The sequence below is a fragment of the Mauremys reevesii genome, linkage group 4 (genome assembly GCF_016161935.1).
Source record: "Mauremys reevesii isolate NIE-2019 linkage group 4, ASM1616193v1, whole genome shotgun sequence".
Classification (NCBI taxonomy): Eukaryota; Metazoa; Chordata; order Testudines; family Geoemydidae; genus Mauremys; species Mauremys reevesii.
The window spans coordinates 93994913-94067001 of NC_052626.1; the positions used below are offsets into that span (position 1 = coordinate 93994913).

General features: G+C 42.4%; 1 long non-coding RNA gene across 1 annotated transcript; it reads right to left on the minus strand.

Annotated features, from left to right (window-relative positions):
* Positions 1 to 309: 309 nt before the first annotated feature.
* LOC120405418 lies at positions 310 to 32490 on the minus strand. The gene is made up of 4 exons (XR_005598561.1): positions 32373 to 32490; positions 7624 to 7717; positions 1601 to 1804; positions 310 to 429 (listed from the first exon to the last, which is right to left on the minus strand). It is a non-coding gene; the product is annotated as an uncharacterized LOC120405418 (long non-coding RNA).
* Between the last annotated feature and the right edge of the window lie 39599 nt (positions 32491 to 72089).

Below are 72089 nucleotides of genomic sequence, written 5' to 3' on the forward strand. Positions count from 1 at the left end.
AACAAACTTTACTCCTGACAGAATTCTGTGGGGGGGGGGCAAGTGGGGCAATTTGCCCCAGGCCCTGCAGGGATCCCCCACGAGAATATAGTATTCTATAGTATTGCAACTTTTTTATGGAAGGGGCCCCTGAAATTGCTTTGCCCCAGACCCCCTGAATCCTCTGGGTGGCCCTGGAATTCTGTGCCCCTGTGAGGGTGCAGCATTCAAATGGCCTGCATATTTTTGAGCCCCCCATACAGAAAAATACAAAAAATCTGCAGGGGTGGGGGAACACACCTCTTCCCCAGCAGCCCAGGTAGCACATCTGTTCCAGCGTGCCTGGAGCAGTCTCAGAGATGCAAATCACTGCAGTGGGAGAGGGGCTGGGCGTGCGTGCCTGCCTGCAGGAGAGACATTGATCACAGTCGTGGGGCTGGGTGTGCATGCCTGCAAACAAGAGAGAGAGACTCATGGAGGAGGAGGTCTTTTTATTATGCACGAGGAAGACTTTGTCCCCCACACAGAAAAGTAGCAACCTGCCTGCTAGTTAATTGATCTCATTCTCTGAGGCAGAAATGTAGCAGCCTGCCTGAGTGGCACAATGGGGTTAGATTGCAGCTCAGGATTTATTTTACTTACTCCTTAATTTAAAAAACCAAAAAAAAAACAAAACCAAAAAAAACCCCCCACAAGACTTTGAGGGCAAGTAAAACATTTGCCAAGCAGTCAATAAAATGTCAGGACAATCAGAAGCAATCATTTCCCAAAGTACCCAGCCAGCTCCAGAACAAAGATTAGCAAAACTGTAAAACTTCCATGTGTGAAAGTCTGAGCAATTTAAAATGACATTTTCATTTTTTATTTTTGCTGTTTGGTGTTCTGTAATGTAATTTAAATGAAAATCTAGGATTATAACTGGAATGCAGGGTATTAGTTACCAAGTGTTTGTAACTTAACTTTCATGTGTTTAGGAAATACTGAATAGTTATTGTGACTTTTTTCTGTATTGTAGTTTAAATAAATTACCAAAACAACTGAAACTGGTGAGATTATATTGCATTATTTTGACCAAAAAAATATGCAATTTTTTGGTGCAGAATCCCCCCAGGAATAAAACATATATGCCAAAATTAGTAACGAGACACATTTTAGGCCCAAATCCACCCTGCATTGAAATCAAAGGATCTCCTATTTTCACCTTTTTTAAAAAAATGGAAGTTACAGTATTTTACAGAAGTAATTAAATTTTGAAAGCTAGATGCTTCAGTAGATATTTGGGACATAGTCTAAGGATGGGTCACGGGAAGTTAATTTTTTAGATACTAAATCTGTGTAGAAAATTTCAGCTCTGGGAGGTGATTACTGCAATATTAAATTCATTGAGAGTACGAATATAAATCTTCAAAACAAACCACAACCAGACCATTTTGGGGCTGTAGTCATTCTCCACAACATACCTACATTATTCCTATTAATAAACAGAAACAAAGCGGAAATATACTCAGGCTAGGTCTACACTGGGGGGGGGGGAGAGGGAAGTCGACCTAAGATATTCAACTTCAGCTACACAAATACGTGAATAGCATAGCTGAAGTCAGCATATCTTAGATTGATTTACCTGGCCATGAGGACGGCGGCAAGTCGACTGCTGCTGCTCCCCCGTCGACTCTGCTTACGCCTTTCGTGGTGGTGGAGTTCCGGAGTCGACGGCAAAGGGATCGGTGATCTATTTTATCACATCTATACTAGACCCGATAAATCAATCCCCAATAGATCGATCACTATCTGCCGATCCGGTGGGTAGTGTAGACGTACCCTCAGTCTATAAGCAAAGATCTTGATCTTACTACTCACATATTTAATTTGATACAATAAATCCTCACCATATCTGTGCTGCTTATTGACTTCTCTTCAGAGGCAATGAACATAATAGAGGGTGCAATTCTGGGCCTAATAAAGTCAGTGGCAAGACTCCCATTAACATCAATAGAACAAGAATTTCACTGTGAAAGTTTAGGACCAAATTCTGGCCCAACTAACAGAGTGGCATAAGTGGTAACAAGGCATCCCTATGATCCCTTTGCCAGCATCATAGGAGGAAAGTAAACTCTGCAAAGCTGCAACATCCCCTCCTTTTTGCAGCTGGGAAGGAAAGCGTGAACTGGGGTGAGAACTGCCCAATGTAGCTGTGCTGGGTGTAACCAAGTTTACATCCTTCCCAGTGCGGGAGGGTAATTGATAGAGAGATTAATCTCTCTGAGTCACAATCTCCCTTCCAAGCCGCTCATAGGGCAGAGTAACAATGTACTGCACCTTGCTCTGAGCTAGTTCAGGTGAGCCTTTTATCACTTTCAGCAGTTTTGTTAGTAACTTTTGCAGCATCAGTGACTGACAGATGCTTTCAAAGAACATCTGTCAGACTGATGTTCCTTGCATAGAACTTTGTTACTGACAATAATAATATAGAGCTAAATCTATTCCCATTAAAACCATTAAGACTTTTGACATTGACTTTAAGACACTGGACTCAAACTTCAGAAAAAGCCATCTTGTATGTACAGTATTTTTATTTAGCTTGATTGAGAAATTAATACTTAATTCAGTTTTTCTGTTCATAGATTGTCAGAAAAGAAATACATCTGAGGACAAATGTGATCTATTATTTTACATTTTCTCTAAAGCTGTGTCTTCAGAATTTGAAATTTTAACTGGTGATATATTGCCAACCAAACCCAAGTCAGTCAGTCAATAGTGGTGTTTCTGCTCCTTGACTGGAAGAGCAGAATTTTAATAATCAGGGTATCTGGTGCACAAATTTGTTCTGCATTTTTCTATTAGCAATTTCATCTGCAAAAACTAGTTTAAGTTACATTCTCAAAGTGCAGTTGAGTGTATGAAGGTGAAAAATCATACAGATGGTAGCTAATTCTTTGGGGGACTCAATTAGTTAATTTCTGAGATTCAGATTCAAGACACCACTTCTGCACTCAGGAAAGCACTTACGCATGTTCTAACGTTAATCTGAAGTCAATAGGATTTAAACATGTGCTTAAGTGATTTTCTGAACAAGGACAGATTTGATGTGTGCTTAAGTACTTTCCTGAACTGGGGCCTAATTCTAGATTTATTAATATTCATGTGTTACATACAACAGGCCAAAATCCCATAGCCCTTAGTTTACATTGTCCTCTGTCAAAGCCACTGAAGTCACTGTGAGACTTGCTTGAGTAAGGACCAGGTAAGCACAGGAGGATTGGTCTAATGATATTTTAATGTCTATTTGAGTTAAAAATAAAATGTCAACTGTCAGCCTTTTTGGAGAGATGTTTAACAAGAACTCTATTAAAAATGACCTAGTGCAGAGGGTCCCAGCCTGATATGTAGGTCAGCAGCAGGCTGCAGAAGAGTTGCAAGCGATTGTCAGGAATTGGGTCATCCCATAATGCTGGGTTTCTTCCTAACATCCACCGGCTATGGCATTATGAGACAACTGAAAAAAACTATTCCTGACATACTTTCTTATATAAAACTTTTTCAGATAAGCAGTTCCTGTAGTTACCACAGGATGTCATGTAATTGTAAAACAGGAGGGGAGGTGGGTCCATGAGACACTCTCTTTATTAAGAAGCAGCAAAGAATCCTGTGGCACCTTATAGACTAACAGATGTTTTGCAGCATGAGCTTTCGTGGGTGAATACCCACTTCTTCGGATGCAAGCATCATGCTGCAAAACATCTGTTAGTCTATAGAACCAGACTCCTCTGATACCTGTCTCTTTATTAAGATGAGGCTCACACATCATTCATTCATTCATGCAACAGATCTCCATAGTCTTCTATCCTGGGCCATTCGCTCTAGCTGGTTCCAGGTATAGCCCATTTTGCTATCAACCTGAAGGGTTCCACTGCAGTGCCTGTCTGGTGATGTTGGTTGGCTGCCAGCCCCACCTTCTCCTTCTAATTTCTTCCTCTGCTGGGAGTTGATGGGTCCTCTCCAAGAGGTGGATGTTACTGATGGTGTCTGGCCAGCGGATCTGGAGAATCCTTCTGAGGCAGCTATTAATGAAGGTCTGGATCTTCCTGGTGGTTGTTTTGGTTGTCCTCCAGGTTTCAGCTCCATACAGTAAGACTGATTTCACGTTGGAGTTGAACAGTCGAATCTTTATTGCCAAAGACAGCTCTCTGGAGCTCCAGATGTTCTTGAGCTGTAAGAAGGCTACTCTTGCCTTACCAATCCTTACTTTGATGTCTGCGTCTGTGCCACCCTGCTGGTCGATGATGCTACCTAGGTAGGTGAAGGACTGCACTTCTTCCAGGGAGCTTCCATTCAGTGTGACTGGGTCGTTGCTGATGGAATTGATCCTAAGGATCTTGGTCTTGTCCTTGTGGATGTTGAGGCCAACCTGTGATGACGTGGCTGCCACTACGTTGGTCTTCTCTTGCATCTGCTGAAGTCCAGGTCATCAAGCTGGGTCCACAATGACCATTGGATTCCATTCCTACGCTTTAAGTGGATGTCTTCATAATCCAATCGATGGAAGAAAGAGAAGTGGTGACAACAAGCATCCTTGTCTGACTCGTTCGCACCTGGAAGCTGTTTGTGAGCTGCCCTCCATGGATCACTCTACAGTGTATGCCGTCATGAATTCTTGATCAGGTTGACCACCTTTGCTGGGATGCCATAGTGAAACCTGCCTGTTCATCTCGTAGCTGTGGATCGACGGCATCCTTCATTCTCTCTAAGAGGACTCGTTGAGACCCTTCCTGGCACGACAGGAGTGTGATTCCTCTATATCTGTTGTTGTTGCTGAGGTCTCCTTCTTCTTGGGGATTTTGATGAGATATCCCTCTTTCCAGTCAGAATCACTTCTTCTTCCCATATTTTCTCAAAGAACTGAGGCATCCAGGTCTGCTTTCAGGGCCTCTGCTTCCTGTTCTTCATCATGGTGATGGCTTTTCTGATCTCGTCTCTGGGTTGGTTTTATCAATTGATTGGGAGGTCCTCGTTGGCTGGGTCAATGTCTGGTGGATTTGGTGGTGCTGGTCTGTTCAGGAGTTCCTCAAAGTGCTCCGCCATCTGTTCATCTGTAGTTCTATTCCTGTTATAGACTTTCCCTGCTTGTCTTTCTGGCTTGCTGAACTTTCCAGACAGTCGCGCTGTTTCATGTTACCGCTGTATGCTGCCTGCTCTGCTTCTGCTGCCAGTCCATCCACATAATCTCTCTTGTCCTTCCTAATATTCCTCTTCACTGCTCTGTGGGCTTCAGCATACTCTTTTGAGCTTTGGCCTTTGCTGCTCTAGGCCTGCTGTTGTGGCCTGCTGCCTTCTTCTTCTTTCTGTCTTCTATCTTTGTCAAGGACTCTGCTGTGATCCACTCTTTCTGCTGGTGTTTCTTAATTCCAAGCACTTCCTGGCATGCTGACCTAAGTGTGTCTCTCACTTTCTGCCATCTGTTGAGTACACTGTCTTCCTCAGACCGATCCTGTAGTACTGAAAACTTATTCTTCAAATCTTCCTTGGTCTTATGGTCCTTCAGAAGGTTGCAGTTCTTCTTCAGCTTCAGCTTCAATCCTTCTAACTCTAACGTCCTGCAAGGATCTTCTGAACTTCTTGCTAATGCAGACATGGTCGATCTGGTTTTCTGTCATGCCTGCTGCCTCCTATGACCAGATTGTTAAGTGCACACAGATCCACAAATCTCTCTCCATTCTCACTCATCTCTCCAGAGCATGGGTCCCCATGACTTGTTCGTATCCTGTGTTATCAGGTCCAATTTTGGCATTAAAGTCTCCCATAAGGATGGTAATGTCTTTGTCTGGGAGAGTCTCTAATATTTTCTGGAGTCTGTTGTAAAAGTAGTCTTTGTCCTCCTCTTCACTGTCATTGGTTGGCTGAACAACATTCATCTTAATCCTCTTCATTTTAGTTCTGAAGGATGCTGTGATGATCCTGGGACCATGTGCCTCCCAACCAATCAGTGCTCTCTGTGCCTGCTTGGACAACATCTCATGTCCTGAATACAGCAACAGCTCTCCTGTCAACAGTCGTCTCTGTCCAGCTTGCGTCCATCTTGTCTCGCTAATGCCTAGTAGGGTCAGGTTGTTGCTCCTCATCTCTGCTGCAACCTGGTCCTCACGTTCCATGTGCCGATGGTAATCCTCCTGGCTGCAAGAAGGGTGATCACCACCCAGTGTCATGCATCTTCGAGTTGAAGACCCTTCTTTTCCAGGCTAAAAGTCTGTGTTAACTCTATTGTTGGCGTTTCTGTAGCAAGCTGATTTTTACAGGGTGGCCTCCTCCTTTACCCTGACTTGGGACAGGCAGATGGCCCCAAAGGACCTCTCTGGTGGAGTTGAGGCTCACACACTATGGAAAAAACATTTGAGAACTCGTCTAATAGCTATCAGCGGACTGCGAATCAGAACTCCTGGGTTCTCTTTCAGGCTCTTCCACGGATTCATTTTATGAGTTTAGGCAATTCCCTTAGTCTTTCCATACCTCAAGTGAAGATAATAGTTCTCTAGCTCACCACAGGGCTATAGAGAAGTTAATTCATTTAAGCCTTAAATTACTCTGAGACCCTTAGATAACAGACTCTATATAAATGCGAAGTATAATTGTACTTACATATGAGCATATGTATTCAAATTAAACCACTGCATGAGTCAGACTGAAAATGTACAGAACTGTATCCACTGTAAATTACTCACAAGAGAAATATTTCTAAAATATGAAGAAAAATGTCTTGCTACAAGTTAAATAGCTTAAGGATACAAACAATCTAGCTGTTTCTGTGGTCTGGTTATTGATATTATGGCACACTGGCTTAGTCATTGAAGTAAAACATTGAGGAAAACACCACTGCATATGAGTAACTTTTTTAATAAAATACTAGAAGAAACAACCTGCTCAAACATGTAACCAATTACTTTAATCAGATCAAGTTCATTGAACCAGAAACTCCAGAAAACTTGCATATTGTGCCCAGCAATAGCATTAATAAGTCCTAGTCATAAAATGTTAATTGCATGCATTAAAAGTCACTAACACTGGCTATAAAATTTTAAATATTGTTTGCTCAGTTTTCCCCTAATTCCACCATGCATTGCTATGTGAAGCTAAGATAATTCAGGGACCTGAGGATATGAAGTTCTTTGATTTTTTTCTGTGCCTTTAGAGATGCTTTAAGCAATAAATTACAATTATGTAAATATTAGCCCTCACTTGGGGATAAATACCTTTGAGACATGATCTGATTAGAGCATACAAAATTATTAGATTTGCCCATGAGCACAATGTATTTCTATTCCTTGAGAACTTTTCTCATGGAAGGGCTCAATCCAACTCCCAATTAAAGAATTTGTACACTGACTTCAATGGAAGTAGGATTCATTTCAGCCCTTTAAATACTACCCTTATTTACAATACTCCTCACTTACATATAGCATTTTATGTGATGCTCTCAAAACATTTGCAAACAAGAAAAACATCTTCAGAACACTCCTGTAAGGCAACTAAGTTTTACTATACCCATGTAACAGCTGGGCAACATGACAATGTGTGTCCATAATAAAATGTTGTGGGTAATATATTGGGATCATTTGATGATAGAGAGAAATTATTTATGTGAAACGGACCCACCTCACTCTTGACATTAACTCTTGCTGAATGATGGCTTGGTCTGATGCTTGTGAGCCTTGAGATTACAGGATCTGAGTGACATAAACAGATGCAGCTGCACAGAGAGAAGAATGTGAAGCAAAACATATTACAAAAAGTAACATTGATTATGCTGCAGCTCTGTTCTTTATTTTTTGAATGTGTAGCTTGGTTATAATCTCTATATTAGTGCCTCAGTGTTATATAAAATACAAGGTAACAGACTGCAAACACTTTCTTCTGGAATTCTCCTTTGTTCACATATTTGTTTGTATTGTTATTTAAGGCTCAGGCATAGCCTGAGTGTAGTCCAAGTATCACTTGGAGCAAGTGCCCTCCCACTCTTCCTTCCATGCTGTTATATGCAATTAGGGTGACCAGATGTCCTGATTTTATAGGGACAGTCCTGATTTTGGGGGCTTATTCTTATATAGGCACCTATTACCCCGTCCCGATTTTTTACACTTGCTATCTGGTCACACCGATATACATAATGCAGGTAACAAGCAGGGGGACTAAGGGAGGAGAGGACAAGTTAGACCAGGGGCGGCCAACCTGTGGCTCTTCAGAAGTTAATATGCGGCTCCTTGTATAGGCACCGATTCCGGGGCTGGAGCTACAGGCACCAACTTTCCAATATGCCGGGGGGTGCTCGCTGCTCAACCCCTGACTCTGCCACAGGCCCTGCCCCCACTCCACCCCTTCCCACCCCCTCCCCTAAGCATGCCATGCCCTCACTCCTCTCCCATCCCTCCTTCCACCACCACCCCCAGCCTCCTACACACCACGAAACAGCTGATCGGGAGGTGCGGAGAGGGAGGCACTGATCGGTGGAGCTGCCGGTGGGCAGGAAGCACTGGGAGTTGGGGTGGGGGGGAGCTGATGGAGGGCTGCTGACGTATTACTGTGGCTCTTTGGCAATGTACATTGATAAATTCTGGCTCCTTCTCAGGTTCAGGCTGGCCACCCCTGAGTTAGACTCTCAGCCTTACAAGTAAAAAAGGAATAGTAGCAATTAAAGATTTAAGCATAAGCAGGATTACACAGTGCCTTGAAGGTAAGGATGGGAAGAGGGGGGTGGGGAGTCATTCACTGGCCACAGGCACTGCCCTTGTGGCCATGTGTGGCAGATTCATCAGCTCAAGCAGCCCTTTTCAACAGCCACTCAGACCCTGACATGGTTTGCCCCTTGTCATGACTCATTTATAGTTCCCACCCCTCCCAGGGTAATAAAGAGTCCAAAAAGTACCTAAAGTCTCCAGCCCTTCCCAGGGATCAAGAGTCCTTGCCTGCTTCCATCGGGGCTTTTACACCCCTTTTCTTGGTGGGCCAGTAGGAGAATCCAGGTGCACCCTCTATGCTGGGTTCCAGCCTAGGCCCACCATTTTCCCCGCTACCACAATAGGAACTCAGCAGCTACAGTCTGCTTTGTCAGACATGCTGCTGCTTCTCTGTGCCACTTCCTACTGCCATCTGCTTCCAGGTTCCTTTAATAGAGCAACCCATTCCAGAGCTTTGTCCCTGGTGGTTCCAGCTCCTTTGACCCACTTTCTACCAGTTTGTAGCTGATACAGAGTCCCCTGTCAGAACAGCCCATCTGCCTGCTCTGCAGGCTCTTAACCCAGCTGTACATGGTTGCCCAATTAGCCATAGCTGAGGAGGTATCTACTCTGTATCTTAACCCCTTAGTGACTGAGGCAGGATAGAGTTTATACACCCATCACAGACCACAAACCTGAATTTGATGCAGAAGGCACTACACAGCTAATAAAGGATTTTGAAAAGGAGAGCAACTTAGCCTGGGTAATTGGAGAGAGAAATTGTTTTAGCAGCTGTATTCTGGATATGAGGTAAGAATCAGGAGGACAGACAGTTGTATGGCATGGTAGTCATGGCACAAAGAATACCAAGCAATAGACAAGGGTTGCAAAGGAAGGGAGAACACTGAAGCTGATACGGTGGTGGCACCATGTGTTTGTGCATACAGAAATGAGATAATGGAAGGGTAAAATAGTCATCATATAAAAATTAGGGCTTTGACATAAGCCTGATGCCAAGGATAGCATTCTCTTGGAATCAATATACTTCCATGTTCCAATATTTCTTAAGCATCTGAAGCAATATCTATGAATTAGAATAAGGAGTTGTTTGGAATGTGTAAGGGTATGTGTGCCTTCTCCATATATAATATCATGAAAAGGGGGTGTTATCGCCACATAATCATACATTGCACAACCTGATCCTGAGTTTATTTCTTCTTAGTCTGTTAAACAGTGTGAGCTCATTTTAAAAATCTGCAAAGCAAACTGCTGGATTTTACAGTGTCCCATGGGGTTATGCTAGCTTGGACCATCTTCTGAGAGGGAATCTGCAACTGTAGTTTTTGAAGCTCTGTGTTGTTTTCAGATGCTTTCTGTGCATAGATAGTGCTCTAAAATTCCTTTTATTATAAACCACTGAAATGAGTTTACTCTTCAGGGGCACAAGCACTAAATGGCAACTGCACGGAATGGCTGCAGGAACTTGCATCACAGAGCCCAGGAGTCTGCCACATTTTTAAAGTGATGCCTGCATATTTGAGAGCAACTTAGCAGATAACAATGAAAACATGTGGCAGTTTATATACCCCTTTTTACTGGAAAAGTAATGCACTCAAAGCAGAAATGTGTGTACAGTCCTGGAGTCTTAAATTCCTATCATTCCTTATTTTCTGCTCTGCAGCATGAATTCCACTGAGTTACTTTAAAAAAAATAAATTTCCACAAGTCAGGTGGAATTTTAAAGCTCTAAAAGTATATATAGAAATGTTGGGTCTGATCCAAAAACCAATGAAGTCAATGTGAGTTTTTTCAGGGATTTCAAAGCATCTGGATCCTCAACAAGTGGCCTGCTGAATATATATACCTTGATTTTACCACCATCCAAATGTGTTCCCTCTTTTAATGCTCACATTTTATTACACCACTACGGCTATATAATTCTGTGACAAGACAACTTTACTTCATAATGTTTCAGCATTCAAATGCCATATTGAATATAAGAACATAAGAACGGCCATACTGGATCTGACCAAAGGTCCATCTAGCTCAGTATCCTGTCTTCTGACAGTGGCCAATGCCAGATGCCCCCATTTTGATTGGTACTCAATGAAACATTACATTAACTTACTCTGACACAATAATTCCCATGATACTCCTCTACCCTGATATAACACCGTCCTCGGGAGCCAAAAAATCTTACCGCGTTATAGGTGAAACCACGTTATATCGAACTTGCTTTGATCTGCCAGAGTGTGCACTACTCCCCCGGAGCACTACTTTATCGCATTATATCCGAATTCATGTTATATTGGGTCACATTATATCAGTATAGAGGTGTATATTTCAAAGCAGTACCATATGTACATACAAGAAAATATAGACAGCAAGGTAAAGTATGTAACATAAAAATGTAACTTCCTGTGTTATCTAACTAGGAAAGCACCGATGACAAGCATGGGACCTTCACAGGCCATCGATGACCTTCTCTGAGAGCACTCTATTTCACTTGGCGATTTCTCTCTTATGCAGTCCTACAAACTTCCATAAATACCCTGCTTACAAAAGCCTTCATAAAGAATAGGTAAAGGTATCCATGCTTAGCTGAAAATTTCCTTTCTCTAAGAAATAAGGTCCTCAGATCCATCACAATGCATCAGCCTGCTTGAGCTTGGAGATAGAACCAGACTTGTCATGTCACTGGAAGCATGAGAATGCAGTGCCTCCCAAAATTCCTTCCAGTTGAGATAACATCTATCACCAGCATAATTCAAATCTGCTTTCTTAAATTACAGATTGTGTTAAATATACTTTGAGAAAAAGCACAATTTTTCCTACTGCAGAACATGACAGATTATACCTAATTACAACAAACCCAAATCCTTGGATGTCAATTTACGTCTCTATTCTGGATGATCCATTTGTTTCCAGAGTGGGCCTGATCTGTGGACCTCAATCTCAAAGAAAGGAATTTTTCAGATAAAATACAGGTAAATTTTCTTAGATCTGTTACAATGAGATTTTCACAGTAATGTGCCTCCAGTGTAGGAAGCAGGATCATCTTTTAAGGACAGACATCCAAAATGAAGCAGATGATGTATACATATCTCTTCCATCTTCGCTTGGGCACGAAGGGAATGTCTACACAGCAACTAGACACTCGCGGCTGGCTTGCAAGGTGGGAGGCTCCTAGAGCCCAGACTCCAGCCCAAGCCCAGAAGTCTACTCAGCAATTAAACAGCCCCACGAGCCTGAGTCAGCTGGCACGGGCCAGCCAGGGGGTTTTCTTTGCTGTGTAGACATACTCTAAGGGGTGGTAAAGTCTTCTGCCAAAAGAAAGGAAATAGTATTATCTAAACCTGGATGACCAATATGCAAAGAATTTGGTGAACTAATGACTTTCTAGCAGATCTCAATACAGGAGATATGACTGCTTTTCCCTGACGTTGTCAGTGTGCCTAAGGGTTGGACTTTGATCATTAACCAAACGAGGAACATTTCTTGAATTTACTTAGGGAATGGATGCTATGGCAGTTGTGAGGACAACCTGTCCGTCTTAAAAGTAAGAACATAAGAATTCTGTGACAAAACAATTTTACTTCATAATGTTTCAGCATTCAAATGCCATATTGAATATAAGAACATAAGAACGGCCATACTGGGTCAGACCAAAGGTCCATCTAGCCCAGTATCCTGTCTTTGGACAGTGGCCAATGCCAGGTGCCCCAGAGGAAATGAACAGAACAGGTAATCACCAAGTGATCCATCCCCTGTCGCTCATTCCCAGCTTCTGGCAAACAGAGGCTAGGGACACCATTCTTGTCATTGATAAGCCATTGATGGTCCTATCCTCCATGAATTTATCTAGTTCTTTTTTTAACCATGTTATGGTCTTGACTGTGCATTGTGTGAAGAAATACTTCATTTGTTTTAAACCTGCTGCCTATTAATTTCATTGGTGACCCCTAGTTCTTGTGTTATGAGAAGTAGCAAACAACACTTCCTTATCTACTTTCTCCACACCAGTCATAATTCATAGACCTCAATCATATCTCCCCTTAGCTGTCTCTTTTCCAAGCTGAAAAGTCCCAGTCATATTAATCTCTCCTCATAAGGGATCCATGCCAGACCCCTAATAATTTTTGTTGCCCTTTTCTGAACCTTTTCCAATTCCAATATATCTTTTTTGAGATGGGGTGACCACATCTGCACACAGTATTCAAGATGTGGGTGTACCATAGATTTATATAGAGGCAACATGATATTTTTGTCCTATTATCTATCCCTTTCTTAATTGTTCCCAGCATTCTGTTCGCTTTTTGACAGCCGCTGCACATTGAGTGGATGTTTTCAGAGAACTATCCACAGTGATTCCAAGATCTCTTTCTTGAGTGCTAACAGCTAATTTAGACCCCATCATTTTATATGTATAATTGAGATTATGCTTTCCAATGTGCATTACTTTGCATTTATCAACATTAAATTTCATCTGCCATTTTGTTGCCCAGTCACCCAGTTTTGAGAGATCCTTTTGTAGCTCTTCGCAGTCTGCCTGGGTCTTAACTATCTTTAGTAATTTTGTATCATCTGCAAATTTTGCCACCTCACTGTTTACCCCTTTTTCCAGATCATTTATGAATATGCTGAATACAACTGGTCCCAGAACAGACCCATGGGAGACAGCACTGTTTACCTCTCTCCATTCTGAGAACTGACAATTTATACCTACCCTTTGTTTCCTATCTTTTAACCAGTTACCAATCCATAAGAGCACCTTCCCTCTTATCCTATGGCAGCTTACTTTGCATAAGAGCCTTTGGTGAGGAACTTTGTCAAAGTCTTTCTGAAAATCTAAGCACACTATATCCATTGGATCCCCTTGGTCCACGTGCTTGTTGATCCCCTCAAATAATTCTAATAGATTGGTGAGGCATGATTTCCCTTTACTAAAACCATGTTGACTCTTCCTCAACAAATTATGCTCATCTATATGTCTGGCAATATTGTTCTTTATTATAGTTTCAACCAGTTTGCCTGGTACTGACGTCAGGCTTACAGGCCTGTAACTGCCTGGATCACCTCTGGAGCCCTTTTTAAAAATTGGCCTCACATTAGCTATCCTCCAGTCATCTGGTACAGAAGCTGATTTAAATGATAGGTTACAGACTACAGTTAGTAGCTCTGCAATTTCACATTTGAGTTTCTTCAGAACTCTTGGGTGAATACCATCTGGTCCTGGTGACTTATTACTGTTTAATTTATCAATTTGTTCCAAAACCTCCTCTAATGACACCTCAATCTGGGACAGTTTCTCAGATCTGTCACCTAAAAAGAATGGCTCAAGTTTGGGAATCTCCCTCACATCCTCAGCCATGAAGACCAATGCAAAGAATTCATTTAGTTTCTCCACAATGGCCTTATCATCCTTGAGTGGTCCTTTAGTACCTCGATCGTCCAGTGGCCCCACTGGTTGTTTAGCAGATTTCCTGCTTCTGATGTACTTTAAAAAATTGCCATTACTTTTTGAGTCTTTGTTCCTCAAATTCTTTTTTGGCTTTCCTGATTGTATTTTTACACCTCATTTGCCAGTGTTTATGCTCCTTTCTGTTTTCCTCACTAGGAGTTAACTTCACTTTTTAAAGGATGCCTTTTTGCCTCTCACCGCTTCTTTTACTTTGTTGTTAAGCTACGGTGGCTCTTTTTTGGTTCTCTTACTATGTTTTTTTAATTTGGGGTATAAATTTAAGTTGAGCCTCTATTATGGGGTCTTTAAAAAGTTTCCATGCAACTTGCAGAGATTTCACTTTTGGCACTGTACCCTTTAATGTCTGTTTAACTAACCTCCTCATTTTTGTGTAGTTCCCTTTTCTGAAATTAAATGCTACAGTGTTGTGCCACTGTGGTGTTTTTCCTGCCACAGGAATATTAGATTTAATTATTTTATGGTCACTATTACCAAATGGTCCAGCTACAGTCACCTCTTGGACCAGATCCTGCACTCCACTTAGGACAAAATCAAGAATTGCCTTTCCTCTTGTGGGTTCTAGGGCTAGCTGCTCCAAGAAGCTGTCATTTAAGGTGTCAAGAAACTTTATCTCTGCATCTCATCCTGAGGTGACAAGTACCCAGTCAATATGGGGATAATTGAATTTCCCCATTATTAATTATTATTATTATTATTATTATTGAGTTTTTTATTTTAATAGCCTCTCTAATCTCCCTGAGCATTTCACAGTCACTATCACCATCCTGGTCGGTAATACATCCCTACCGTTATATTATTATTAGAGCATGGAATTACTATCCATAGAGATTCTATGGTACAGTTTGATTCATTTAGGATTTTTACTTCATTTGATTCTATGCTTTCTTTCCCATATAATGTCACTCCCCCACCAGCACGGCCTGTTCTGTCCTTCTGATATATTTTGTACCCTGGTATTACTGTATCCCATTGATTATTCTCATTTCACCAAGTTTCTGTGATGCCTATTATATCTATATCCTAATTTAATACGAGGCACTCTAGTTCACCCATTTTATTATTTAGACTTCTAGGGCCTGGTCTACACTAGGACTTTAATTCGAATTTAGCAGCATTAATTCGAATTAACCGTGCACCCGTCCACACCAGGAAGCCATTTAATTCGACATAGAGGGCTCTTTAGTTCGAATTCTGTACTCCTCCCTGACGAGGGGAGTAGCGCTAAATTCGACATGGCTATGTCGAATTAGGCTAGGTGTGGATGCAAATCGAACTTAGTAGCTCCGGGAGCTATCCCACACTGCACCACTCTGTTGACGCTCTGGACAGCAGTCCAAGCTTGGATGTTCTGACCAGCCACACAGGAAAAGCCCCGGGAAAATTTGAATTCCTTTTCCTGTCTGGACAGTTTGAATCTCATTTCGTGGTTGGACATCGGGGCGAGCTCAGCAGCACCGGCAGCAATGCAGAGCTCTCCAGCAGAGGAGTTCATGTAATCTCTGAATAGAAAGAGGGACCCAGCATAGACTGACCAGGAAGTCTTGGATCTGATCAGTGTGTGGGTCGAGGAGTCTGTGCTTTCAGAGCTGCGCTCCAAAAAACGGAATGCAAAGACCTACGAGAAGGTCTCCAAAGCCATGAGAGACAGAGGATACAGGCGGGATGCAACGCAGCGCCGCGTGAAAATCAAGGACCCCAGACAAGGCTACCAAAAAATCAAAGCGGCAAACGGACGCTACGGAGCCTGCCACCACTGCCCCACCAGTGACCGTGGACTCTGACGATGGGACAGTGTCGACGGCCAGTTCCTCGGCGATGTTCGCAGACGGGGAAGATGAGGAAGGGTTTGTGGAGGACGAGGCAGGCGACAGCGCTTACAACGCTGGTTTCCCCATCAGCCAGGATCTCTTCATCACCCTCACAGAGATCCCCTACCAACCCTCCCCGGCCGTTAACCCGGGCCCTGAATCAGGGGAAGGAGCAGTCGGTAAGTGCTTTAAACATGTAAACTTTTATTCTTAATATAACAGGAATCTGAAGTATGTGAAAAGGAGGTCTCTCTATATATGGGGATAGAACAGAAATCATCCTGGGAGATCTCCACGAAGCTCTCCAGGAGGGAATCGAAAAGCCTCCCCAGGAGGTTCCTGGGGAGAGCTGCCTTATTGGGTGCTCCGTGGTAGCACACTTTTCCGCGCCAGGCTTTCATGAGGTACTCAGGGAGCATTGCCTCCCCGAGCACGGCTGCATAGACCCCTGGTTTGTGCTGGCTTTCACGCAGCATGTGTAGCGCTGCTGGACCGCCTCTGTCAGCGGCATCTAGTACACATACGGTGACAGGCACAAAAGGCAAAACAGGCTCCATGGTTGCCACGCTGTGGCGTCTGCCAGGGCAATCCAGGGAAAACGGGCTCAAAATGATTGTCTGCCGTTGCTTTCCCGGAGGAAGGGATGACTGACGACATTTACCCAGAACCACCCGCGAAAATGGTTTTTGCCCCATCAGGCACTGGGATCTCAACCCAGAATTCACAGGGACAGACTAGACTGTGTTCGTTGTTCGAAAAAATGTATCTTTGCAAGGAATTCACTCCCTTTTTCCCATCACACAGCTTCGACTGTCTCCAGACCTGCCACAGCATCCCCCTCACAGAGGCTGGCAAAGATTAGGCGGCGAAAGAAAAAGACACGGGATGAGATGTTCGCTGAACTTATGGGGTGCTCCCGAGACGAGGCGGACCAGCAGAGCCAGTGGAGGGAGACCCTCTCTCTGTACCAGCGCTCACACAGCGAATGGGAGGAGAGGTGCCGTGAGGAAGACAAGCAGGCGACTCAAACGCTGCTTGGACTAATGAGGGAGCAAACGGACACACTCCGGCGCCTTGTGCATGTTCTGTAGGACCGCAGCCAGGAGGACAGAGCCCCCCTGCAGTGTATCTTTAACCGCCCTCCCCCGCCACAAAGTCCCATACCCCCCCCACCCAAAATAACCAGAAGGAGTGGCGCCAGGGGCCGTGAAAAGTGTCACTGCACCCCAGCAGAGCGCTCAAGTACCCAAAAGGTCTCATACCCTAAATTTTGAGAAGTCCTTTCCTTCCCGCCTCACCCAAGCCCCCGTCCCAGTTTCATCCCCTAACTGTCTAGTTGATAATAAAAAATACTTTTCTGTTAATTACTGTTTCCGTCATGTTCTTTTAGAGGAGACTGTGTTTGAAAGGAGGGAAGGGGGTTGGTAATTGGACAGGACAATCACCTTTACCAGGGTACAGACACGGGGGCAGGATCAGCAGCAGGTCACACACACAGTGCAGTCAGTAGGCACCCTGGTCGGTATGGGAGGTGGTTTGCAGGTTCTGTGTGGGTGGGGGGGTACGTGACTTTGTAGCGGGGGAGGGAGGTTACAGATCTCATGCAATGGTCCCTGTCCTGGACCACAGAGCCATGCAGCAGAGGAATCTGTATCCGTCCTCCCCCGCCAAAAGGCCACATAGCCCCCGCACACAGAGTCCCAAAAAGGAGGGATGGCAGGCTCCGTTGAAACAACCAGTCCGGCACTGCAGACCGCTCTGGGAGCAGGAGCCTGTCATTCCTCAAGTTTAGAGGCGGTCTTTACATCTCCGCACACCCTACCCAGCACAGTCCGCGTCCCAGTTTCAACCCTTTAACGCAAAGTCATCAATAAAGAAACCTTTGTAAAGTTACAGTGGAACATGTATTTTATTTTTAAACGTGTGTTGGAAGTGGGGGCAGCAGGGTGGACGGGGTATGTAACTGCAGATGCGAGTCAACAGTAACTTGGTAAAGAAACAGGGGCAGGTTCAGTTTCTATGTAAAGAAACTGAACAGTCACAGGTCACGCTGCTCGCTGCTCACTGGTACTTGAAGAGTTCCTTGTCGCTGTGCAAGGTGCCTGCATAGGGCTTCACGAGGCAGGGCATTAGCGGGTAGGCTGGGTCCCCGACGATCACTATAGGCATCTGCACATCCCCAAGCGTTATTTTGTGGTCCGGGAAGAAACTACCTTCCTGCAGGCGTCTAAACAGAGCAGAGTTCCTGAAAACACGCGCGTCATGAACTTTGCCTGGCCACCCGACGTTGATATTGGTAAAACGTCCCCCATGGTCCACCAGTGCTCGCAGCACCATTGAAAAGTAGCCCGATTTCTCAGCAGCTGACTCTGGAAGAGGTGGACGATAAGGTGCGAGGAGTTGACAACGGCCATAACTGCAGCGGGCTCCGTGCTCGCAGTGCTGTGGTGCCCATGCTGTCACTGAGCAGAAAAGTGCACGAACAGATTGCCCGCAGGCGCTTTCAGGGAGGGAGGGAGGAAGGGCGTGATTGACGGTTCAATGATGACAGTTACCCAAAACCACCCTCGACACATTTTTCCCCCAGCATGCATTGGGGGGAAATCCCAGAATTCCAATGGGCAGCGGGGAGTGCGGGAACTGTGGGATAGCCTCCCACAGTGCACCGCTTCCAAAGTCGACGCTGGCCCCATTACTGTGGACTCACACAGTCGAATTAGTGTATTTAGTGTGGATACACAAATTCGACTTCATAACGTCGATTCCACAAATTCGACTTAAGTTGATTCGAAATAATCTTGTAGTGTAGACATACCCTAGCATTGGTATATAAGCACTTTAAAAACTTGTCTCCTTTTAGCTATCTGTCATTACATGTGTAATATGGTTCTCATAAGAGAAAACTCCTAACTTCAAATAAAATCCATTCTATTGCAGAGTAGCTATTGGGCAGCCCACTCTAATGAACAGGAAATATAATGACACCTCCTTCAGAGGGTCAATTGTGGGGGTGGGATAGTCCCAAGTTAAAAGACTGTTACCAAAAATACCATGTTTTACTTATTATTCATCTTATATTATATATATAGTTGTTGCATTTTCCCAAGATGGTGCTGTGTCCACTAATAAGACCTTTCCATTGTTTTTTATGCAGACTCAGTGCTTGAGAACATGGAACATAAAGGCACCCAGGGAAGGCATTTCATTTCCCCAGGTTTCTGGGTGGGGACTGGAGCTGGTGGTGTTGGTTAATTTTAAGAGGAAGCCCTAGACATTTGAACCCAGCTGGTTTTTGGTGTCCACAACATGGGGCAGAAGGGTGACATAAAAACAGGAACTAAAGTTTGGAATTTTCATCAGAGAAGCTTTGCAGAAGAGGGGGCTGCTTGCGCCACTAGCTGCTGTGGAGGCAGAAGAAAATTGGAGGGAACTTCAGGAGGCGGAGCATTCCCCTGTTGCTAGCTACTAACAGGTCTGATTCTGCCCTCCAAGCTGCAAGCAGGCTGAGGCACCGCTGGAATGGATCTGTGCACCTTAGCAAAAACAAGAATCAATTTTGGTTTTGTACCATTGAATGTGGCTTTGAGTTGCTCAGCTAGCCCCTTTAATGCAAAGATGTTAATCTGCTTGTCTGGAGTCCCTTAAATCTATCCCTAAATCATTTTTGAAAGTTTAAGCTTATGAAGATTTATTTGTAAAGCGGGGTGTGCGGGGGAAGGACTGAATTCCACTCTCACAAAAGCTATCAATAGTCTGGAGAATCCCATCCTCTAAAAGCTAATTTACACTAAGAGATGTGATTACTTGCATGCTGAATAGTTTAAAAAACAGATTCCAACATCTTTATTCACATACCCTTACTCTGATGTCAATAGGACCACTTGTGGAGTAAGGTACTAGTCAACTAGGGTGACCAGATGTCCCGATTTTTGGGTCTTTTTCTTATATAGGCTCCTGTTACCCCCACCTCACCCCCATCCCGATTTTTCACACTAGCTCTCTGGTCACCCTATAGTCAACATAAGAGTTAGACTGCAGCCCTAAATTAAAGCAGTTTAAATTTTCCTGCCAATTCTCACACAAAAGTAGAGTTACTGTGCTTTGTAGAAATAATTTTAAGTAAAATGACAGAAAGCATTAACCATATTTAGGGTTAAATCCTGGAGTCCTTAATCAGTCTTCAGTGGGGGAGTTCAGGATTTGGTTCATACATCTTGCAACATTCAGTATTATTTCAGAAATTCATGTTCCACTCATTATAAACTAAAGCTTTGAGATATACTTTCTGGCTCCAAGTCTACTGTGTTTACACATGTGGAGTAGTGCCTTACTCTGCAAGTAGTCTCATCTGGCAGCTATGGGACTACTGTACTCAACATGGATAAGTATAAGAATCGGGACTGTTGTTGCTTATCTTGTGCTGTTTCAGACCAAATAGGGAGGCCACAGTTGATGGACTGAGAACAAACTACTCTAGGATTAAACATTGTAACACTATTTTGTAATGTTCCCAAAGCTTCAACTTAACTGGAGTCTGCTGCACTGCTGTAATATAAATAACTATAACCCCAATTATCCAAGCCTCTGTTAACCCAAATTCCCTGCCATCTGAAATAGGGTCATGTCTGTTATGATTTATGTCTATCAATTACACTGAAGAGTCCCTTAGTTACCCAGTCTTATTCAATGTCTCTCACCGCGTTTAGTTAATTTGAGGTAGCACCATACCTGGATATCTATGAGTATTTTGAGACAGCTTTTCAGACTGTGATAATTGAGAAAAATCATATGGGACAAACTACATAGAATTTCTGCCTGTGGCCTCTCATTAAAAAACAACACTACCTAGCATGCCCTTTGACAAAATACCTACCACTATGTCACTAAGGGGGCAAAAGATTCATTTTGTTTTGTAGGGCACAGGCAACTCACTAAAATTGTTTAGCCATAGCAGCTGCCTCATATTAAACCCATCAGCTAGCTGAAACTCTGTTAGCCTCATATATATATACTATGGGGTTTTGGCAGCATTCATTCTTCCAGTTCTATTATGACATACGTCTCTTTCCCTCTAATATTAGCACTGAGCAAGCTACCATGGGGTGCGTTTCTGCCTGTGCTGGATGGATAGGATTGACAACAGCAACATGGCACTAATGGCTTAGTGCTTCAGCACTAGGTGACAGGATCCCCTCTGCCTCGTTCTTTCACTAACTCTGTAAAGGGGGGAGGGGAATCATTTTATGAAGGAAAGGTGTTTTTTTTTAAAAGCAGCTTTTTAGGGGGTGTTTTGTTTCATTTCACATTTTAAAGAAAAAAAAGGATAGAATTAAAATGGCAATATGTCCCTCAAAACCTCAAAATCAGTAATAGATTCCCATTATTAACCTTAGCAAATATATATCAAACTACTGACCAGTGCTCAGAGATGATCACCGTAGGAGCATTTAAATAGAGATTAAAATAGACAGAAATAGGGATCAAATTCCCACCTCTTTCTTTAAAATGTACTAAAGCCAGTAACTCATCTGAATCTATGGTTTGTGGTTAAATATTACATTTTGTTAAAGGCTGTTTCTATGGAAGACAGGTGTATAGGATGACCAGATGTCCTGATTTTATAGGGACAGTCCCGTTTTTTGGGTCTTTTTCTTATATAGACTCCTATTACCCCCTACCCCTGCCCCGATTTTTCACATTTGCTGTCTGGTTACCCTACAGGTGTATGAACTGGGGGCTAGTGAGATGAGAGGAATGTGTGTGTTTCTTAAAATCTGCAGTCCAAAGCCAGGCAGCTGGGGAAGGTTCTAGGCAGAATCTACAGTGAAACAGGGTTCCTTGCTCAGTGTTAAGAGACTTCTTGTGATATTTTACCCTTGTCACTGGACATCATCAACTTAATTTCTGATTCTTAAAAACAGCTCTGGTATCTGAATTAGCAGAGGTGGGAAAACACAATCCAATGCTTAGTATAAGTTTAAATGCAAGTTTTCATTAGCCATGTTCACACCCCTAGGTGTTGGCTGTTTGTTTATTTATTTATTTGCAATCAGTACTAAAAAAAGAAATTAAGCTTTTGGTCTCAAATACAAAAAGGGAATTTTAAGTTTTCCTTCCATAACCATTCACGTCAGAAACATAATTAAAGAGTTACATTCATCCAATAAATGGAACAAAAACGAAGCTAAGTGAAGATAGAGCTAAAATTCAGAGGGATCTTGATAGATTGGAGAATTGGGCTATAGACAACAAAATGAAATTCAACAAAGACAAATATAAGGTGCTACACTTAGGGGGAAAAAACAAATGCAGAAATACAGAATGAGAGATAAGTGGCTTGGCAGCAGCACTGCTGACAAGGATATAAGAGTTCTGGTGGATCACAGCCTCAATGTAAGTCAGCAATGTGATGCTGTTGCAAAAAAACCCAAAACAAACAAATGCAATTTTAGGTTGCATTAACAGGGGCATAGCATGCAAATTATGGGAGGTGATAGTACCACTCTACCTGACACTGGTTAGGCCTCAGCTGAAGTACTGTGTCCAATTTTGTTCACCAATGTATAGAAAGGATGTGGATAAACTGGAAAGGATCCAGAGACAAGTAACAAAGACGATCAAAGAGATGGAATGCAAACCATATGAGCAAAGGCTGAAAGAACAGGGTATGTTTAGTTTGGAAAAGAGGAGATGAAGGAGGGATATGATAGTGGTCTTTAAATACTTGAAAGGCTGCCGTAAAAAAGATGGAGAAAAGTTGTTCTCTTGCCACAGAGGGCAAGACAAGAGGCAATTTAAATTTAATTTAGATTGAATCTCAGGAAAAACTTCCAAACTGTAAGAACAATAGGACAATGGAACAGACTGCCTAGGGTGGTTGTGGAAGCTCCTTCACTGGAGGTTTTCAGAAGGAGACTGGAGGAAACCATCTTGGATGGTTTAGACCAGGGGTACTCAAACTTCATTGTACCATGACCCCCTTCTGACAACAAAAATTACTACATGACCCCAGTGGAGGAGGGAAGGGGAATGAAGTCTGAGCCTGTCCAAGCCCCACTGCCCCGTGTGAGGGGAGGGGGATCCCAAAGCCAAAGACCAAGACCAAGCCCCGCTGCCCTGGGCAGGGGGGCGAAAACACAAGGACTTCAGCCCTGGCCCTGGGCAGTTGAGCTCGAGCTTCGGCCCCGAGCCCCCTCAAGCCTAACACCAGCCCTGGTGACCCTATTAAAACAGGGTCAGGACCCCAGTTTGAGAACCACTGGTTTAGACGCAGAAAATCCTGTATCTTGGGAGGGGGTTAGACTAGATGATCCTTGCTATCCCTTCTAATCCTATGGTTCTATGACAAGACACACAGCTCTAATGTTAAGTATCAAATAGCTAGACTTGAATTTCAGTTACTCTAAGAAAAATAAAGTTTAGTGAATAAATAAAATTGCCATCTGCCCACAGACATTTGCAAACAGGAAGGAAGAAAATATGCTACATAAAATACAAATTATGAATTATCTGCTCAACTGTGATTATTGCTGCGGCAGGCTTCTCTAGTGATGAGTTTTAAATAACACTAACTTTACAAATTAAGTTTGATAGCCAAATTACTTTGGAGTCTAACAAAACTCAATTTCCATACATGAGTGGAGGTTTCGTCTCCCTCACCCCCAGATTACAAGTACTTTCACTGTTGATAACCAAATAGTCTATTTACAGTACATCAAGCTGCCATTGTGTTTTATGGGGTTAGTGGATACTGCTAACTGACACACTATGCCTTTGGGTGGCTGGCTATGAAGTGTGTGAAGGCAGGGAGACGTTTTATAAATGTTTATGCTGTATTCCTAAGGCATCAGTCAAAGCCCTGGCAGACTCCAAATGAAGCTATTATAGTTTTTCTTGTAACTTTCCTTAGAGCTCAACGGCAAATTGAAATCTGGGAGTTTTCCAAACTGTTCAAGAAGCTAAATTAACGTTTAAGTTTTAGGTAGCATAGCTGAGAACTCATAAATCATGTGACAGCTATTAGACTGCACTTGTACCTCTCTTACATACCAAACCTCAGGATTCAAATGTCTGTCTTCAGTCTTGTTTAACAATTTTCTATTTTTGTTTACAAAGAGCAGTGTTTCAGGAAAAGATGCTTCCTGCCCATGGTTTTACATAAGAAAGAAGTGTTACCGGAAAACTTAAAAAGATGATTTCTGTGAATACTCATCTCTTTTTGGCAGATCATCCTCCCTCTGTCCAGCTTAGCACCCCTCTGCTCCAAACATCCAGACAGTTTCCCTTTAGCTTTTACTTTCTACAATATAGTGTTCCGAGGAATAGCCATTCTTAGGCAGAACAGAATTTCAGGATCACAGTAATGAAAAAATACGTAGTTGACACCGTTCCACACAGCAAGTGAAGATTCATGCATGGAGGGTGTTCTGCACACACACAAAGTTGGCAGGTGTTATCACCCAAGCAGATATTATACAACTGATAATGCCATAACCTTCAGTTTCAGAAATATGAAAAGACGACACATTGGCTTTGGGCTATAGCGCTAATGGAAGAAATAACCCAAGATATTGCTCTGATCAGAGTAAAACTAGATGCCCTGATGCAGGCAGGTAGCTAATAAATGATAAATTACTACCCTGTGATGTATGTTTCCTAAAATTGGAAGAGAATGAACCAAAACCAGCACTGAGACGGATGCAGTGATGGATGAGTTGCAAAGGAAAATATCACCATTAAGGAATGCTGCAATCCCTTTCAGCAGCAGAAATTAATGGAACATTGTCAATTAGTGTGAAAGACTTAGCGTAATGGGTCTGGAATACACCTGATGGATAGTCCATGTAGCTCAATAACAAAGGTTAGCACTAGAAAATTGGTTCCCTGTATTTGTTTAAATCCATGATTTTCTTCAAGAAGGGAAACAAGAACAAAGGAAATCAATATAATTCAACATTTTTGCAAGAATAAAATTGGTTGTTTCTTCTAAGCCTTCTGATACTCCCAGATTCTTCAGAACTTAAGCTTTCATTTTAAAATGGTCCTGAGCCTGCAAAGACCAGTAAACAGTAAGCTTGCAAGTAGTTTCACTGAAGTCAACAAGACTACTCACAAGCTCAAATGTAAGCCTTTGGGTAAGACTTTCCAGGACTGAGTCCCATGCTTCTGAACCTTTTCATTGTGACTCAGTCTACTGTTATCACCCTGTCTTATGTGTGTGATTGTCCTGCCTCTGCAATCCTAGACCCTGTTTAGCAAAGTACTGAAGCATGAGACTAAGCACAGGACTTGTCCCATTTAAGTCAGTAGGACTTTTCACATGCTTAAAAGGTAGGCTCATGCTGAAGTACCTTGCTGAATTGGGGCCCTAAAGAAGGAGTGTACTGGTGACTACCAGCCCTGCTTACTCCAGGTTACACCTTATAGGTTTCCACATCTACACAGAATTAAACATCTGCAGCTGGTCCAAGTCAGTTGACTCAGGCTCACAGGGCTCACGCTGTGGTGCTGCAAAATTGCTGTGTAGACATTTGGGCTCAGGCTGGAGCACGAGCTCTAGGCCCCCATGAGGTGGGAGGGTCCCAGAGCCCGGGTTCCAGCCCAAACGTCTACACAGCAATTTTTAGCCCTGCAGCCCAAGCCCTGCAAGTCTGAGTCAGCTGACCTGGGCCAGCTGCAGAAATGCTATGGGACTTTTATGCCAGTGTAGACAAACCCATAGATACATACTGTCACCTCTCAGTCAAATGACAGCAAATGTTGGAACGTTGCAGGTCAGGTTCTTGTTGAAGGATACATCAGTGATGAGCAATCTGCCAATAAAAAGATGCACTAAGAATATACCCAGACACACCATTCCTGGAATAAAGATGGTCAAACAATAGGCAGGTCATCCCTCTTTCAAGGATCTAAGCCAAACATTCATGTGTGACCCTCAGGCAGCAACTCTGCCCAGGGGCGGCTCTAGACATTTCACTGCCCCAAGCACAGCGTCATGCCATGGGGGGCGCTCTGCCAGTCGCCGGTCCCGCGACTCTGGTGGACCTCCCGCAGGCATGCCGGCGACTGGCAGAGCGCCCCCCGCCAAGCGCCCCCCACGGCATGCCGCCCCAAGCACGCGCTTGGCGTGCTAGGGCCTGGAGCCGCCCCTGACTCTGCCTCAAGAATTGGCTCTAGTTAGATAAGGTAGACAGCAAACTCCCTCGTTGCTAGGCACATCTCCCACAAAGAGACTGCAACAGTATAATAGGATCACAGCATCTCTTCCAAGACTAAAAACTCACGTGCACAATAAAAAACAGAAATTGCAAGACAATGTGTAATAGTGTCATCTGGTGATCCCTGCATAACGAACAGCCAATATTTCTCAAATTTAAGACAGTCCATAAACTTTAGTATTTATATGCATCTGTACTAGCCTATATATGCATCTGTGCTGTCCTAAGAGATTCTTCATTTTAAATGAATTACAGTTCAGCTCTAAACTTTTAGAGGAATCCCAAACCATTGCACTATTTTTAGACACATTTAATACCAACTTATTCCCCTGACATGAATGCAGCCATCTGTCAAATTCCTTCTGGAACACGGAAGTCAAATGTATAACAGATTTAGAAATTACAGAATAATCTTCAGGAAGACAAGACATCTCTCTGGAACCTCATTAGTAAGCCACATCCTGATACTTTTATTTAATTGTATTTATTTGCCTTATTCCCATATGTTTGTGGTTTATTCTGGAAAATGAGAGGTTGAAAACAAAAATTGTGTTCCTGTCATTTACATCCTCTTTCGTTTGCCAGTTGGATTCTTTGTCTCTGGCCGGATCCCTTTGGAACCTCCAACAATGTCTTCAGGATGAGAAACCTTGCCACTGAACAAGAGCAGCACAACATCTGCCACATGCATAACCCTTCCTCCACAAAGCCAGCATCACTTGGAATAAAATTCAGGTTATGCTGGTCTTTTGATACGGGCCTGACCCTACAGAACAGCTCCGTGGCACCGAAACAGAACAAGCTAGAAAGGGCCATGAATACTGCTTCTGTGGCAGTCGGATAGCTTCAAGAGGAAGTTCCGCCTGCTACAAAAAAAGCGAAAGAATAAGAGTTCCAGTTGCTGCTGTCAACACTGGTTAGGAGAACTGTATACTCAGTAAGTACCCTGAATCATCATCAGGAGTTAAAACGATCATGTTTGGGGTCTGGCTAACTGGAGTGAGCGATGCCACGCTTCCAAAGGGATGTTCATAGGCTACAGAACAGGAAGAAGGGTCCATTAATTCGGGAGCTAGCCCAGGATTCAATTAACCTGAATTCCTGCTCTGCCATATATACTTCCTCTGACACCTTGGGCAAATCAATTTAGTCTTTGTGCCTCAGCTTCCTATCTGTAAAATAGGGATACCAATATATCCCTACCTCACAGGGATATAAAGATTGTGAGGAGCTCAAATACTACAATAATGGGGGGAACAGGGCATATAAATATCTAAGATACAGCATTAGGTTTTGTACCAATTAGATCTTGTTCTGTTTTAAATATGGTGAGTGAAATTCCGGCCCCATTTAAGTTTTCAGGAATTTTGCTATTGACTTCAATAGGATAAACAAATTTACCATGTATTATAGGCAGAGCTGGTAGCACTGCTTATAGTTAAGATTACCTGACACTTACTATTTAATAAGCCACTGAAAGCAGGGTCTTACACCTTTGCTATATTTTAATTGTCTGGTTTTAATTTTCCATGCCAGGTTCCTGCCTCAGGCAGAATATTTTTGGAAATTTTCAGCAAAAATGGTTTGGCTATTTCTGAAAAAGAGGTTTGGGGAAATGCATTGTTTCACCCATGTTAATAAAATTCTTATAACCATTTTGTTGAGGACTCAGGCGGTATGGCCTATCAGGCCCCTGCTGCAGGCCAGCTGTACTGCAGAGGCAATCTGGGGACCAGCTCTGCTGCAGGCCCTAATTTAGCGGTGCCATTTGGAGTACCTGACCCAGACCCGAAGAAGAGCTCTGTGTAGCTCAAAAGCTTCTCTTTTGCTCTCTCTCTCTCACCAACTTAGTAGAGTTTGATTTAAGGATATTTACTTTATATGTTTGGACATGTGATGCTGATAATGTGTGTTTTCACAGTTAAGCTTTAACTTTTTGAATCTCCACCTTATTTGCTATACCCAACCACCCACCATAATTTCCCCCAACTGTGAAAGCTAAAACCAATACAAATAAAATGCTTAAAAATATACATTGCTATTATCCATCAAAATTATAAAAAATAAAAATGAAATTCTGCCAACCCTAATTATGATGCAGTTTACACTGTCACATACTATTTTTTCCCCTCAGTAAAACCTTGTAGGAGTTGGGGGGGTTGGTTGGTTGGTTTTGTTAACTGTATATACATACTGTGACAGACCCAGACCAGTGGGGTACAGGAGTCTGGTAGAGGGCAAATTTACTGGTCACTGGATGAGTAGTTTTCTGTTCCCTGAGTGACCAGAGCAGGGGCTGTACTAGAATAATCAGGAACCTGCTAGAACCAATTAAGACAGGCAGGATAATTAAGACACCTGGAGCCAATTAAGAAACTGCCCAAATCAATTAGGACAGGCTAGTTAATCAGGGCACCTGAGTTTAAAAAGGACCTCACTTCAGTTTGTGGTGTGCATGTGAGGAGCTGGGAGCAAGAGGAGCTGAGAGTGAGAAGATATATTGCTGGCAGACTGAGGAGTACAAGCATTATCAGGCACCAGGAGAAAGGTCCTAGGGTGAGGATAAAGAAGGTGTTGGGAGGAGGCCAGGAGGAAGTAGCCCAGGGAGTTGTAGCTGTTGTACAGCTGTACCAGGAGGCACTCTAGTAGGGTGACCAGATGTCCCAATTTTATAGAGAGAGTCCTGATTTTTGGGTCTTTTTCTTATAAGGCTCCTATTACCCCACCCCCACCCCTTGTCCTGATTTTTCACATTTGCTGTCTGGTCACCCTACACTCTAGACAGCTGTAGTCCACAGGGCCCTGGGCTGGAACCTGGAGTAGAGGGCAGGCCTTGGTTCCTCCCAACTCTTGATCAGACACAGGAGAAAGTGACCTGGACTAGTATCAGAGGGGTAGCCATGTTAGTCTGGATCTGTAAAAGCAGCAAAGAGTCTTTGCTGCTGACCTGGACTGTGGCTTCTACCAGAGGGAAGATCTCTGGGATGTTTCCTGACCCACATGGTGAATCTGTAGGTGAGCAAATCTGCCAATAAGCGCAGGACCCACCAAGGTAGAGGAGGAACTTTGTCACAATACACACATATTGTGTGTGCGTATACACACTTTTTATAGTGATAAAACTTGCACACTTTTTTGTAAAAAACTATATAATCTACTGATCAACTGTCTGCACATATTTTAAACTGCTGCTTTCTCCGTTGGACTTTTCATTCCTATCTATTCTATCTTGTTTAGATTGTAAACTCTTCAATACTGGGACTGTTTTGTATTTTGTGGCGTGTGTGTATGTGTGCACGTTTTTCTGCAGTGTGAAGCACATTGTCAGAATTAAACAAATAAGTGATCAGATGATAATGACTAATGAGTACATTTTTAGCCAAACTTACATCAGAAACTGGTGAATAATTTTTTTACCTCATGCTAGGTTAATATAATGGGATATGCAGTCATCAGCAGGAAGGCCCTCTAAAATTACCTGCTTTTAGTATATAGACTTTCCATGGAACAGTGTTGGCTCAGAATCCACATTCTCTGCTGTAGGTTATTTTCTTGAATAACATAATCAACATTTGCTTTTGCATTGCATCTTTACTGTAAATTTTGCCAGTGATTTCAAGAACATAAGGGTAGTATAATGACTTTAAATAACTGTAGTAAATCATAGACTATATGGTTAAAATAAAGTTACTTTCATAGATGATTAAATTGGACTCACAAGAGCAGTATTGCCATCCCCAAACATTAAAAATAATTTTATGATTTTTTTAAATGTTTTACTTGCCTTTCTGGGCCTTTAGAGTTTGAACTTTTCTCTATAATCAGAAGCTCTCTGAAAACTGTTTCATTTAAATGAAAAATGAGTCTTTAATCACATGACTCCAGAAGCTAGGGATTTAAGAAACTCCATAAAACTGCAGGAATTCAGAACACTGCAGTCATACACTTTCTGTTTACTGCTCTTAGTATTCCAGCAGACCGAAGCAGCACACTGTACAGTCAGAGTAGCACATCTTCTCCCTTCCCAGCACTGAATTTTGGAATTATGGCTGATTGTGTTGTTTTGCATAGGATAACTCCTCCTTCAGGGCTAAGTCCTGCTTCATTCATCTGAATGGAAGATGTAAATCCATATTGCCATAGAACTACTGTAACTTACAATTTCACTGGATAGCAGCATGTACAACCATACTTCTCTAAATGTGCTTGAAGATAACAGGACTGTTATTTCCTAACTACAAATTTCATCCTCACTTTTAAACTAGTGACATTTAATAAACATTAATATGGAAAAGTATAATTAATGCCTAACACAAGTGAACAGTTTGTCACAAACAACTTCCAACTGAACAAGCTTACCATGGTTCATTCTGGCTCAGCCAAGAAAGGCTTACGTTTAAATTATATTAGGAGGAAGGTCTGCTAGTTAGAGCACAAGCCTAGGATTCTGGAAACCTGGCTTCCATTTTCTTCACTGCCACAGACTTTGGCAAGTCCTTTATCCTCTCTGGCTCAGTTCCCATCTGTAAAATGGGAATAACTGCGCCTCACTGCAGCGTTGTCAAATTCTCAGATGAGAGGTTTGGCTCAAACATTGTGTGGTGTGTCAAGGACTACGTGGAATTGAAGGTTGGGGTGTTCCCTGGTCCTGCTTGCAGACAAGGTGGTTCTGTAACAAAGTATGCAATTACAGTTAGTTAGCAGACTGCCAATTTAAAGCAAAGTGTGGTGATTGTGCCTCTGTTTCAGGGAGCAGTCTGTTTTTCTCACTGTGGTGGTGTTCTGAATTCTCAGAAATGAAGCAGCATTATGTTGCAATCTTGTGGGTTTTTTTGGTCTACCTCTCGGTTTGTATACCATGAAACATAAGACATTGCAGTAAATGGGAATTAAGATGCTCTGAGCATATTAAATATCCAGCCAGATATAACCTTAAGGAGGAAGACAGAGATTGATCCACGTGGTACTCAATATGCAAAGACGCCATGTCCCTTTTGGATTTGCCATGATGATGACAACGACAATGATAATAACTGAGCATATTATAGGATCAGGCCCTTAAACAGATTGAATAAAGATTAAACACTTAGCCATTTTGGTCTGGACTAGTCATAAATTCATAACCACAGTGCAACTCTCAGCAATTTGATTGTAACCATTGCCTCTTGTTTGTGAAGCTCATTAATAATATACTAGAGGGCAGCTGCAGGATTGCAGAAAGTGTCTGGGAAATGAACCAAAACCATTACATCATCTTGCCTGTTACTTTTGTTCTCGCTGCTGTTTTTCATATTTTGGGTTGCAAATGAATAAATAAATACAATTATAAGTGAATCCTGTGCACAGAAATATCTTGCACTGAAGAAACTTAATATCATACATAGTCTCAATCCCTCACCGATTTGTGGCCTTTAGTTTTCTACTGTAGGTGCAGGAAAACATAATTTTCAAAAAACAACAAACTGGAGAATTTTTTCAAATAATTTCAGTAACATTTCAAACATTCTCAATTATGATGCAATTGTGGGGGGAGGAAACAATTCAAAGCATGTCCTAACACTAATCTTATACTTTCCACTCTCTTACACTGGTATAAAACTGGTGTAACTCAGTTTTCAATTAAGTTACACTAGCATAAAACTGGAGTAACTGAGTGATGAATCAGAACCGGAATGTGCAAAAGTTACCAAGAGAGAAAGTTATATTTAAAAAAATACCAGGCATTACACACCAAAACTCCAGGAAACGTAGATTTCTTAGGATAAAATCTGAAGAGTTGGCCCCAGATTTCTCATCAACTTCTTGTTCCCAAGAAGCTAAAATGTTCAGATCCACAAATATATTGGCTTCACTGTAGTCAAAGAAAAACCAATTTTGTGTGTATTAGAACTGAGCTATGCAAGAGCCTGTTGGACACACATGTATGTGTTTCACTTTATAAGTAACCTTTTTCTTAGTTTTCTTTTGAGTCACTACACATCTCTATTAATAATAGATATCAAATAAATATAAAACTGCACTACCACCTGTCCTTAGCATGAGGAAACCTTGTATGTGCCTGCCAGGGGTCATCTCCCCAACTCCACCCACACTGGGCAACAGAAGCACTCCTCTGAGGGCAACAGAATATAAAACTGCACTACCACCTGTCCCCCATGACTCTCTTTTATTAGGCTATGCTCACCCAAAGTCCTTCCAGTGTTTTACAGCCAAGCTTGGCTGTGATCTTCCATTCATGAGATAAGTCACATTGTCATCTTGCCTCTTCTGTGGCAGAGTCAGGGAGTCTGGACTGTTCTGATATATCTGGGGGTGCAAACAATGTCCTTATTCATAAACAGGATCTCCTTTCTTTTTTTTTTTTTGTTCCTTCTGCTGGTTTTTTTTTTTTTTGATTTCTCTCCAGCCTCAGGGCTAACACATAATACACATATATAGCAGACAATATAATACCCACACATATACACACTACACAGAAGACCCCACTCTCTCCCTGAAGGGAACTTGTCCAAGACCCGTCATCTCCTAAAGGATATCTGCCTTAAAAATGTATTTTAGTAGACACAATTCCTTAAAAATTATCCGTACACACATCACAATGATTATGATGACCAATGGGCTACCGGTTTTCATCAGAGAAGTAACATGCCACCCTTTAGTGAATTATTATGCACATATCTGACCTAGGGAATCCTTTAAAAACTCTGTGCACCCTTGGTGCCTTCTGTCCAGAGCCATAACCAGGGTGGGGAGAGTGGGGCAGCCGCCCAGGGCACAAAGCCACCAGGGCAGAAAAATGAATAAAAATAGTAGAGGGCACAAACATGCTTGCTCACCCCAGGCATTAAAATGCCTAGTTACAGATCTGCCTCTCCAGCTTGGCACCAAGAGGTTGCTGAGTCACATTCTACAAAGGACAATTCTGGCTCAGCAAGAGCACCTGAAACTCTGGAGTAATGACCACCCCATCACCACCACCAACAACCTGCACTGAACGAGTCCTGTGGAAACAATGGCATGTGATCATGTAATTAACTGTAAAGAATCATGATCTTGGAAATGACCATGTAGCTGGACCCAAGTGAAGAGAGACTTTCTTCACCAATAATGGTAGGTTGAATTTTGTTCCTGGAAGAGTTTCTAAAAGAGCTTGAGTGTTATTAGTTAAATCCAGGTCTTCAGATCTCTCTTGCAAACCAAATACCCAAAAGGTTTGGCCTTTGATAATCCCAGCCAAAACCCGTCTCCCTAAATTGGGATCTTGTATCTTATCAGTATGGCTGATAACAGGAAAGTGACAAGCAGGTAAAATGTAGTTTTTCACTTGCTCTATCCCAAGTACCTCCTATATCAAGAGTTCATAAACATTTTTATAGCATGGACCACAACTTAGACAGATTGTTGTTATATAAAGAATCATCCCTCCAATTTACGATCATGTGCCTCACTTTATTTTCCATTTCTTATTGAATAACACCCCTGTAAAATAAAACCACAGTAATTGCTTAAATGGAAAAGTGTTTCTCTATTTTGGTGATCTTTTATGACAAACTAGCAGCTAGAAATACAGCTCTCTCTGTGACCAGATAGACCCATTAGCGGTCCACTGACCACAGTTTGAGAACCACAGGACTATACCTCATGTGTGAAGTTAAGAGAGGCTACTCGTGGCTTCTGCTGAAGAGGTTCTGACAACTTATTCTTTTCAGGAGTCATTTCTGACCCACAAAATTCAAATCAGAATGAACAGCAACAGAAACTAAGTCAGAAGAGCACAAAAGCAGATTAGGACGTTTCTCATCGGTCCATAATCAAGAGCAGCAAATGAGACGAAGAGATTTCACAGACTGCCATACTTCAGTAATGTACATTACATGGATATAAATGGGAAAACTAAATATGGCAAAATTAATTGGTGAGAACTGTATTTTGCATATATGAAATGTATTAAAGGTATAACAACAACAAAATGAAATTCTCAGGAATGAGATCTGTAACAATCCGGGTTCCCATACACTACACCCACTGTACCTTCTGATTCTATTACAAAGGCTCATAGGGATCTACATAAATGTCCTTGAAATTTGATGTTTTACACCAGCACAGTGTGGAAATCAAACAGTTACTCTTCAGAGTGTGAATCTGCCTCTGCACTTGTGAATTAAACAAATCTTGGAACAAAGAAATACCATAGAAATGGCTTCAGAATTTCTGTACTCTGTGGGATACCTAGTCAGAGTCTGGACTCATGTCTTTATATTTCTGGCATACTTTCAAAGTCATTCCCTGCTGTGTCTTTTTTTCTTTTAAATGTCAGGATTGTAAATGTCTAGACAGAATATGGGAGACCACTATTGAATCTGTAAGGTCAGAGCTTGAACAATTCTAGCAGTTTAAAAAAAAAAAGTTTGTTCAAACCCATGTAAAACATTTTTAAAGGATACTGTTTCCTATGCCTGCTTCTGCTGTATGGAAGTTTTGCTATTAACTTCATCAGGAGTAGGAGAACACTCTCATAGTCATGGTTTTTTAAATTTCTTTACCCATTTGCCTCATTTCAATCTTCTTCCCCTCCCCCTCTTCTCCTGTACAAAGGAACACGGGGTGCATTTTATTAAAGATAACTTGTGCAGTTTCTCCACCCCTCCTTCAAGTCCCTTTGTGCCACATGGGCCCTGTAAAGGAAGAGGAGACTGGCATCACCTGTATCCCAAAGTGTTGAAGAGACCCCAGCAGCCATAGAACTGGCAGAGTCAGGTCCCAGGCCACCTTCCCCACAAGCCCTAGTGCAAGGGAATGTTGGAGGTGGGGAGAAAGCATGCCTTCGGCTAGCCTCAGCTGGCGGATGGACTTTTGGGGACTATTGCCAAATGACACACATTAGAGCAGCCCCACAGCTTAGGCTCAAACCTGCAACTTGAGCCAGGGTAGGACAGCATATCAGAGAGCCAAAACATGCTCCCTGATAGCCCGTCAGGAGGAGGGGTGTCTAGGGAACCAATAATAGAAACAACCAATTGCTTGTTTCTTCTCCTTCAAGGTGATCATCATCTGCCCCCTGCTTTTCCCTCCACGTTCACCTTTGACACATGGATCTCCTCAGTCTCCCACTTTCATCCTTTGATTGTTGATGTCGAGATTCAAATATCCATCTGCCATTACTGCCCTCTCAGCACCTGTTGCTCACCTCCTTCAGCCTCAATCTCTGGACCAATGACCTCACTTCACAATCTTGCAATAAATGAACAGGGGCCCAGTGGAAAAAATTGTATATGAGCATGTAATAAAATGTAAATGATCATGTAATATACATAAAGCATATACACAAGGGTGAAGAATTAAAGTTGTATTGGCAACCATAAGTCTGGCATTGCAACCTAAACTACCTTTTCAAAAAACTACATAGAAATATTATTGCCTCTGTTTTTATGGAAAAAGATAAAAGCAAATTCTATTACCTGTTTTCAAATGATTTTGGTTTTGCTTTTCCCCGGGAGAAGTCTATTTCTTTTGCTGAAAATTTCAAAAAAAATGAACTATCAATTTTTTTTCACTAAAAAACATTTTCAGATTAATCATACAGAAAGTGCAGTGGAAAAGAATTATGGCCTTGTAGTTAAGGGACTGGACTGGGATTTTGGTGATCTCTATTCAGTTCCCAGCTCTGCCATATGCTTCAGCTCGTCATGTGTAAAATGGGGCTAATAGTACTTCCTTTCTCCTAAGTATCAAGAGTCACATCTACTTAGATTTTAATCTCTCCAGGAGAATATGCATTTGTACACAGCAAATTTGGGCCTTCAAGGCACTGCTACAGACAGTCCAGAGCTGCAGAATTTAGCTCGAATATGGATTTCAAACATCTGCAAATTGGGGATGTTTGAAATCAAGGCTATGGTTCCAGCCCACCACTACTTTTATTTTGTTTTTCAGCAGTATATTTAACTCATCTATGCCACAGGTCAAAGTTGAAATAGAGACTAACTTTATTATTCTTTTTGTTTCAGCTGGGACTAGTAGCATCAACCAGACCAGGTTCCCATGCTGCTAAATGCTGAGCAGTATATAGTCAGGCAGCACCTGACTCAAAAAGCTTACAATTTAAAAGACAAGATGTACCAGGTGGTTGAAGCAAACAAATGGTCAGGAAGATGGGGTGGGACAAGGTAGCAGTGATAATAGGATGTTTTAGTATAGTCTAGTGGCATGCATGATTTCTAGGTGTAATAAACTTACTCAGAAGCACAACTTACCTTTAAAAATAGAGTTATTAGTCTTACCTAAATCTAAAATATATTATTTAGCCTTTATAAGCTCTCTTAGATGATTAAACTTTGATTGATAATGTCCTAAGCAGACGAGTAATAGCAATCAAACAGACGATATGCAATCTTCCCTAGCAGAACTGCTGTGTGAGAACTAGCAGACATTGTGGTGTCTTTCTGATACTTCATTCAGAGCCTGTGGAAAGAACAGAGGAATAAGAGTCAGAACTCCTGATATTCTTAGCTCTTTTACTGACATGCCCTGTGACCGTGGCCAAGTTGCTAATGTCATTTCTCTGTGCTTGGTTTACCCATCTGCAAAACTGGCATAACATTTTCTATGGTACCCTTTGGGGAATTGTGAGGTTTAATTTACATTTGTAAGGCACTTTGAGAGTCTTGGATGAAAAGTGCTGTAAGTGCACAGTAGTGTTATTTCAGCTCTGTAACAGTCCGATAGCTGGTGATGTGCAGCAGCACTGAAAGTTGCTATTATCTTGGCTTAATAGTAATGGCTGGAAACAAGTTTCTGAAGACTGTCAGGATGACATCAGACATTTTCACAACACTTACAGAGATTTATTCAGGGTTGTTAATTTACTGATACTGTCTGACATTCTGTTCTATCTGAGTACAGCTTTTGATAAATAGATCACAGCATCTTGCTAGACAGAGACAAGAATTGTGTTAGGCAGGACTGCACTTTATTGATGTAGCTTCACTTTTTCTTAATAGTCAGTAAGGGAAGAAACCATCCATTGACTTATTGGCATCATTCTCATGAACATGATGATTGCCATGAGTGTGATTATGGGTAGGTGGAGTCAAATACCATCTTGAGAGGTGGCAGCGATAGTAGGTAACATGCAGAACTCCATGGCAGCCAGAATGGGACATTTTTAATTTGAAATATAAAATATTGTCTGTTACTGCAAAGCCAAGGAAAGTTGGAGCAGTGGCTATCAGAACATATTGAATACACCCCTAAATACTTACATATTGATCCTCTGGGTATTTGCAACAAGTTTCTTGTCTCTTTTTAAAAAGTATTTGGAGCCAGATTTTCCCTCTTCCAGTCATCCTGCACCTCAAGATTTGTCCAGAAGGATTGCTAATGATTGTGTGAGAGCAATACTTACCAGTACACTTAACTACCAGGGGCGGCTCTAGACATTTTGCCGCCCCAAGCAGGGCAGCATGCCGCGGGAGGCGCTCTGCCAGTCGCCGGTCCTGCGGCTCCGGTGGACCTCCCGCAGGCGTGCCTGCGGATGCTCCACCGAAGCCGCGCGGGACCAGCAGACCCTCCACAGGCACGCCTGCGGGAGGACCACCAGAGCCGCCTGCCGCCCTCCTGGCGACCGGGAGAGCACTCCCCGCGGCATGCCGGGGTCTGGAGCCGCCCCTGTTAACTACACACGGGAGAATATGAGGGGCTTATGCATGGTAAATAAGGACACAATTTGTCCCATAGTGTGTTCTGAACTCACACAAATGTGATTTTTCCCTGGTTTCAGTAACTGGCTTTTTTTCTACTTCTGTCCTCATATGGAACCAAATGATGATTATATCCCCTTTTCTTCAAAACTGTGTGGCTAAATGCTACTGCAGTATACAGCAAATGAAGCACAATCTCCTTCCTCTCTAATCTGTCTGTTCTAGCTATGTATTTCTATCATGCCTACCATCACTGTATCTGGGAACAACTAATCCTGAATAATAACCTACCCCAGACCCATCCTGCTGTTCCAGCTGGCAAGGCTGTTCTGAGCAGTTACTATTCTTCACATTAAATTTAAAAAAATCAGTTTTCTGTAAATAAATGTTACAATTTCTTTTAAAAAATACAAACATTTGTTTCTTAAAATCCAGAAAAGAGAATATGAAAAACCATTTTGATCAAGTGAATATAAAGTAACATGAGTTTTTCAGAGCAAAGTCAGTGGTTGGACTAGAACTGGAGTATCAGTCTATCTATGTATTTTATGGTTTACTACAGCACTCATCACTATAGTACCTAAATACTACTGTGAATACACAACTTAACTGAAGAAAACATGTTTGTTTCTCTCTCTTACAAGAAAGGGCAAAACTGCATTACAAGATATAGATATATAAACTTGACAGAAAATAGTTAAAGAAATGTTATCTTCCCCAAAGGTTTCATTAAGGCTCTGAGTGGCTGGGCTCACTGGATGTTATTAGACTTTGTTACTGATATCTAATTGCATCACATGTTTTATTTATCTTGCTGTGATTTAAAGTCCAGCACTTATAAATGCCAAACTTAAGAAATATTACCAGCATTACTGCATCAATAACAGTCTTAATGCTGTCAAATCAACACATGTGCTTCACTCATTCATTATATTTAGCTGTTCAGACATTTACAGCACTATTAAATTATGCTGAGCGTGGTAGTGTCTTGCATTCCACTCTTATTTATTTTACATTGTTTGTGGAATATCATTTGATTTACATTAGTTACCCTGGACAAAAATGCATTATCCATTCGTAGCTAGATCGCTTCAAAGTGTACCACACCAGGAGAAAAGTCTGAGGACCTATATTCACAGGTTTGAGTAAAAAATAAACAAACAGTAACTTATACCCTACAACTAGGGACATCTTTTACTAGCACATGTAACATGATTTCAGGCTTTATCCTACACTCATTAGCTCCCATTAATTTTAATGACGCAGAATTAAGGACTAAATGAAAGCTCATGTCTCTATAAAACAATATTTCTAAAACTAAAACCCTGGTATGCTGGCTTCTGAATTGGGTGCTATTCAGAGGGTGAACACAACATTGTAATATTATTATTGTGAGGGTAAGTTCAGGATCTTAAGATTGAAAAGGAAATTCATTCTTTTCTATATTACATTCTTTCTTTATTGCATTACATTCATTCAATACGTACAAATTCTCTCAAATTTTTATTCAGTCCTCACTTAAGGAAAACTCCCACTGGTGGCTATTGGTTGCTAGGATTGTCACTGAGAGCAGAATTACTGAGATTAAACATAGGGATTTTGCCCTGTGTTTGCAATAATGCTTAGAATCAGAGGCAGATTAAGATTTATTGCAGCCCTAGGCACAAAGAACATTGCCCTCCCGCCCCCCACACACACCTGGGGGTCTCCCCCGCATTCTCCCATGGCCCTGCCTCCTGGCCTGGGCAGAAGTCAGGCCATGGTAAGAGCTGCCCAGGGAGCCTGGGCTGCTGTGGGGAGCGCTGGACCCTCCACCTGTCCTGGACAGCATGCCCTGGGGGGCCAGGGACACAGGCCACGGGCTGCTCTCAGGCACCCCGGCTCCTCACCCAGGACAGGTGGAAGGTCCGGTGCTCCCCACAGCTGCCTGGGAGGCTCTTAGTACACAGTCTAGAGTGACCATACATCCTGTTTTGGCCAGGACAGTCCCCTTTTAAGCTCTGCCCCAGACATCCCGACTTTTTTGGCAAAACTGGACATTTGTCCATCATCAGTTGACAAGAGCAAATGAGACAAATGTCCAGTTTTGCCAAAAAGGGACTCAGGGCGGGGGCAGCTCCACATGGAGGGAGGGGGATAGGTTCGGGGGGGGGGGGGGGCTAGAAGGAAAAGTCTGTTTACAAATACAGGGAGCTGGAAAAAAACAGCTATTTATTGAAGACAACAAAAGAACCCTGTACAGTTGCTGCACTTTATTTTACTGCCTTTACTGTTTTAAATGAGTTAAAACTGCCTATCTTATTGCAACTGGTTTAATAAAGAAAAACATGTAATGATTTAAAATACTTCAATTATTCCTGTTTAACTTAGGGTATGTCTACACTACAAGACTATTTTGAATCAACTTAAGTCGAATTTGTGGAATCGACCTTATGAAGTCAAATTTGTGTATCCACACTAAAAACACTAATTCGACTGTGTGAGTCCACAGTAACGGGGCCAGCGTCGACTTTGGAAGCGGTGCACTGTGGGAAGCTATCCCACAGTTCCCGCACTCCCCGCTGCCCATTGGAATTCTGGGATTTCCCCCCAATGCCTGCTGGGGGAAAAATGTGTCGAGGGTGGTTTGGGGTAACTGTCATCATTGAACCGTCAATCACGCCCTCCCTCCCTCCCTCCCCGAAAGCGCCTGCGGGCAATCTGTTCGTGCACTTTTCTGCTCAGTGACAGCGCGGGCGCCACAGCACTGCGAGCACGGAGCCCGCTGCAGTTATGGCCGTTGTCAACTCCTCGCACCTTATCGTCCACCTCTTCCACAGTCAGCTGCTGAGAAATCGGGCTACTTTTCAATGGTGCTGCGAGCACTGGTGGACCATGCGGGACGTTTTACCAATATCAACGTCGGGTGGCCAGGCAAAGTTCATGACACGCGTGTTTTCAGGAACTCTGCTCTGTTTAGACGCCTGCAGGAAGGTAGTTTCTTCCCAGACCACAAAATAACTCTTGGGGATGTGCAGATGCCTATAGTGATCATCGGGGACCCAGCCTACCCGCTAATGCCCTGCCTTGTGAAGCCCTATGCAGGCACCTTGCACAGCGACAAGGAACTCTTCAAGTACCAGCGAGCAGCATGACCTGTGACTGTTCAGTTTCTTTACAGAGAAGCTGAACCTGCCCCTGTTTCTTTACCAAGTTACTGTTGACTAGCATCTGCAGTTACATACCCCGTCCACCCCGCTTCCCCTACTTCCAACACACGTTTAAAAATAAAATACATGTTCCACTGTAACTTTACAAAGGTTTCTTTATTGATGACTTTGCATTAAAGGGTTGAAACTGGGACGCAGACTGTGCTGGGTAGGGTGTGTGGTGATGTAAAGACCGACTCTAAACTCGAGAAATGACAGGCTTCTGCTCCCAGAGCGGTCTGCAGTGCCGGACTGGTTGTTTCAACGGAGCCTGCCATCCCTCCTTTTTGGGACTCTGTGTGCGGGGGCTATGTGGCCTTGTGGCAGGGGAGGACGGATACAGATTCCTCTGCTGCATGGCTCTGTGGTCCAGGACAGGGACCGTTGCATGAGATCTGTAACCCCCCTCCCCCGCTACAAAGTCACGTACCCCCCCACCCACACAGAACCTGCAAACCACCTCCCATACCGACCAGGGTGCCTACTGACTGCACTGTGTGTGTGACCTGCTGCTGATCCTGCCCCCGTCTCTGTACCCTGCTAAAGGTGACTGTCCTATGCAATACCCTACCCCCTAACCCACCCACCCACCCACCCCTTCAAACGCAGCGTTGTGTAAAAAAGCATGACGGAAACAGTAATTAACAGCAAAGTATTTTTAATAATTAACCAGACAGTCAGGGGATTAAACTGGGATTGGGGCTAGGGTGAGTCAGGAAGGGAAGGAATTCTCAAAAATTAGGGTATGAGAGCTTTTGGGTACTTGAGCACTCTGCTGGGGTGCAGTGACAGTTTTCACGGCCCCTGGCGCCACTCCTTCTGGTTACTTTGGGTGACGGGAGGTATGGGACTTTGTGGCGGGGGAGGGCGGTTGCAGATACACTGCGGGGGGGGCTCTGTCCTCCTGGCTGCAGTCCTACAGAACATCCACAAGGCGCCGGAGTGTGTCCGTTTGTTCCCTCATTAGTCCAAGAAGCGTTTGAGTCGCCTGCTTGTCTTCCTCACGCCACCTCTCCTCCCGTTCGCTGTGTGAGCGCTGGTACAGAGAGAGGGTCTCCCTCCACTGGCTCTGCTGGTCCGCCTCAGCTCGGGAGCACCTCATAACTTCAGCGATCATCTCGTCCCGTGTCTTTCTCTTTCGCCGCCTAATCTTTGCCAGCCTCTGTGAGGGGGATGCTGTGGCAGGTCTGGAGACAGTCGAAGCTGTGTGATGGGAAAAAGGGAGTGAATTCCTTGCAAAGATACATTTTTGCAAACAATGAACACAGTCTAGTCTGTGTCTGTGAATAACACCATGCACAGCACCTATCTCGTGCGCACTCCTGCAGCAGGCAATCCTGAAAGCATAAACTCTGCCCCTGTTCTACCCCATCGCAGTGTCCCCCGACCCTTGCACTTCTGGGTTGAGATCCCAGTGCCTGATGGTGCAAATTTCATTGTCGTGGGTGGTTCTGGGTAAATGTAGTCAGACATTCCTTCCTCCGGGAAAGCAACGCCAGACAATCATTTCGAGCCCGTTTTCCCTGGATTGCCCTGGCATACGCCATAGCGTGGCAACCATGGAGCCTGTTTTGCCTTTTGTCACTGTCACCGTATGTGTACTAGATGCCGCGGACAGAGGCGATTCAGCAGTGCTACACAGCAGCATTCATTTGCTTTTGCATGACAGCAGAGATGGTTATCAGCCATATTGCACCATCAACCATGCCAATGTAAATTGGCAAGGTGATGACGGGTAGCTGTCCTATTGCACTACACCTTCTGCTTCTGTCATAGGTGCCCCTGGCCGAGATCAGCCAGGGGCGCAAAAGACAAAACTGGGAATGACTCCCTGAGTCAATCCCTCCTTTATGGTATCTAAAAATAGAAACAGTCCCGCCTAGAATATGGGGCAACTGTACTAGGGTTTTAGTGTATCAGAGAACTACAGAGCACAGCCGCTCTGTGTCAGATCCTGCAGGAATGACGAGCTGCGTGCCATTCACAGGGGGTGCCCCTGCAACAACCCTACCTGTTGCTTCCCTCTTCCTCCAGCCTTCCTGGGCTACCGTTGTAGTGTCCCCCCATTTGTATGCTGAAGTAATAAGGAATGCAGGAATAAGAAACAGTGACTTGTTAGGGAAATGAAATGAGGGTAAGGCAGCCTCCAGCTGCTATGATAGTCCAGGCAGTACAGAATCTTTTCTTTACACATGAAGGGCGGGGACTGATGGAGCTCAGCCCTCTGTTGCTATGATGAAGACGGTTAGCAGGCCGTCTACTTATGGGCTGATGACGAGGACAGGTAGCAGTCCTATTGCACTACACCATCTACCGCAAGGCTCATGATGAGGATGGGTACCAGTCATTTTGCACCGTCAGTCACCCATGAGGCGGGGGAGGGGGGGCGAGGATGCTACCGTAGCGTGCCGCAGCATCGCGTCTACCAGCAGCATTCAGTACACATAGGGTGACATTTACAAGAGTCAAGAGACGATTTCTTTCCCTTTTCCTTCTGGGGGTGGGGGTGGCTGTACATTGACGAGCTATGCCCTGAACCACCGCGGACCCTGTGTTTGACCCTAGAAGCATTTGGAGCTCAGCCAAGAATGCAAATGATTTTTGGACACAGCGGGAACTGTGGGATAGCTTGCGTCCTCATTCCCCCCCCCCCCCTCCATGAGCGTCCATTTGATTCTTTGGCTTTCCGTTACGCTTGTCACGCAGCAGCGTGCCGACTCTCTGCTACGCCGTCTGTCCGGAGATTTTTTAAAAATACTTTGGACCAGGCGTAACATTACGGTAATTTTCCTAATTAGATGCAGGAGTCGCCAAGCGAGATCGCCCTGAGGAGGGTCACTGAAGGAGATAGAGAGTGCATGCTGCGTGAAAGCCAGCACAAACCAGGGGCCTATGCAGCCGTGCTCGGGGAGGCAATGCTTCCTGAGTACCTCATGAAAGCCTGGCACGGAAAAGTGTGCTACCACGGAGCACCCAAAAAGGCAGCTCTCCCCAGGAACCTCCTGCGGAGGCTTTTCGATTACCTCCAGGAGAGCTTCGTGGAGATCTCCCAGGAGGATTTCTGTTCTACCCCCATATATAGAGAGACCTCCTTTTCACATACTTCAGATTCCTGTTACATTAAGAATAAAAGTTTACATGTTTAAAGCACTTACCGACTGCTCCTTCCCCTGATTCAGGGTCCGGGTTAACGGCCGGGGAGGGTTGGTAGGGGATCTCCGTGACGGTGATGAAGAGATCCTGGCTGTTGGGGAAACCAGCGTTGTAAGCGCTGTCGCCTGCCTCGTCCTCCACAAACCCTTCCTCATCTTCCCCGTCCGCGAACATCGCCGAGGAACTGGCCGTCGACACTGTCCCATCGTCAGAGTCCACGGTCACTGGTGGGGCAGTGGTGGCAGGCTCCGTAGCGTCCGTTTGCCGCTTTGATTTTTTGGTAGCCTTGTCTGGGGTCTTTGATTTTCATGCGGCGCTGCGTTGCATCCCGCCTGTATCCTCTGTCTCTCATGGCTTTGGAGACCTTCTCATTGGTCTTTGCATTCCGTTTTTTGGAGCACAGCTCCAAAAGCACAGACTCCTCGCCCCACACACCGATCAGATCCAAGACTTCCAGGTCAGTCTATGCTGGGTCCCTCTTTCTATTCAGAGATTACATGAACTCCTCTGCTGGAGAGCTCTGCATTGCTGCCGGTGCTGCTGAGCTCGCCCCGATGTCCAACCACGAAATGAGATTCAAACTGTCCAGACAGGAAAAGGAATTCAAATTTTCCCGGGGCTTTTCCTGTGTGGCTGGTCAGAACATCGAAGCTCGGACTGCTGTCCAGAGCATCAACAGAGTGGTGCACTGTGGGATAGCTCCTGGAGCTACTAAGTTCGATTTGCATCCACACCTAGCCGAATTCGACATAGCCATGTCGAATTTAGCGCTACTCCCCTCGTCGGGGAGGAGTACAGAATTCGAACTAAAGAGCCCTCTATGTCGAATTAAATGGCTTCCTGGTGTGGACGGGTGCACGGTTAATTCGAATTAACGCTGCTAAATTCGAATTAAAGTCCTAGTGTAGACCAGGCCTTAGATACAATATGTACATTTTCCTTTTTAAGTGTTTTGAGAAGCTGATGTAGTCAGAACATCTGAGCATAGGCTGTGGAGCCAGAAAAATGAGTCCTCTTCCTTGCTAGGTGATCTTTGCTAATTGCACAACTTTGCACTATCTGAGTTTCCACATCATAACACAATTTTTACTTACTTACCTCCCAGCAGGAGTGAGGTTTAATTATTTAGCTTTTATAAAGCAGCTTGAAGTTTAAAAACACTATATATAAGCTACATATTCATTGGAAAAATACTAGATTGTAAGCTACTCAGGGCAAGAGCCTTGTCTCTTTACATGTCAAAGAATCAAAACACTAATATAAAATAGGCAGCATAGAAATAAATGGTTCAGTGCACTAAAAATGTGGCTATCTTAAATTTATCATCTTGTCAATAAATTGTTTGGCTTTGGATTTTGGGTTAGAATTAATAACCCTGCTGATACTTGTGACACTAGTTTTGGAGCCTGTAGTTTCAGGTGAGTAAGTGTGGACAGCTGAAGCTGTCTGTACACATAATACAACATTGTGCCAGAGAACTGTGCCTAAGTGCTAAATATTGTAATAGCTGAGACAAAGGGTTTGTTTTGTTTTTTTGAACAATATCTTTGGTAAGTGTTGGAGACTGGGAATCAGGACTCTTGAGTTCTCTAACTAGCAGTGATACTTGATTCACTTTGTGCTTGAGTGTAGGCAATTCACCTAAACTCTGTGTTTCACCATACCCATGTGTAAAATGGGGGGAAGAAGAGGGGCTGAAGGAGGCTGCTCCACATGGGAGGGAGGAGGAGGGAAGGAGAAGGAGGTGGGGGGGGGGGACAGCTCTGCGTGGGAGGGAGGGGGGAAGAAGAGGAACTTGAGGGGAGCCAGCTCCACACCGGGGAAATATGCTCAGTACTTACCCTACACAGCTCCTGCATCCAGCCTGGCAAGGGGGCGGGGCCTCAAGGGGAAAGAGGAGGAGCAGGGTGGCAGGGTCCCGGAGAGAGGGGGAGAGAGGAGCAGGGGGCGGGTCAGGAGTCCAGCCTGTGGGGGCCCCCCAATTGGTCGGGGCCCCTGGGCATGGACCCTGTGGGCCTCTACAGCAATCCACCAGTGCTTAGAATAATAAAAATTGAATTAATGTTTAACATCTCTTGTATTTTCTAGCATTTATAACAGTTTGCTGTGTGCATTCCACTCACATCGGGCAGTGAAAAATAGACTAGAATCATAGATATGTCCGGCTGCACTGGACCTTGAGAGGTCATCTAGTCCAGCCCCACTGCGCTGAGACAGAACCAAGTAAACCTAGACCATCCCAACAGGTATTTGTCCAACCTGTTCTTAAAAACCTCCAGTGATGGTGATTCCACAACCTCCCTTGGAAGCCTATTCCAGAGTTTAGCTGCCCGTGTAGTTAGAAAGTTTTTTCTTGATATCAAACCTAAATCTCGCTTGCTGCAAATTAAGCCAATTACTTCATGTCCTACCTTCAGTGGACATGGAGAACAATTGATCACAGTCCTCTTTGTAACAGCCCTTTACATATTTGAAGACAGCCAAGAGGTCCTCAGTCAGTCTTCTTTTCTGAAGACTAAACATGCCCAGTTTTTTTAACCTTTCCTCGTTGATCAGGTTTTCTAAACCTTTTATCAGCATGGTCTGCTCCTATCTCATCTGCATTATTATATACAATAGGTTTTTTTCAGCAACTGGCATCTTTGTGTGTAAAAAGGCATTCATGCTTGAGGAGTCTAGGATTGCTCAAATGTTTAAAGCAACTAACACTCTTTAAATTTGCTTGGGCATATCTCATTGGTATTTAGAAAATTATAAAGGTAAAACCATATATATGCCCTTTAAATGAGCAGATTCCTGTACACTTTTCCAAAGTATTGCTCTGAGTTATTCAGAGGCCCCAGAGAAATTGTAAGATGCTCCAAGAGTGAGAATTCTGTGTTCAACAATGTACTGTAGAATACACAAAGGAGTGGGGAAATAAATAATATTAATAATAACAACAAAGAAACTGGGTGTCAAACACTGATTTAGATCAAAACAATAATAATTGATTGTCTAAAAGTTACTATGGTAACATGTCTTCAAAGGGGAAAAAAGTGTGCAGTCCTAAATAACCTGAACAAGCTGACCTGAATAACCAGCCCTGAAGAAGAACTATTTAAGCTCAAAAGCTTGTTTGTCTCACCAACAGAAGTTGGTCCAATAAAAGATATTACCTCGCCCACTTTGTCTCTCAGCCCTAAATAAGTCATTTCAAAGAATTTTCAGGCTGCTTTACTTCAGAGCATCTTTGTGCTTGAGTTTTAATTCACAACTCAAGTTGCCATACTTGTTTTCATAACATATGCTAACAGCAATCCCCATTAGCATAGTCTCTTTGCCAGCAAAAAAGTGCAGTCTGTTGGCATAAGATATTATTTATTCATTTTCCCACTCTGAATAATGGATGCAGCTCATAAAATGCTGTAGAAATTTAAAATACTTTATTATGTTCTTAACAGCTTTGCAGTGCACTTAGGGAAGACAAGAGCTTTAATCTTTATTGGAGGAAAAACTCATGCTAGTTTGAGTACCAATTTCAATTTGCAGACATCTGATATTTTGCTTTAAGTTCTATTTAATTCCTGTTGCAAGAAAGGAAATCTGTGTAATTATTTAATTAGCAATAAGAAGACAAACAGAAACAAAACAGATACACGACAATATATACAGTATTTTTGCATTAAAATATTGTGCTACACTTAAAAGCGACTTTGTAAATATGGCACCTCTTATTCCATAGATCTGTGTCGAGTGGATATTCAGAGTCATCTCTGCTGATGTTACCTGGAAAACAAACAAACAAACAAAACCTATTTTTACTTCTTTATACATGTATTTGCACTTCAGAGGTAAGACAGCTAAAAGAGGGATATTGATTGGCTCTTAGGTCTGGTCTACGCTAATGCTGGAGTCCGGGGTCAATAACCTTCAGCATGCAGCTCATCAGGGTAATCCACTGGTGGGCTGCGAGACATTTTTTTTTCATTGACCATCCACAGAAACGACAACCCCCCCAGCTCCCAGTCACCGCAGTTCACCGTTCCCAGCCAATGGGAGCTGCAGGAAGCCGCGGGCCACAGGGATGTGCTGGCCGCTGCTTCTCGCAACTCCCATTGGCCAGGAACAGCGAACCATGGCCACTGGGAGCTGCAGGGGGACAAGCCTGCAAACAATCAATGTAAACAAAACATCTCGCGGCCTGCCAGTGGATTACCCTGATGGGCCGCATGCCGAAGGTTGCCGACCCCTGCTGTAGTTGGTCTAAGTTACATTACTTAAGTTACGTAAGTCGATCTATCTTAGATAGACTTACAGAAGTGTCCACACTATACTGTGTCAACAGAAGACACTCTCCCGATGACACAGCTTCTGCCTCTCATTGAGGTGGATTATAGACGTCAATGGGAGAGCACTCTCACATCAACTTAGTGTGCCTTCACTAGACCCGCTAAATTGATGCCACTGCATTGATCGCAGTGGTGCCAATTTAGCCACAGAATGTAGACATGGCTTTAGTAAACAATTCTATTGATGATGCACAAAAAGGAATGGAATCTGTTATGCATACGCCAAATCAAGGGAAGATCACTGTTTCAGCAAAGGTATAACTAACACCCCAATTTGACATTTATTAATAGCAATGATGCACTGGAAAGATCCCAGCTTCACTTTCAGATCTCAGGCTGAGTTTTGCAGGCTGGCAGATACTAAAGTCATATTTTAGTTATAAAGTATTAGCAGTCATTGAGACACAAACATAGCACTCATGCAATGCCATTTGATAGAGTCACTTTGCAAAGCAGGACTGCACTTTAAGTCATTTTTGATCCCTTAGTGGAGTTTAAACTGGAAATAAATGTTTTTATCATAATGCCATTCAGGATGATCCAATAACTTGACAACTGGAAGAAAAGCTGTTAGTATTTATTCACCATTTTTGCAATATAGAATGTATATGGTAGGGAAGTTAACATTTCTAGGTTTTACAAAAACTTTTCTAAAATTATCAAACTCTAAAACCTTTAATTTTGTTGCTCAATGTTTTGATAGGAAGTTTTTCAGAATTCCTGTTAATTTTTTTTAAATAGGATATCCAAAGACGCTCCTGGTATGAAAAAGTAAGAGAAAAATTAAAGTTTATTTTCTTTTAACAAAATTATGCCCATTTCACTCAGCTCAGCATTTGGAAAGAGCAAACATTAAGGAACACTTTTCATCATAAAAAAATGGAAAACTATGATATAATTATAGAATTGTAGAATTTCAGAGGATCCTTCTGGTGGTGTCAAGTATCAGAGGGGTAGCCGTGTTAGTCTGGATCTGAAAAAGCAGCAAAGAATCCTGTGGCACCTTATAGACTAACAGACGTTTTGGAGCATGAGCTTTCGTGGGTGAATACCCACTTCATCGGATGCAAGTAGTGGAAATTTCCAGGGGCAGGTATATATATGCAAGCAAGAAGCAGGCTAGAGATAACAAGGTTAGTTCAATCAGGGAGGATGAGGCCCTGTTCCAGCAGTTGAGGTGTGAAAACCAAGGGAGGAGAACCTGGTTCTGTAGTTGGCAAGCCATTCACAGTCTTTGTTTAATCCTGAGCTGATGGTGTCAAATTTGCAGATGAACTGGAGCTCAGCAGTTTCTCTTTGAAGTCTGGTCCTGAAGTTTTTTTGCTGCAGGATGGTGGTGCTTCTGGTGGTGGCCATTTTGCTAGGACAGCAGTGTCCTCGTCGATCTTGAAATATCTTACTAATGAGCAGATCATTGTCAAGATAAAACCTTTATTATGAACAGAAACTATGTACAAAAAATCAGGTAACAAAGCTTTCTACTATTCTGTGTAGCTGCAGCCTGTGACTGCCCTGTCCTGGGCTTCCCTGTTTTTGCCCAGCAGGAAGCATGTCCCAAGATAACCAAAGACTGCATCTACAGTATAGAGGAAATATGGTATCTATACATTTCCTGAAGGACCTAGTCTATATTCCTTTTTAAAAAAAAATATTTTCTGAATTAACTCTTCAGGTTGCTTAAACACAACCCTAACATGCCTCAGTCAGTCTCAGAGGGTGTTTCAGTAATTTTCCCAACCTGCTATATTGCAAACACTCTTTAGTCAAATTCTTCTCAGTAACAGACTGTTCAGTCTCATGGTCAATAACAGGGTCAGTTTGTGAATTATTTTCAACTTGTACATTTGATCTCATTTCCCTTGTCTCAGGCAAGTTGTCAGGTATCTTGAGCAGATGCTTATGATTTCTTCGTAAGACTTTGCCTTCGTCTGTGATCACTGAGGTAACTCTTTTTTGGTCATTGCAACTTTGTGTCCTGTGCCCATCTTGCCAAATTCTCACAAAGTCTTTGTTTTTTAACTGTGGAAAAGGTCTTGCTCCTTTGTGTTTTTTTTCTGATTGTACTTTCCCAGTCTTTTCTTCTCTAACACAGTCATCCTTTGTTTTTGTCCCACATCTAGTAATAAAGTATTTATTGGTCTGTTATTAATAAGTTTATCACATGATTTTCCACATTGCAGCCATGTAAACTCTATAGCTAAGTAGTGCTAAATATGATCTTCTGTTGCATTTATTGCTTTTTTTAGCAAGTTCTTCACTATATATTCCCTAAATTCAGCTACATCCCATAGAGAAAGTCACAAAATCTTGTACATCCACACACCAGACCTAGTGTCTTTCAATTTCTGCGTACATCCTTTCTGCAGCTATCATAGTGCCCTAGATGCATATGAGACTGGCACCCATTCTTTTCCATGACTCTGTAATAGCACTGCTTCCAGCCTTCATTTTGGAGGCATTTGTGCAGAGTCTGATGTCTTTCAATGGGTCAAAAGATTGCAGCACTGGAGCTGATGTCAGAATGTGCTTTAAATCATGGAACACTCTTTCAGGCTCTGGTGTCCATGTCCATTTGGTCACCTTGTGGATGAGATGTTTTAACTGAGTTGTGCAAGATGTATAGTCAGGTCTGAATTTGCAGACATAATTCCACACGTCTAGCAGCCTTTGAGTTCCCTTTTTATCTTCAAGTCTTGACATGTTCAGTTTTGCTTGAACCTTTGATTCATTGGGTTCCCCTTGGAGGTCAGTCTCTCTCCCAAATATGTTATTTCCATTGTTTGAAATTGACATTGCTTATTCAGTTTAAGGTTATTAGCTCTCATGATTTCCAGTATTCTCTTCAGTCATTCCTGATGGTCAGTGCCAGTGGTGATTCAGATTACTATGTCATAAATGCACACTTTCACACCTGCTAGACCCTCAAGCATCTGGCTCATTGTACAAAGAAAGACTTCTGGAGCTAAACATTCTGAAATGCAGTCTTAGGAAACAGTATTTGCCAAATGGTGTGGTGAAAGTGCACATCTTGGTGGTCTCAGTGTCTAAGGACACCTGCCAAAATCCAGCCAATGCATCTAATTGCTGAAGAATTTGGATCCTGCCATCGCAGACAACAGTTCACTTTGTGTGAGCAAATGGAAGTGTTCTCCTTTTATGTGTTTGTTCAGCTCCTTAGGGTCCATACACAAGAGGAATCTTCCCTCCCCCTCTTTTCTTTTTTTCTCTACAATTACTAAGGAGTAAACCCAATCCGTTGTGATTTTTCTATTCTCCAGATGAAGTCATTTGCTGTCAGGTTTTGCAGCTCCTCTTCTAGCCTCTTTCTGAAGTCTTGTGAAACTTTTACTGTAGCATGTTCCACAAATTGCCCTTAGTGTCAGATCCATCTCCCTTAGTAACCGTTCACTGACTTTTTTATTTTTTTATTGTTGCCACTCTAAAAACCAGATTGTTCTGGGGATGTTTTTTAATATTGAATATTCACAGGACTGACTTTTTAGTTTTAAATCTGTGACAAACTCTTCTATTATTTCCCCTTCATTCTGCAGTCTCATCCTGAGCCTCTCTCTCTGGTAACTTTTTCCCCCCTAAGGACACAGTGACCCTCAAACATTTTCATTATGTCGTCAAAGTTTTTCTCTCTCTCTCCCCCACCCCACTACCATCTGTATGGAGTGTTTTGTGTATATCTAGAGCTTCTGTGTCTCCCACTGTTCATCCTCCAACTTTATATGTAGCTTTCATATACAGCTCAAATTGCTGTTTGAACCTTTTCCAGGTACATCCAGCATCTCCCCTTATTTTCAGGGCTGATGCGGGAGTTACTTGCAATTACAGAAGCTCTGTAGCAGCCATATCAAAGTTACCTCCCTTACTTACTTAAGTCTTCCAGCACCCTATGCTTTCCGCTTCTGGTGCCATGTGGTATCTTACTGTTGAGCAGACTGGTGTCAAGATAAACTATTATTATGGACAGAACTATGTACAGAAATTAGATAAACTTTCTTCTTCTCTGTATAGCTGCAGCCTGTGATTGCCTTGTCCTTGGCTTCTTTGTTTCTGCCCCAGCAGAAAGTGTCTCTAGAGTACACAGGAAGTGTTTGCTAAACCAATATGAAGCAGAAGGGAAATTTATTTTAGTCTCATGGGGCCAGATTTTCAGAGATGCTGAGTATTCTCAGATTCCACTGATGATGTTAACTGGATTTGTGTAGTTAGCACTTCCAAAAAAATAGGCCTTTGCTGTTCTTTGGGCTTCCCTACTGTCAGGGTCACAAATGACCGCACTCTTTGCAGCAAGATGGCTGACATTGAGACGAGGATCAGAAACACTAACTGTAGAAATAGTCTCAAACCAAATACTGGGAGTCAAATACCTATGTTTTGAGGAAATCTGGAGATCCAAATCTCACAGCTAATCCATCTCTAATGAGCCAAGCCAAATCCACAAATAAGAACATCTTCAGACTTTGGGGTGATCTGAATCTAGTTCCAATCATTCCAGCTTGAGCTCATAGACTCAGATTCATAGACTTTAAGGTCTCCATCTAAATTACATGTCAAATTTTTCCCACAGGTTAGCACAGAAATGCTCTTTCAATTTTCAGACATGCAGATTGCTGAGCAAGATATGTGCATTTTCATTAAAAACATGTTGAGCCAAAACACAGACTCACTACTATAAGTAGCAGTTTGGACCATTCCTGTAGCATGCTGTAGTATTTTTATGAAGACTGCTTTACTTCAGATATTTGTGATGTTGTAATGATATGCCCCCTCTTCTTGTCTGCTGCAAGTTAACAAAAATCAAAGCAGGCAGTGTTCTGAGATTATTACAGTTATTAGCTGTCAGTAGAAATTAAACTACAGCAGGAAGTTTGTAGGAAAATTTCATAATTAAATGTAAAGTGCATCTGAGCTATTTACCCTGTTGAAGTGCATCCTGCCTATAGCAAGAATGTTGTTGTCGTTGGCCTCCCTCATGATGATATTTTCCTAAAAAAATACATGTATCTGATGAAGAGTTTCAATTAGCAATCTTGGCAAGAGGCTGAGGTTTTAGTCCTCAAACAAAGAAAATGCTTTCAGGGCTTGATCCAAAGGCTATTGGAGTCAACAAGAAGGAAAGAGTGGTATACAAGCAGACTTAAAATCGCCTGGTGCTGAAGGTAGGTTTGGATTATAGGCAAAACTGAGGGTGGATTTAGGTTTGCAAGATCTCAGTCACATTTTAATTTTACAAAGCCAAAACTAGAGGAGAAGGCAACATTTCAGATTCAGAAGCCCCATTTAATTTAAACCTTCAGATTTGAGAGCCTACCATTGCTCTGAATACTGCTATATGCAGCCAGACGTTCAGTAGCTCAATATGGGAATTGACCACCAGTGCTTGAACACTAGTAAAACCAGGCCAGGGAGACAGCTAAAGCAATTCCCAGCTAGCTTGAGCGAGGGTCTGGATTCACACCATGAGCTATGGTAGTCTTTTCTTTATTTACAGCACACCTCACCACCACTTTTGCATTCATCACTAAGAGTAAGCTTGGCAGAATTCAATTTTTTATATATATAATTTTAACAGATTCTATCAATGTTTATTTTTAAGCTTTTTTTATCTATTTAAATTTTCACAGTTGCAGGCAATTATGGCAGGGCAAACCAAATACTGGGACAATTATTTAATGACAGATGTTCAGATTCCAAAAGTTAAAGCTTTATAACTATTAAAACACAAAATATACAGAGAACGCTTCCACTTGCTCACACAAAGTGAACTGTTGTCTGTGATGGCAGGATCCAAATTCTTCAGCAATTGGATACATTGGCTGGATTTTGGTAGGTGCCCTTAGACACTGAGAGCACCAAGATGTGCACTTTCACATGTCAAAATATACAGAGTACATCCTTAAGTTAAACTCTAATAAATTCTCAAGTGGCATTTTTCTGATTTTGACTATCTGTAAATTTTGATTATTATTGATGGAAATATTTTTTCATCAGTTTTCATGTATATGGAGAAATTGTGGAGAAAATTATTGACAGTAGTAATAAATATCAGAGTTTCCAAGACCAGTAGGGACCATTGTGATCATCTAATCTGATCTCCTCTGTAACACAGGCCATAGAATGTCACCAGAAATAATTCCTAGAGTATATATTTTAGAAAAACATCCAGTCTTGATTCAAAAATTACCACTGATGGAAAAGTTAGATCGGGGTAGGCAACCTATGGCACGAGTGCCGAAGGCAGCACACGAGCTGATTTTCAGTGGCACTCACAGTGCCTGGGTCCTGGCCACTGGTCTGGGGGGCTCTGCATTTTATTTAATTTTAAATGAAGCTTCTTAAACATTTTAAAAACCTTATTTACTTTACATACAACAATAGTTTAGTTATATATTATAGACTTATAGAAAGAGACCTTCTAGGAACATTAAAATGTATGACTGACACGTGAAACCTTAAATCAGAGTGAATGAATGAAGGCTCGGCACAGCACTTCTGAAAGGTTGCCGACAGGGGCGGCTCTACAAAGTAGGCTGCCCCAAGCAGCGCGGAGCGCTGCGCCGCCCTTCCCCAGTCCCGCGGCGGGTCCCCTCTTCCCGCGGCTCCGGCATCCTGGGGAGGGCGGCATTTGGCTCCGGTTGAGCTCCTGCCGGCATGCCTGCGGCAGGTCCACCGGAGCCCGGGACGAGCGGACCTGCCGCAGTCATGCCTGCGGGAGCTCAACCGGAGCCGCGGGAAGACGGGACCCGCAGCAGGCATGACTGCGGCAGGTCCGCTCGTCCCGGGCTCCGGTGGACCCGCCGCAGGCATGCCGGCGGGAGATCCACCGGAGCCAAATGCCGCCCTCCCCAGGATGCCGCCCCAAGCGGCCGCTTGGCCCGCTGGTGCCTAGAGCCGCCCCTGGTTGCCGACCCCTGTTTTAGACTGTCACCTTCTCTTTGTTCAGTTAAATAGACTGCATCTAATGCTATAAAACACGTTTTCTAATTCTTTAATTATATTTGTGGCTTTTCTGTGAACTTTACCTCTCCTTCTTCAGGACACCAAAAAAATACCAAGATCTCTGATATAAAAATCAAAACAAACCAAGAACCTCTCACTTCAAGCACAATTCATAACAGGACATTATATGTACATTGCTACTTTCATAACTAGCCAACCTTTCACAACTAGCCAATCTTCCCTACACTAAGAATATAAATGAGATATAAATTTAAAATATATTAATTCTGTTGCTAACTTTTAATTTGGATTAAATGAAATCCCGTTTTGTACAGAGGGGAAATATTTCCCCTGAAGTGATGAATCAGAGCAGTTTATATAATGAAATAAAGACTGTGGTGACAGGCCTTTGAAACTAAATTAAGCATACACTAAATGTTTTTAGGAACACAAAGGCAAAATGGATTACTAAAAGCAAAATATTTTAAAAAAACCGAATCATTTGTTCTTTCAGTACCTTCATTGCATCACATTTAAGCCAGGAAACAGGCTCATTAGTGGTTTTATGAATCTTTATGGTTTCTCTTTGTACCAATATATTTGTTACTATCGATAGTGTGTCAGCCCAGCAATATAAGTTTAGGGAAAGCAAAGCTATATTTAGTAAATACAAAAGCAATCCACAAAGAAAAAAAACTTGCAATTACAAGGAAACTATAGAATGTATATAATATGTAACAAAATATGGCATCTTTCAGTGAATTGTAAGTAACATCGCATTAAACAGGAAATGCTTACAGGATGAGGCTATTGGCTCAGAAGAGCATATAGACTGAAATCCAAAATGGCCATTTAAACCGTTTCCTCTACAGTGTTATACTGTCATACTCAGAGTTTTTTTTTTTAAGTTTCCTATGCTTTGTTGTTAGTGACAAAGGTGTTATTTACCTGACTTCCCACCTGGTCCTTTAAAATGCACATACTGAACCTGCCCTCCTCTAGATTCTTTTATCACATGTTCACTTTTCATTTTTAATTTCCTGTTTTATATTTTCTCTATTCACACTATTATCACATTTCTATTTTTAGACTCTCCCCAGCTGCCTACATTATCTCCTTTATTTCAGAATTTAGCTATTTACCCTTAGATCTATTAATTTTCTTTTTTTACACTCTAATTCCTTTTTTGCTTTCCCTGTGTGATGCAACCTGACCTTTCTATCAGCTACCCCAGCACATTTCTCTTTCTTGCTTCTCTCTCTAAATAATAACTCTACAGAGATTTGCTAGCCCCTTTAACCTGAAACCACAAACTAGAGCTAGCTGAAGTGGAGATCCCCTGAAGACCGTCAGTATAATTCTTTCCTCCAGGCATTGAAGAATCTTAGACAAGTTAATACAGGAAACTTTGCCTTGCAATTTTCCTTTTGGCATCTTGGTGATTTAACAATCATATGTGACTCTACTATCTCTGAAGCATTAGATGATGAAGGATGGCTTTTTCAGACTCACCATGGCACAAAAGAGAATCATGGTGATGAGAGGGGAAAAGAATGAATATCTGTCTTGAAAAGCTAAAACAAAAATATAAAACCAGTGACCCTAACGGGGTCCTTAAAAATCAAGATATGTGGACAGGAAGGCCTGACTGTTCATTGCTTGTGAAGGCTCTTTGAACTGGCAACAGGACGTAAAGCCTCTCACTTCCTGGTCTTGTCTTCTAATCTGAAAGTTTCTAAATGACTAAGGCTACAGATTACCTTCAGTTGAGGGTGGGTTTTGGCCCTGGTCACATTGACAGCAATAGGAAATGGTGGCCATTTTGAGAGAGAACAGTTCTTTGTGGAATTCTCTTTAGATTATTATTCTTCAGCCATTGCTAAAGCATAAACTTTCAGTTATGAGGAATAAATACTAAAATATTAATCCTTAAAAGCTTCTTTAAATATAGCCAGTATATGAGATTTCAGTGCATTTTAACTCAGAAAAGAAGTGCTGAAATTTGGGGAGGATACCGTGTATTTTTCCACCAAAACAAAAAGGCTGAATTCCTGTGATAAGTGCAAAACTCAACTCAGCCTTAACCATACAGCAAGACAAAAACTGTGTCAAAAGGGGAAAAAACAGGCCAGGTTTTATTCCCTGTATTTGTTGCCTTTCATGACACTTGATATTTAGACAGAAATCATTGCATTCTTGCCATCTGGCCATTGTACAGTCCATGTGGCATCTGTCTTTGCAATGCTGGGATGAAGACATTCCATAGTACAGTGTTTAAACATTTATTTTGGGTTTTTACTGCTCTGCAATCAAAACGCACCCATCTCATGCTCTGGGAGCCTTTGACAATCACTAAAACAGACTCATCAGTTACCCCCAATCACATCAAATAGCCTAGCAACAACATACATAAAAAAGGAAATCCAACTCCCCAAAGAATCCTCACACCACTACTACTAGACAGCCGTATCATGGGACATGGAAAAAAGGCAGGCCCTGAAGTGCACCCTCAAGGTTAGCAAACAAGGGCTGTTGCTGACAAACAAGTTCCAAAACATAGATCCCTAATGGTGAACACTCAACTAGCTGCCTTCTCTTATCCCAATTGGATTTCAGCTCAGGCACCTCTGCTGACCACAGCTGTAGTAGTAGATCACAGGAAGAGAGGAAGTCATAGAAGTCTCAAGGCGATTTATATGTCAAAAACCAACCTTTTAAAATCAACCCAGAAACCAATATGCAGGCAGTGCAGATTGGAGAGCACAGGTTTCATCTGTTCAAACAGACACAGAGAATACACCTTTTCCTCTATCCCTGTTCATGGACACAATACACAAAATATAGTACTAAAACAAACGTTTCCTTTCCAATCGACTTATCAAGACTACTAATTGCCACCACCACTCTTAGCCCATTTACATCATCTTTAGCCTTTTTTCTTCTCAAAGCCTGAGAGATCAAACAGATCTTGCAACATGATATAACAATGAAATAAAAAGGAATGCAAGGTAGGCATACAAACAATAGCCATCAAGTTAGAAAATACGATGGATTTAGTCATAAACATTGAATAATTAACTTACATACATTTTGAACACAAATCTCCAGGCAAAACCCCAAATTTGGAGCTAATTAATCTTAACACACAGCTAATCTAGATATGGATACCATTGAATATGGGGTTAACCTCAAGGAATAGAGCAGGGTTTTACTTCAGCAAGGGGCACCCCTTCTGTCACAATCCACTCTGAGCCCTAGTTGCATGGCTGAGAGTTCATTTACACAGGCTGTCAATTAGGAATAAATACCCTTTGAAGTAGCCAGACAGAAAAGTTCAGTTGATGCCCTTTGTAAGACTGTAGCCAATTATCAGATAGAGGGGTCCAAAAGTGCAGGTGTCATGGTGGAGAAAGGCTCTGATGTAAAGATTCAGATAGCTCTGAGTGCAGTAACATGACAACAGTGAAGATGTACAGGCCTAGATGTTTTACATGGCAACCATCAACAGCAGACATTTTTTTAGGGCAGGATAAGAAATTAAAAATCCAACTAAAGTGAAGGGTATTTTAATGTGAAAATAATGCAATCCTCTGGCACAGCAGGTTTAACAGTAACTGGTAGCCTCTGCTCACTGGAGGCCTATGATGTCCAATTATTTCACTGTCAACAATCCACTCCAATGTGGCTGTTTAAAGGTCATGAATCATGTTTCTGGTTCTTTTCCTTTTAGTCCCTCCTCCCTATCATCCCCTCTTCATTTGACACATTCTTCATTTTTATCTGCACTGCAGTAGGAACTAAAGACCCCAGTCGGGATCAAGACTGGCAGAGGCCAAGACTGGCAGAGGCCAACTTTTCATTATATGTGTGGACAGTGCCTAGCACCCACACTGGTGCTAGGCACTGTCCACACATATAATGAAAAGTTGGCCTCTGCCCAAAAGAGCTCACAGTCTAAGTATAAGATGAGAGACAACAGGTGAGCACAAAAGAGGGAGAAGCACAAGGTAACAGTGAGATGATTAGGATTAGTGTAATCCAATCACTAATGGCTAGACCATGCACTACATTCTAGCCCCAGGCAAGGGACAGTGTGTTGCTACACTTCTCCTTAGTGTGTGCACAACGTGTCTCAGGCGCCGTGTGACCAGAATTCATCACCAAATTTGGTCCACTGATTGGATAATTTGCTTCTCTGGCCCAGGCCAGATACTGAAGGGGGAGGGCAACATGAACACTGATCCATGCCCCGCATGCACTGCTCCTGCAGCAGCCAGGGAGGGAGGCTGTGACTCAGATTCTGGGGTGAGAGTAAACTGTGAAGGTCTATATCTAGCTCAGCATGTGCTCCCAACAGGCTCATGTAGCATCACTCCCAGGTGCAGTGGGTCATGCCAAGTCTCCACCCGCCTTCATAAGGTATTGGGCATAACGGCTATGTGGAGCCTGCTCTCCACTGTGAGCATGAAGTGACAGGATGGCACACGGGTGTAAGGAGCACCTTAAGTCCCCGTCCTCCTTTCTGCCAATTTGAAGAGTGGGACATAATTTCTCCCTCTACCAGTAGCTGTCAGTTCTTCAGCAAGCACTGATGTCCATTCTTTTCTCTCAGTGAAGACAGATGCCACTCCTGCTAAAGTGATGTCTATGCTGCCCATGACTTAAAAATCCATAACTGGTCCATGCCAGCTGACTTGGGCTTGTGGGGCTCAGGCTAAGGGCAATTTAACTGTGGTGTAGATGGATGGGCTCAGGCTGGAGCCTGGGCTCTAGGGCCTTGTGAGGAGGGAGGCTCCCAGAGCTCAGGCTGCAGCCCAAGCCCAAATGTCTACATTGCAGTTAAACAGCCCTTTAGCCTGAGCCCTGCAAGTCTGAGTCAGCTGGCATGGGCTGACTGCGTGTAGCCATACCCTCAGCGTGTAACAGGCAAACCACAGCACATAGTACCCAAGGACAAATCCTCCCACTTTTACATTTATCCCGCATTAAGGCAGTTATTAATAATCAAAAGATAGAGTGCAGAAATGGAGAGGCCCTAGAAGTCCAACAAATAATATGTAAATAAACATATTTAAAGTGAAATATCTTTGCACTGTTTTGAATGTGCGAGTCATTGATAAAAAACAAACTTTAGGTAGAGAGCCCAGATGTAAAACCAGTGGTACAAGTACGGTGGCACAGCCCGGTATGCCATACCAGTAAGATATTTGTTGCTGATACGGTGTACCGGAAAGACACAGGAGGAGCCTGCACCCAGCCCTTCCACGCAGCTGCATCTCTTGAGTCCTCCTGCCTGAGGTCTGTACAGCAGAAATCTCTGGAACAGCAGGAGGAGGACTGAGCTTCCTCCTCTCCCCACCCATCCCAGATAACGTGGTATGGATAGGGATCATGGGGAGGGGACAGGGAGGGTGTGGGGGGCAGGGTGGGGAAGAGTCACATGAGGGGGTCATGTGCCCCCCATTCGTGTCCCTCCCACGAGTGCAGCATACTGGCAAGAAATGATTTCTACTTGCAACACTTTGTAAAACTAAGGACAATTTAGAATATTATGTGCAGGTAATAAGATACAAGACACATACACTCATATTTGGAGTGTGGTATTTAAAAAAAATCATGTCCTCTTAATTTGTTTTCTGTTTGAGTGCAAATACACAACTGTCAAATTGAGATGGAATTTAACACCAATTATGAATGGCCACTGGCAGTTTATCTGTTCATACTAGATAGAGGTTTTTGTAGATTGTTTAATAATATATTTTTCAGCAAAATGGATTAGATCCAGCTATTTAGGGGTTGGTTATTCCATTCAGCAGGTGACTTCCAGTTGATCTTCTGAACAGTGATTACCAACTAGTTGATTGGTAGATTTCTCACAGCCAGCTTTTTCACTCTGTGTATGCCAGAGGCTCCAGTCACTGTTGATGTCTTTAAAAGGATCATACTGAAAAGCACCTTAATAAGGTGGCCCTACACAACGAGTTTGCCTAGAGTTATGTACATTCTTTGGAAAATACCACATTTAAAAAAATATTTTAATAATAAAATTGGGTTTGTTCATTGGAGATTGGCAGTATTTTGTCAGTTTCTCAAAAACCAGTTTCTCCTGCACTTCAAAAGCTATAAACTACAAGTTACATGTATTTTCTGTTGCCTAATGGTTGTCTTTATTTTGACATTTGTTACTTTTTTGGCATAATTATTTTACTAAAATGTTTTCTTTGCTGAAGAAAATATCTAAGAAAAAAATATTGGCAATATTTTTCTGTTAGCTTGCCTATTAAGATATGCCAGAGACAAATTCATGATACCTGCATTCTCCATCAGTAGAGTGTAACTGGCATTAAGAATGCTATTTAGCAATCTTAGTGCAAGTTGGATGACATTTAAAATAATCTGAAATTCCATCCATCAAGGTCGTGGTAATGGCCTAGTTTTTATACAGGTTGAGGTAGCACTCTCTGAAGATATGCAGATTTTAAAGTTTCTGCCTCAACTGGTTTTTACAAGGTGTTGCTTTCTCAATTACCAAATCATTGCCTCTGCTATTGCAGGTCACAGTGCACCCCTAAAACTGTCTAGTGCTACTCTGCATATCCAAGTCTATTGATTTTAGTTTATATAGTTTTCTCTTTCTCTCCATAAATCAGCATGTCAAATATAAAAACAACATTTATGATTGTGCCCAACTACCAGAAATCTAGAGTGTGAACTTCGCAGCTTGCAGGAATACTTTTGCCTTTATTCTGCTTTCATCCTTAATCATTTCTGTTACATACAGCGTATGTTGTAATACTTTTTCTGATATTTGAGGTGTTAAAACCTTACAAAAGTATAGGAAGAGCATATTGATATAGTTTCAAATGATTATAGCCATGGTACTTTATTTTATTTTTTTAAATAGTTCTATAATTACCATGTCTTTCTTAAAGAGTCTACTTTGTGGTTAGAGAAGGGAACTAGGAGTCAAGGAGTCTTGGATTCTGTTTCCAGCTCTGGCACTTCATCCCTCAGTGACCTTAGCAAGTCATTTCTGATGTGACTACTCAGAAATGTGAATTTAAAATGTGGTTTCAGAACTTCACATATGTGACTTTGAAATTTGCTTTCTACAAGGGATGGTTGAAAAGTTTCCATTGAAACTCATTTTGATGCAATGTTGAGTTTTTGACAAAAATTTCATTGAGTGAGAATGACTTTCTGTGAAAAGTTTCAATTTTTCATCAAGAAACAACAGCCCCAAAACCCAAGTCTTTGGTTTTGGCCAAGCTAAAAACATTTTACTAAAACCAAAACATTTTAATATGTATATACTACTATAGTACTGCATGGGAATTTTAGTTAGATTCTCCTTTATGGACCAGGTCCTTCAGACAGACTTTGTCTCCCATGATACACTCCCGTGGGACTTACATGACACACTGCCTCCCCCACCAAGAAGGGATACTGTGGTGCATCATGGGAGATGTAGTCCAATGACCAAGCTTGGTTTATAGAGGGAGACTGGAGTACAAAGCACCCAAATTACACCACCTATGAGGCATCACAGTGACATTTCCAGAGCAAAATATTTTGGATTTTAGTTTAAAATGTTTTGGGGTTTTATTTTATTTTGAAAAATAAAAGTTTTCTGTGAAAGATGTTGTTGAAAATGATTTTTTTCCCATTTTCATTGAAATTTTCCATGGGAAATAAAAAAAAAGCTGACAAGCTTTACTTTCTACTAACTTTGTTCCATTCGAATTTTGATTGCTCAGGTATTCACAGAAAAATCACACAACAGGATTATGAGTGTGGCTGAAGCAGTTTTAAAACACTAGCAGTTTTCAGTATTTACTCTACTCTAACAATAATTGCTTACTTTGTATAGAGTTGTGAAGATCTGGTATCCTATAAATATGTTTGATAGACGTTCATTAATGCTAATAAATTGTTTTATGGTCCTCAAATGAAAGGGTGTTAGAAGTGCAGAATATAATTAACCAATTCAGTTTAAACTAACCTACTTCCTGCTGAATTTATTTCTTGTTCAGCTGATGAGCTCACTTCCTACTGAATCAAAACTTCATCTTTATAACATTAATTAAACCAGAGAAACCCATAGCACATCTGATAAAACTTATTAATGTATTTTCTCCAGGTGTAAAATAAATTGGCAAAATGTTTGTGCTCCCCTTGTCCCTATTCTGCCATATTAACCTACTAACTAAATGAAATTTCTAGTGGCTTAAAAGAGCATGAAGTAATTGAACATACTGTTAAACCAGAGTATCAGAAAAATATAATGAGAATATCAGTTCAGCAGTATAATCCTTAAAAACCCAATTTATGAACTAGAGCAAATTAGTGAAGTTGTGTTGCCTTGTCAAAATGAAATAATAAAAATGATGCCAGGACCATAGCTAAATTACTTATTTAGGTCATTGCCAAACATTATTCTATGCAGTTACTTTAATGGACATAAGCAAAGAATCCTGTGGCACCTTATAGACTAACAGACGTTTTGCAGCATGAGCTTTCGTGGGTGAATACCCACTTCTTCGGATGCAAGTCACCCACGAAAGCTCATGCTGCAAAACGTCTGTTAGTCTATAAGGTGCCACAGGATTCTTTGCTGCTTTTACAGAACCAGACTAACACGGCTACCCCTCTGATACTTTAATGGACATATGATCAAAACATTTTTATCAGAAGGGAAAAGACCAATAGTTCAAACAGAAGGTCATAAATCTAATGGTAGTTTAGGACTTCCCAATCTAGAGATGTTATATACTGCAAAATGTCTTTCACAAATGCCTCCCCCCTTTTTTCTTTTTGAATCTACTGTATCTTTTTCTAATTGTTTAGAAGCTCAAGAAATAGCACAATTTTTAATTCAGTTGTTCTTCACTGTCCTAATTAAAAATCATCCCCAAATCTCCTGTAGTAAGGATCCATGAATTGATCAATGTTTTACCAGATTTAGCCCATTGTTTTTCCTTTTGGAACACTGTTAAAAAATCATGATAAGTCCCTTTTTGGAGACTGTGGAAAATGACAGGGATTGCTTCTTCAAGACTTTTGCCTGCGGGGCTTACCCAAGTGCCTTTGCATCCTGACAAAAATGGTTTTAACATGGGAAATCACCAGCCATGGAGTTATGTAAGTTATTTGATTTGATTTCTCCTTGCCTACAGCACCCAACCCACTTCCTATGTAATAATCTCAATAGTGAAACCTGCATCTGCATTTCATCCAGTTTTTAAAGTTTAAGTGACTTTACTAGCACTATCTTTCCTATTTGTGCATATCAGTCTCAAAGAGAGACTGTAATAACTAAGAGAGTAAAGGCCCTTGCTGCCTTCTGGACATCCCAAGATGTTACAAAATGCATTGAGTTATTTTTGCTTTTGCTTCATCTGTCCATACTCCCAAAACACTTTTTATAGCACTGATTTAATTGGGCTATTTTGTTTGTTTTTAATACACTGTTGCTTTTAATTACCAAATGACAGATCAATTGATGGGTACTTTTTTCTTTACCCCCTTCTGTTTTCATATTTCTCACTCTTACATGAGATGATGATATTTTTAGACTATGGAAGTGCCCATAGCATTTGCTGAACAATTCTGTCTGCTTTGTGCTACCACAGTGTCACAAAGCAGCCCTAGCATCTGAAAATCAAGGCCAGAGAATCTTGTCCAAAGGATTCCATAAGAATTAGCTAAAGCGACCACACCCAGATGTCAACATTTCCAGTTAAAAATATACTTCAACTTGTAAAAACACTGTAACAGAATATTAACACACTGTGCCAGTAGTCATGACTAGAGATGGGCAATTTTTTAAAATGGTTTTGCAAGGGCCAAAACCATTTGCCAAAAGTGAGTTGAATATGATGAATAGTTCTGGTTGGGGGAGAAAACTTGAGAAGAGTCAAAACATTTTGACTTTTCCATTCAAAACAGCATTTCAATTTTTAAGTTTTAAAGTTTGTTTTTTTTTTTACTAAGCACACACAAAGAGGGTGAAAAAACACCTGAAAAGGCCACACTGAAATGAAAAACTCAGGGGGAAAATGACTGAGTCAATGAAAATGAAATGCTTTGAGTTGATGAAAAAAATTGTTTAGTTTTGAATTGAACTGGATTTTTCAGTTTAGTCCCCAAACAAAAAAATAATCCATTTGCGCAGCTCTAGTCATGTCCTCTGGCTAATGTAGTATTGTTGGCTATCAGGATGAGAAGCATATTTATCTATTGCAAGTCTCATGAAACTGAATAACACAAGGAAAATTGGAACTCTTTACACAGATTCCATTCAATAGAAATGCACTTCCAATCTGGTTACCTTTCAATCAAGAACAGGCCACCTCCACACCATATTACTTCTCTTCTAGGGCTAGATGCTCACTTATCTTTTGCATCAGTAGCCTCCATCAACTGTATCTTTTTCTGCATCTTTAATCTTTACCTGGAACCCACAACGACACACGTAGTGCACTTATCAGACGGTGAAAAGATATGTTGGGCTGGGGGAAGCTATTAAAGAAATAAATATTTATATATCGGAAACTATTTGCTTGTTACTTTAAACCTCTTCCTCAAAACCCTTATTTTGATAAGTGCATTTTGCAGACTGTCCCATCAGTTGGAAAAAAGGTATACTTTGGAGATTTCAAGACCACCAGACCCTTTTTATCAACATTAATGTTATCTGGTAGTGATTGAAAAGGGATTGAGAGTTCCATGTAGGTGGCCAAAACTGTCAGGAGAGGCGTGTTCTTGGGGAAGCTATCTTGTCTTGTTTTGTAGCTTGTTGCTCTTCTTAGTGACTATTTAAGGAGCACTGTGACTCCAGATACTATGGCTGAGCCTCTCCACCACTCTCAAATCTGTTCAAATTCTACTTCTCAAACACAAACAAGATTTTTCTGCTAATTACCTCCAATTTCTCCAGGACCACAATTCAAGGGTCTGAGCTATTAATGTTTATATTTTTATATGCTGTATAACTTGGCCTGCCTAATATCTGCAGACATTTATTTGTAAACTTACTATGCTGTTGTAGTAAATATATACTATTTATAGGAAGATAAATTGAAGAAGAAAACCCAACTTATCTTATTTAGGGCCTGTAAACTTCTCTTCATTTGAGTAGCCCTGATGAAGTTGATATTCATGGGCGTGAGGGTTTTGCAGAACTGGGGCAATTAATTATAAAATCTCCATGACATCCTTGTGTATGGTTTGCAAAGTGCATAGCATAGTCTCACTGCTACATACATTTGAAAAAGTCACACCCATCCAGGGTACCAGGATTAACTGATCTGAAAAACCTTGAACATTTTCTTCCAGCAGCATTCCCAGCAATCTAAGATCAGTCTCATTCTAAATAACCTTTAAAGGGTCTTAATTTATACTTCCTAGTTTGCAGCTCCAAAACCTTTTCTACAGCTGCCCAGGAACATTATTGCCTATGTCCTTGGAAACTCCTTTCTCTGACAGACCCAATGCTGTATTATGTGCTTTTAGATAAGTTTCTTTTTGAAAAACCATATAGTTTATATAACAGCACAGTCACACAAGACTGCACTGGAAGATCCATCCAAGTTTCAGTCGGTCAATTTTACAAATACAATAAATACAAAAATCTACATTGCATGCCCCCTTTTCAGCTAATATCGTCTGGCATTAAGAGACCAGCCATTCACTTCAAACTTCAAAAAGAGAAAGAGCTGATCTATAAGCTTGTCTCTAAGCAGGAGCTTACCACTGTAAATTAGACCTATGAATCATAGTAATGGACAAGGCTCCCATCTATTACTAATTCAATCCACTGAGATAAATCTGTCTGAAGAGGAATACCAGATAGTGGTCTTAGGCCTGGTCTACACTGGGGGGGGGGGGGTCGAACTAAGGTACGCGACTTCAGCTACGTGAATAGCGTAGCTGAAGTCGAACTACCTTAGTTCGACTGACTTACCCGTCCTGACGCCACGGGATCGAAGTCCACGGCTCCCCCGTTGACTCCGCCACTGCCGTTCGCAGTGGTGGAGTTCCGGAGTTGACGGGAGCGCATCCAGAGTTCGAACTATCGCGTCTAGATTAGACGCGATAGTTCAAACTCTGAGAAGTCGAACTCTCCGCGTCAACCCAGCGGGTAAGTATGGACCTACCCTTAGTTCACTGGGTGCAGCTGATACTTCAGCCTGGCTAGCTATGGTCCCAGGTGGCTGGTGTGCCATCTGGGGATTACCCTAAATAGTGCACTCTCTCCATGCCTTTCTCTTGGCGTGCCTCCTATAGCTATGTGGCCAGCACCCAATGATTTCTCCAAGCAAGGGTCATCCTCAGCTGGAAAGATCTGCCAGCTGCCAAGCAACTTTTCACTAAACAGAGTGGCAAAGGGAGGCCGAGAAAGGATCAGGATTGAGCACAATTTCTTGTTACTAAATGCTTGATGGTGATCAAAAAATCATTCTTTGAAATAAAAATACTGGAATTGATTAATAGAAAAAAATGATACTGGCTTTAGGTCAGGAAGCAACATTAATGGTGTTCATGACAGATTTAGGACCAAATGCAGCAGCATTTTATACTGGATTTGACCCTCAGTAACAGACTTAATTATTTTCTCAATCTCTGCAGTCAGAAAGGATGAAAACCAAGCAGATACAGCTTGGTGGTGGGTTGAGAGAAGGGGATTTGGTGTTTCCATAGCATCAGTCCCCCTAGCTGATACCCAACAGAATTGCTTCCTTGAGCATTCTGCAAGGATAAGAACTAGGAACCCTGTTCTCCCAGCTCCCCTGCAGAGAACCCTGCCTAACTTAATGCCAATTACAATATTGTTATGCTGAGAGGTACTGATAAGTGCATGGTACACAAACCTGAAAGTGGGTGTGAACACACTGTTCAGTTAATATAACTGTCAGGATAAATTAGTCTGAGCCCCCCCCCACCTAAAGGAGTGGTGAACCTGCCCAGGAATTATAGACTGGGTTAGTGGAACAGCTTTTTGCTGAGTATTGTTTTGGGCCAGAATGTTTGGGGGAGGCAAAGACAGACAGATGGAAGAAGCAGCTGAAAACCTGGTATCCGACCCTGGAAGAAACCTGGGGAGAGGTTTTTGGGTCAGGGAATAGGCTGAAAAAAAGAGTGATTGTGGTACTGTTTCCTGCTGTTTGATTCCTTCTGAATTCAGAGACCCAGGACTTTGGACCTTCTTTGTAAATAAAGAAAATGGCATCAAATCAAAGAAATACCTATCACCAATTTCCACTGCCAAATGGAGCATCCCCAGTTGCCGAATTCTGGCTAGCCACTCAGATCAAACAGGGGGCAACAATATCTACTGTCCTCACCAAGAGCATGAGTACTACGTGGTTTGAATCACAAGAACAGGTTTTACAATATTCAGCCAGTCTAGCTGGGAGGACATGCCTCAGAGGGCATCTTGCAGTCTTTACAGAAGGGAGTGCACTGTGCTCCTGCCAGCTAGTGCTTGCTGCCCACTAGAGTGGATTGCAATTATTTATTTTAGGGAAAAGGAAGAAAAAGATTTAGTGGAAATTAGTTTGTTTTTCCATCAGCTCTGCTTCTGGCAGCAGCATGTTCACTAGTCAAGGAGAGGTATGGAGGAAAGAGGCTGGGATTCTCCCTAATCAATCCCCACACTATGCTCTTCTGGAGACTCCGTGGGCTAGCACATTAGCTAACCAGCTCTTTAGGGAGAGAGACTGAGGGATTCTATATCAGTGCTGGCCCCAGTGTAGACGTTCCCTACCCCCTCTGGCATACCAGTGCAGCAGAGTGGGATTTAGCTCCAGCTGTATTAGAAGCTGATGATGCACTTTAGTGGAGTAGGATGCTGGAGCAGCACTGCCTTTTTTCAGACAGAAGGCTTGCCGTTAGTTAATTTTAGCTCTAATGTTCTGCTACAATAAACACTTTTAATTGTGTTTAGTTAAGAAATATGTAAAGAACATGATAAAAATAGAATATTTATTGCACTGGCTAAATAAAAAAAACACAAAGTCCATGCATCTTGAAAAAAGTGTTTTCAGATCTATCTATTTCAGTGCTTCTGCAAAACAAATGATTGCTCATTTCACATTAACAATAGGACACATTCTGAAGAGAGCTACTGTAAGACTAATTGGAGTAAATTGTAGTGTGCACATTTGCCACTTGGACAGTCTTAAAGTATTTTTTCAAAGCCAAGGCGACTCCTTTTCTCTCACTGCATCTGCACTTAGTGAAATCATCCACTGAGAATTGGTTTAAAAAACAGGCTATAAAGCAAGTTTGCCAATGAAATCTGGCCATAAATATATTGCTCTGTCATTTGAAATGAGGTTATTACCAGTTTTATTTAGATCAAAACTGAAGGCTAGATTCTCAAAAGGACTTAGATGTCTAGACCTTCAGAATCAGGCCCCACTGGGATTTACAAGACCCTTGCTGAGCCATTGCCAAACCCTATAGGTGCCTAAACTTGCTCAGCACCTAAATGTTTGCAGTAAAAGTTCCCAAGGTGCCTATGTTTCTGCCTGTGGGCATGCAAGCTTTCAGCCCCATGCCAGCTGTCTGGACGCCCAAGACCTAGAGCAATGCACAAACTAGGGGAAGATTGATGTGCCTCCAGCTAACTCACCTGCCAGGCCTGATCTGGCTAGTGTACTCAGACCTCACCTACCAGATCAGGCCCTTACAAATGAGCTTACACAAAACAGAGGAGGAGCTCCCTCATAGCTTTCAGCCCAGTGGTTAGGATACTCATCTGGGACGCAGGAGACCCCTGGTTAAAGTTCCCCCTCTGGCAGAAGGCATCTAAACAGGGATCTGTCACCTCTCAGGTGAGTGCCCTAATTACTGGGCTATGAGATATTCTGATGCAGGGGAGCTCCCTCAGTCTCTCTGATGAAGCTGTTACATTGTGGATAGATTAAAAAAAATCCATTGGGGCAGGAATTGGCTCCTGGGTCTTCCATGTCCAAGGTGAGTGCTCTAACCACCAGCGTACATCATCTCTCTCTCTCTCTGGTACAGTGCCTCTCTCATTATTTATTCACAGCAGAATAGCTTCAACGGGAGAGAGTGAGGGAGCCTCACATCAGAACATCCTACAGCACCTGTGGGTGATGCATTCTCCTGCCAGGTGGCCAATCCCTGTTCAAATTCTTTCTCCCCCTCAGCTGGAGGGAAGACTTGAGCTAGGTCTCCCAGGAGTACCCTAACCACTGGGCTAAGCTGTGAGGGAGGTAATCCTCTGCCTCTCGTTTGCCAAATGCTGGACATGTTAGCTCAGATATGTGGTAGGGCTGACATATAGACAGCTGTAATGCCCCACGTATGACGGGTATAATCTGTTCATGGACAATCCACAAATGAGAAAGTCACCAATGGCCAATGCACCCATGGCAGACCAGGTGCCAGCTCATGCCAAGGCCCCTAGGCCTCACTGAACACTCACAAATGTATAACTAGAAGCCACTCTGGCTCACCTATCCATTAGCACTATTAAAATGGATGTTAAGTTTATAAGAATATGTTTAGACTTGATGAAATGTTTGTAGGATGCTACAGGGCAGCCCAGAGGATTCAGGGGGCCTGGGGTCTTCGGCGGCAGGGGGCCCCTGCTTTGGCGGTAATTTGGTGTGGGGGGGTCCTTCCGCTCCAGGTCCCACCGCTGAAGTGCCTCGAAGACCGGCAGCGGGTCCCACTTTGGTGGTAATTTGTCGGCGGGGGCCCCAAAAAACTCTCGTGGGGGCCCCTGCGGGCCCCTGCCCAGGACCTAGGGCAAATTGCCCCACTTACCCCACCCCACCCCCCCGGGCGGCCCTGAGATGCTACATGTATTGAGCTCACTTATACCATCTGAATCTCATGGTAAAGTTATATTGAATGTTTGCACTGTAATTGTATAACTCACCAAACAGGAAAGCAGCATTAATTAATGTAAAGTGCTGGTCCTGAACACGGGAACACCCACTGAAACCAAAAGAGTCATTGTGAAACAAAGGAAAAAGCCTGTTGATTGCCCCCCCACCCCTACGCCCAACTATTCAGAGGAGACAGGAACAGACACTTGTTCCATCAGTTTGAACTCTGGGGGAAGGGAATAAAAATCCCTGACCAGAAGGAAAACTTGCCTAGGTGGCAAGATAGACCAGAGTGCCCAAAGGGACCATCTGTAACTCCATGTTAAAGCTATTATAATGCTTGAGGAGTTCACACTTGATACTTGGTTGGTGCAATCAAATTCTAGAACACTCAACCAGTTTGGGGTTTGTGCCCTGGTCATGCTGACTAGTACTTTCTCCATGAGTAGTCTCACTGATCTCTGAACGTGGCTTTGAGTAGGTTGTATTACAAGTTGTTTGCCCATCACAAGCTGTAAGTGATGCTTTGTTTCCATTAGCATTCATTAATTAAATTAATCAATGAATTAATTAATTCATTAATTAAATGCTAGGTTGAACAATTCTTGCTAACTTGAAGTTTTCTATGACAGATCAGAAGAGGAAAAACTATTTTATTGTTAAATCATATTTCAGTAATGGGAAATATGATTTAAGACTACTGTAACTTAAAT